Raw genomic sequence first — 72089 nt, 5'->3', positions numbered from 1 at the left:
AGTAAGACTACTACTGCTTCATCAAAGCCATGCGTGGGAGTTTTTCTCAACAAACTTTTATAACGATCCCATGCTTGACCTAATGTCTCTTCCATACCTTGTCTGAAAGAAGATATCTCTTGCTTCCCTTTATTGACTTTAGATTGTGGGAAGTATTTGTTTAAAAACTTTGCAACCACAACTTCCCACTCTGTAAAGCTTCCTTCTGGAAAAGATTTTAACCATAACTTAGCATTGCCTCCTAATGAGAAAGGAAACAAGCTAAACTTGATTGCTTCATCCGGCATCCCATTTATCTTCACGGTGTTACAAATTTCATTAAAGGTAGTGAGATGCTCATATGGACTTTCATGTGATAGCCCATTGAATTGATTACTCTTTACCAGTTGTATCAATGTTGGTTTCACCTCCATGTTTGCAGCATTGACCCTCGGTCTTGCTATACTGTTAAAATGTTGAGGGCCAACCACAATGGTGTAATCTGCAAGAGTTTGTCTACCATTATTCTCCTCTGCCATATTTTCAGTGCTTTGGTTAGACCTTTGTGGTGAAGGTTGTAAGAGTGTTTCTGGAGGAGGGAATAATTCTGTAAATGTACGGATTCTTTTCCTCCGTCTACTTCGTCCAAGCCTTCAAGAAGAGGTTTTGAATTTTTCTTGCTTCTTGTCCGAATTTCTTCCTGCATACACAAGAAGACAAGTTCCTAGAAACAATTGTTAGCACAAAAAGATAGAGAAGAAAAAAATAAAAAGATAGAAGATAAAAAGATAAAACAAATAGAAATACAAAAAGATAAAAAGAAAAACCAAAAACATAAACTTAAAGATACAAAAATAAAAAGATAAATCAAAAATATACAAATCAAGTCAAAATTAATCAAAAATCACACAAATAGACTAGTTAAACCATGAGTCCCCGGCAGCGACACCAAAAACTTGTTAGAACCTTCGGCAAGTGTAACCGAATCGTATCAAGTAATAAACCTGGTAAGACTAAGTATCATTCTCCTAAAGGACTCACGGCCTAGACAATTGTGTGGTTTGTTGATTAACTAAGACTTGTAAAACAGATTGATTAAGATTTAAAAGCAAATACTCAAAAGTAAATATGTATGCATGGATTGATCAATGGTAAGAAGAAACAAAACACATGAATTGAAATATATGGATGATTATGTTGTTGGGGTTTATCAATTTCATCCTTATCTACTCTCATGTATTCAGGAATTCATCTTTCTTCATTAATTGTTAATGTCACTTTCTAAATTACCTTAAACCCGATGTCTCGACGAAGAAAGCCTAATCCTAATCACTAGTTTACAATGTATTGTCTCCCTAGCAATTAATCATGCATTATAGTTAACAGAAGCTTAAAGGCAACCAACCATCATACTCCTATGTCTAAGTTTATACTACTATTGGGAGAGATTCCCCAGATCTAGATTTCCCCGTATGTGTCCATATCGACAAAATCAATGATCATGACATCGAACGAGTTAAACAATGCATGCTTTGAGCAAAGAGGAAAAACCCTAACAATTAATGAAAGAAAGCATGTATCTTAAAGAAGATTTTGAAGAACAAATTCCATACATGAGAGTTTCAAAAGGATTACATTGATTCCCCAACAACAATAAAGGTTTAGTTCACCATATTCATGGTGAAACTAAATGAAATACAATGAAAGAGTGAAAAGATAAAACCCTAGAAAGTGAGAAAGGAGCCTTAGCATCAGAAATCCTCCTCCAAGGGGTGAAAGAGTGTGTTTCTGCTTCGTCCCAGCCAAAGATACTTGACCTAGGTTAACTAAAACCTTATATAATATTCTAAAAATTACAAAAAAGTAAGCCCAAGCCCATCAGAATGCCACTCAACGGTAAATACCGCTCAACGATAAGTGTGTGACTTCTATTCTGCCCCTCAGCTGCAGTTTTGCCCCTCAACGGTGACTGCGAGTCTTCAAAGTGCCGCTCAGTGGTAAATGGCGTTGAGCGGTACTTGCGGCTTCTTCCTTTTTTTTGCACTTTTTCTTCCTTTTCTGAATCCAACTCTTAGCTCCTTCACTTCTTTCACTCAATTCATCTCAAAAACCTGCAAAAGCAAGGAAATCAAGCATAAAACCTGTCCAACTCTCTTATTTCCAAAAACATAAGCAAAAGCATGATTCCAAGCTAGTTTCTAAGTCATAAAGATTGTTTTTTATATCAATTTTAAGTATAAAAATAACAGTTTTTCAACTGTTATTAGACGACGAGCGTTGTTACAAAGATAGACCGATCGATATTGGATGCTAATCGTTCGACCTAGATATGATACTATACAAATAGATATTTTAATTTAAAAATTTAGTTTTCAAAATGATGGGAAAATAATGGTTAATCAAAATGTAGGTAGGTCTTATATCATCGATTCTTCTACCACATCATGTATGATATACACATAATCGTGTAATGTATTATAAGTAAAATTAATGTCAAAATTTATTGTAAATGAAAGAGTTAATTATGAAAAACTTTTAATGTTATTATTAGATGAAACTGTTTTTATATTAAATCAAGAATAAAAGACAATGTCAATTTCTTCTTAATTCAGAAATAAGTTTTTTTTTTTATCCTAGAAAAATTATGAAGTATTACACTCCCAGTTCTTTTATCTTTGTATATGTGTATATATTAGTCCCAAGCGATATAGTTTGATTGTGATTTTACCGATATAATGTAATAATATTAATAAAACTTTATAATTTATGTCTTAGTAATTATTTGATTGGGATTTAAAATTGTATTTGCCTTTGTTTAGATTTGTCAGTTACAAATACTCTAACTAAAAGCTAGTGGTAACTCTATATACTTAAAGGTATAACAATATAAAATTTACGATTAATTGTGATTTAATCTATTAAACCTTTGTCACATAACAAATGTAACTCCCTCTCTTTAAAGGTGTAACAATATAAAATTTATAATTCAATTGATTTAATCTACTCAACATTTGTCACATAACATAAGCAACACAATTCAACTAATAACATATTGTATATTAGTGGTACCTTAATAATAACTATAAGTATTTATAAATGTGTTTCTCAAATAAAAGAGGTGACTTTTAAAATGGATATTTATAAATAACTAATTTAAAAGAATGTGCATTTTTTAAAATATTAACGAGTTTTGTCTTATTGCTAGTATTTCTATTCGTGCGAATGCATAAGTTACTTAGATTTGAATTTTTGTTATTATTACAAAAAATAAATTTAATTGCATTTAGATAAAAACTCAATAACAATGTATGATAAGTAATCTTCATCACATTTTTAGATATTTACAATAGTATTTATAAAGAACTGATAACAGTTGAAAAACTGTTATTTTCATGCTTAAAGTTGATACTAAAAGCAACCTTTAGACTTAGAAACTAGCTTGAAATCATGCCTTTTGTTTATATTTTCAGAAATAAGAGAGCTGGACAGGTTTATGCTTGATTTAAGTGTTTTTGTGCAGGTTTTGAGGTGAATTTGGTGAAAGAAGTGAAGAATAAGAGAGAGGACATTAGAAAAGACAAGAAAGAGTGCAAAAAGGAGAAGTCGAAGGCACCGCTCAGCGGCAAACTACCGCTGAGCGGCACTCAAGAGGTGACGTTGGAACCGCTGAGGGGCAAAATGGCCGCTGAGGGGAAGAAAGAAGACGCGCAATCACCGCTGAGCGGTAAATACCGCTGAGCGGCACTTTTTGGGCTTGGACTTTTGTAATCTTTTGTAACTCTAGATTAGTATATAAGGGCTTGCACGTCCTATAGTTAGGCATCTTTGGCAGAAACGAGGCAAACACTCTCTCTTTCACCCCTTTGAAGGAGGATCTTGGATGCTCAGGCTACCTCTTCACCTTTATTGGGTTTATTCTTTCATACTTTCATTGTAATTCATCTAGGTTCACCATGAATATGGTGAACTAAACCTTGTATGTTTGTTGGGGAATCAAAGTAATCTCTTGAAGCTCTCATATATGGATTTGTGAGTACATCTTTGAATTAAGACATATGCTTTCTTTCATCATTAGTTAGGGTTTTTCCTCTTTGCTCAATGCTTGCATTGTTTAACTCATTCTAATGCATGATTATTGGTTTTGTTGATACGGACACGTACGGGGAAATCTAGATCCGGGGAATTTCTCCCAATATTATACTGACAATATTATATTGGTTGCCTTTAAGCTCCTGCACTCATGAACTAATCATTAGGAATGCTAGGAATTGTATGAACTATTTGATTAGGGAGAAGCCATCTAGAATGGTACATTAGAGAGTGGCATTAACAATGATGATTTGAATGTTGAATTCCTAAAATATATGAGAGTGGATGAGATGAAATTGACCCCCAACAACATATTCATTCATATATTCCTTGAAAGTGTTTATCTTTTGTCTTTGCCATTGATCAATTCATGCATACATGTTTAATTTTCGTCTTTGCATATTAAACTTCAATTATTGTGTTCTTAAGTCTTAGCTAATCAACAAATCACATAACTAAACTAGGCCGTGAGTCCTTTGGGAGAACGATACTTGGTCTTACCAAGTTTATTACTTGAAACGATTCGGTCATACTTGCCGATTGTGAAACAAGTTTGTGACATCATATTTTGGTGCTTACAAATTTGTCCATCAAGTTTTTGGCGCCGCTGCCGGGGATTCATGGTTTAACTGGTTAATTTGTGTGATTATTGATTATCTTTGACTTATTTTTTTTTATTTTAATTTCGAATTTTTATTTTATTTTATTTTTCTGTTTATATTTTTCAGTTTGTATTTTATTTGATTTTATTTTATTTTTTCTGTTTTCTGTTTTTTGTTTTCTGTTTTTATTTTCTGTTTTTTATTTTTCGGTTTTTATTTGATTTTATTTTATCTTTTTAGATTAGATTTTATTTTATTTTATTAGATTTTATCTTTTTATCTTTTTAGGTTAGATTTTATTTTATTCTTATTCTATCTTTTAGGTTAGGTTAGATTTTATTTTATTTTATCTTTTAGATTAGATTTTATTTTTTAGATTAGGTTTTATTCTATTTTATTTGATTCTATCTTCTAAATCTTTTATCTTCTTATATCTTTTCAATCTTTATTTTCTTCTATATCTTTTTGTGCTAACAATTGTTTTTAGGGTTTTGTGCCTAATGTCTGCAGAATGCAATTTGGTCAAGAGTTTAACTATAGGGGCACTCAATTCTACCAAAGTAATCTCAACCAATGGTGGGAACCTCACTCAAGCATGGATCAAAGCCAATTTTGGCAAGCTGCTGGACAATTTGAGAACCAACCACAACAACAATGGCAGCAACAACCCTTTCTATCAGGAAGTTTGGATAGGTTGGAGGACACCCTTCAACGATTTTTGAAAAATTCCGACTCTACTCAGAAAAGCATTGAAGAATCATGTAAAAGAATGGAGATGCAACTTCGTCACATTAGTCAGATATTAAATGATGATGTTAACCTTAAGGAGGAAGGGCAAGTCATTATCACTGAAAGTGACAAGATTCTTGATGAGGAAAAATTAGAGGGAGATGAGGAAAGGGTAGAGAGAAAAGAGAAAGAAGAGTTGAGTGAGAAAGATAAAGATGAAGAAAAAGAAAAAGAATTGGTTGAGAGAAAGAGAGAAAGAAAATTTGTGTGAAGATAAAGAAGTTGAGGAGAAAAAGAGAAAGGAAGAAAAAAATAAAAGAAGAGAAAAAGAGAAAATTTAGGGAGAGAAAAAGGAAGAAAAAGAAGATGAGAGGAAAGAAGAAGAAATCACATGAAAAATCACATCCTCATCTAAAGAAGAATCATAGGAAGGAAAAGAAATTTAAGTGCTTTATGGAAATCTTCAAGAAATTGGAGATTAAAGTTCCTATGATTGAGACATTGCAACAGGTTCCTGGTTTGATCAAATTTCTGAAGAAGTTCAGTAGAAAGAAGAAAAAGAAGAAGGAACATGAGCTTTACTGGGTCAAGCTAATGACGTTAAAAGAGCGCTTGCTGGGAGGCAACCCAGTGATTTAAAACTTTTGATTTGGTTTTGTAATTTTAATTGTGAATTATTCTGTAATATTTTGTTGGATCAGCATCTACTGAAGGATGCTAGGTGGTTAAGTATCTACTGAAGGATACTAAGTTTGTAACACCTACTGATGGGTGTTGGTGAGAAGATTTTGCACCTACTGATGGGTGCTGGTAAGTTTGAAACACCTACTGATGGGTGTTGGTGGATTTTGGGTCAGGCTCGTGACGTTAAACAAGCGCTACCTGGGAGGCAACCCAGTTGATTGATTGTTTTCTGTTTGTTTATTTTTAGGATTTGCATAAGCATTTTTAACATTGAATTGCAGGGAACCTATGAGGGGTATGCTAGGAAGGCACGTAGGTCAAGAAAAGAAGGAGAAGGGCACATCACGAAAGTGCCGCTGAGCGGCAATTACCGCTGAGCGGTACTATCGCAGATGGGCTTAAGTTCCCCTTAGCGGAACCCGAGCCCATTGGGGTATTTTTAAACCCTAAGCTGCGCGTTTTTACATTCTTTCAAGCTCTTCTCTGCATAAACTCCCACATATCTCCTCTTAGGTTTTCCACATCTTTTTACTCTTCCCTCTTTAGAAAATTTCTCTTCCACTCACTTTTACACTAGTGTGCTATCAAAGTTTGGGGTTGGAAGAGAGCATTCTAGTTTGGAAGCATTCTCATATCATCTAGCATCTCCACCCAAGTAAGTAAAATGCATTTTGTTCATTCTAGGGTTCTTGAAATTGAATGTGATTGTCAAAGCATGAATATTTAGGGGTTTTGATTTCTATGCATGATTTGATGATATATTTGATGTTTGAACCGATTAAACTGCTTGATTATGAACTGGAAAACTGAAAATTGCATTTGGGTGGAGTTAGGACAGTTTAAAAAGATTTGCAAAAATCTGCAGATCACCGCTGAGCGGCATTTACCGCTGAGCGGCACTCTGCCAGATTTGTTTTTTCTGGTTTTTGCGTGTTTGAATGTGGCACTGGTGGCGCTGAGGGGAAATTCTGGCCCTCAGCGGTGGTTTAGCTTCGAAAGGAGTTTGTTTTGTTTTACTAATGATTAACATCATGTTCTGTGGTTTTGGATTTGTTTGAATGCAGGAATGGCATCCTCTTCAGGAAAGAGATTGAAAACCATGGCAACCAAGAGAAAGGAAAAGGAACCAGAGCAGCCCCATAATGGCAGGTTCCTCTCTAGGAAACATGAGAAGCACTTTAGGGTGGTTCAGGACAGGAGACTTCTAATGGAGAGAAAGGTTGGAATGATACCTAACTTTGCTCCTCAATTTGGAGAGCAAGTGTTAGGGAATGATTGGGGAAGCTAGCCACTTATCCATCACCTGCCAACATAGCTGTGGTGAAAGAATTCTACACCAATGCAAAGAAGATTGGTGATTATCCAGCTGAGAATTATTTGGGCTATGTTAGAGGCCATGCTATCAGGTATGATCCTGACTCCATCAATAATTTCTGGATACTGTGTGGGCTGGTGAGCAATGCCAGTTTGCTCTTAGCATGGAGGAAGGTGCTGATTATGAGGATGTGAGAGAGTATTGTGTATACCTGGAGGACACTTCCAAAGGAATAGATCTGGCTCAGTGGTTAACATTAGGAGGACAGATTTGACTCCTCTTGCAAAGTATTGGATGGCATTTTCTCATGCCAACATTCAGCCATGTTCACATGTGTCAGATATTACTCTCAGCAGGGCACTCTTCATCTACTGTGTATCAGAAACTTGAATGTTAATATTGGGCAGGTGATAGCTGATGAGATTAGTGTGTGTGCTAACACCTCAAACAACAAAGCACCACTGGGACATCCTTCTTTGATCACTCACCTTTGCAAGCTAGCTGGGGTGGACACTTCTGTTCCACCATTTGAGAGGCCAAGAAAAGCTATAGATGAGGCCTATTACAGACAGTACTGTGGAGGTGAGGAGGCAGCCCAGCCAGTGCCACCACGCCAGGCTCGTAGAGAGAGAAGGCCAGCACAGAGCAGGACTTCTGCTGATACTCATGAGGCAGAACCATTCCAGATGAGGGACATGTATATGTCTCTTATAGGTGCTCAGTTGCAGTCCATCCACAGAGGGCAGGTGGCCACGGCTGAGATGATAGTGGGGATGTATGATACCCCTCCAGCACACAGGTGGACTATGGATGAATTCCATAATGTGGTAGCTTGGCCAGAAGAACCATGGCATGGAGGAGCTGAAGCAGCTGAAGCTTCAGCCCGAGACATGGATGAAGATGAAGCTGAGGAGGAGGATGCATTTGATGAAGATGATGATGAAGAAGAGGAAGATACAGAGAGCTCGGACTGATGAGGAGCTGAGATAGCATTTACTGATGAATGCTATCATATGATTATGCTTTTGTGGTTTAAGTTTTCTGAACTTATTTGTTTTTGTTTTTAGATTAGGGTTTGATGTACTCTATTGAACACCTGGTTTGTTATGATGGTTTGCTATTAACTGTGATTGTGTGATAAGTAATGCTTGATGATGCTTATTGATTGATTGATGTTGAGATGATGTGCACATTAAAATGCTTATACAGGTGATTCACAAGCTTTGTGAACAAATGCATAATATCATGATTGTGATTGTGAAATTAAGCAGGATGTGCATGTCAAATGTGAATGAGCTTATATGTGAGGTTTTGAGCTCCAGAGTTGTTATTGTTGAATGCTATTACTTTGAAAGCATGAATGACTTTGCCCAGGTTTTCTATGATTGAATCAATTGCTTGTTTTGCATCATATGATCAAAGGCCGTGTTTTTGAAACCCTTTTTATTGGCCAAATTCATAAAGTTAGCCTTCTAAAAGAGAACACGTTGTGTTCTATCCTTTGAACCCTTAGCCTTAAATATACACTGAACACCCTTGATTGAAAATCTTTACCTTGAGTTAAGTAGAAGATCTTGTGTGGTATTGTTAAATGTTCAAGTTTGGGGTTATTGGGGAAACATGAAAAAGGAAAAAGCATTGAGCTAACAGCTAAAAAGTAAGAATATGCAAAGAAAAGAAAAGAAAAAGAAGCAAAGCTCAATGCAAATGCAAAAGCAAAGGCAAAAGAAAGTTGGGAATGAATAAGAAGATTGTGTTGTTATGATTCTCTTAACTCAAGGATTTTGTGATCCAGAAAAACCAATTTTCTTGTTAGCCCAGCCACATTATAAGCCATTGAAAAGTCCTTGTGATGATGCATGCTTGTGAATGTATTTGATTGTGGTTAAATGAAAGGCAAAGTTGATTCATGTGACATTGTGATAGTGGAGTGAATGAGTGAAACACTTTACCTCTTATACACTTGTGTGTTGAGTGAAACACTTTACCTAGTGAGGAAATATTCCATAAGCACATGAACATCCATGCTTAATTGATTGATCATTCATGAAAAATAGCATTTGTTGGAATTTAAATGACTTTGTGAACACTAAAGCATGTGCACATCTTGATTGAACTCTTGGTCTAAGTTTGAGTGAAGTTATTACTTATCTTGAAAAGAGGATTTTGAATGAGTGAACCATCATATGAATTGGTTGGAGATGGAGTTACATTTATTTGCTTGAGGACAAGCAAAGTTCTAAGTTTGGGGTTGTGATAACAATTGAAAAACTGTTATTTTCATGCTTAAAGTTGATACTAAAAGTGATGAAGTTGCTCCAGCAGAAGTGAGGATTGAAGGCAGTGGAATGATGAATGGAATCATGAGCAATGTTGAATATGGCTCACGAGAAGCAGTGGCAGCGGACGTAGACGTGATTTAGCAGCAGCAGTATAGTCAATGCAGTGGAGGCAGATCTGGATGCAGAGATGGATGTAGAGATGGATGCAGAGCTCTATGGTGAGTGGATTATCTAACTCGGAAAGCCTTCACTGGAAGGAAGCTAGAAGGAGAAGGAAAGCTCAATAAGAGGTGACTTTTGGCAGAGTTCTGGTTGCTGGAAAAATGCATCAGCATAGTAAAACTCCATGTATTCAAAAGTGAGCTACAAGCTTTGCTTATGAGATTTTATACATCAATCTCAAAGCTTAAGCAAGCCTTTACACATTTCTTTTTAGATCTGAAATGCTAACCATGTGCTAAATGTGTGGCTTCTAGAAAGCCTTATGAAACACGTGAGTTTTACATGTGGAGAGAAAAACTTTACTAATGCCACCCCTTAGAAGGATAAGCACACCCCTTCTTGTGTGAAAATGTCCATTTTACCCTTCTCCATGTTTTGGCAAATTTGTAACATCTTCTTGTTCTCCAATTTTCCATCCAAAAATAGCAAATAGTATTTGACCTTGGGGAGAATACTCATCTTGGAGCTTTTTGGCCATCCCTCTTGTGATGGGTCCTATGGTGCTAGACCTTCTTGTATCATCCCCTCCCTCTTGAGAAGGATTTGTCCTCAAATCCAAAAGGTCTTCATCTTCACTATCAAATCCTGAAAAAGGTTTAAGATCAGATACATTGAAGTAGCATGAACACCATATTCAGGAGGAAGATCAAGTTGATATGCATTGTTATTAATCCTCCTTATCACTCTAAAAGGGCCATCTCCTCTAGGATTGAGTTTGGATTTTCTTAGTTGAGGAAATCTTTCCTTTCTAAGATGAACCCAAACTAGATCACCTTCATTGAAGATTAACTCTTTCTTGCCCTTGTTGTGTTGCTTGGCATATTTCTCATTTTGTTGTTGAATTTGATTTTAACCTTGTGATGTAATTCTTTGATAAACTTAGATTTAGATACCCCATCTTGATGAACAAAATCAATAGAATTTGGAAGGGGTATTAAATCCATGGGTGTCAAAGGATTAAAACCATAAACAACTTCAAAAGGAGACAATTTAGTAGTTCCATGAACTACTCTATTGTAGGCAAACTCAACATGAGGCAGGTACTCATCCCAAGATTTGTGATTTCCTTTAAGAACTACCCTTAGTAAAGTGGAAAGAGATCTATTGACTACTTCAGTTTGACCATCTGTTTGAGGATGGCAAGTAGTAGAAAAAGATAACTTAGTCCCTAATCTAGACCATAAGGTCCGCCAAAAGTGACTAAGAAATTTTGTATCTCTATCCGAAACTATTACCTTAGGTACCCATGAAGTTTAACCACATCTCTAAAGAATAACTTTGCAATGTTGCTTGCATCATCTACTTTGTGGCAAGGTATAAAATGAGCCATTTTGCTAAATCTATCTACCACCACAAAGATAGAATCAAAACCCCTAGAAGTTTTGGGAAGACCTAACACAAAATCCATACTTATCTCTTCCCAAGGGGTGGAAGCAACATTCAAAGGAGTATACAGTCCATGAGGCATTGATTTAGATTTAGCTTCTAAACAAGTTATACACTTAAAGCAATGCCTTTGAACATCCCTTCTCATGTGAGGCCAAAAGAATTTTTCTTTCAACATGCCAAGGGTCTTTTCTACCCCAAAATGTCCCATTAATCCTCCCTCATGTGTCTCTTTAACAAGGAGTTTTCTATGTGAACCTTGAGGAATGCAAATTTTTCCTTCTTTAAAAAGATACCTCTTTCACATAGAATCCTCCTTGAGGTTATTGAGACATTCCTCATAGATATGAGCAAAATCAAGATCTTGTGAATATAATTCAAGAATGTTATTAAATCCAAGAATTTGAGCTCCCAATGTGGCTAATAGATTAATTTTTCTTGACAAAGCATCAGCCACCACATTGGATTTTCCTTTCTTGTATTTAATAACATAAGTGAATTGTTCAATGAATTCCAACCACTTAGCATGCCTCTTTTGTAACTTGTGTTGACTCTTCAAATACTTAAGTGATTCATGATCACTATGAATGATAAACTCCTTGGCAACAAGGTAATGTTCCCAAGTTTGAAGAGCCCTCACAAGTGCATAGAGTTCTTTGTCATAGGTGGGGTAATTACAAGAGGCACCATGAAGTTTTTCACTAAAGTATGCAATTGGGTGTCCTTCTTGTAATAATACTGCACCTATGCCAAATCCTGAAGCATCACATTCTAGCTCAAAAGTTTTGGAAAAATTTGGCAAAGCTAGAATGGGTGCTTGTGTGAGCTTCTCTTTGAGTAGCTCAAAAGCTTTTTGTTGTTTATCCCCCCAATGGAATGTAACATCTTTTTTCACCAACTCATTGAGGGGTGAAGCAAGACTAGAGAAGTTAGGAACAAATCTTCTGTAAAAGCTTGCCAACCCATGGAAGCTCCTTACTTCTCCTACATTCTTTGGAGGAGGCCAATCTTGGATGGCCTTTATTTTTTCTGGGTCCACATGAACCCCATTTTTGGTGACCACAAATCCAAGAAATATGACACTATCAACACAAAAGGTACACTTGTCAAAGTTTGCAAACAATTTGTGTGTTCTAAGAATTGTTAAAACAACTCTCAAATGATTTTCATGAGTTTGCAAATTTTGACTATATACCAAGATGTCATCAAAGTAAACAACTACAAACTTCCCAATGCAATCCCTAAGGACATGATTCATAAGTCTCATGAATGTGCTTGGAGCATTTGTAAGACCAAAAGGCATAACTAGCCATTCATATAATCCAAACTTGGTCTTAAAGGCAGTTTTCCATTCATCACCTTCTTTAATTCTTATTTGGTGATAGCCACTTTTTAAATCTACCTTTGAAAATATTTGTGCTCCATGCAATTCATCCAACATATCATCAAGCCTAGGAATGGGATGTCTATACTTGATTGTGATGTTGTTGATAGCTCTACAATCACAACACATGCGCCACTTCCCATCTTTTTTTGGTACAAGTAACACTGGTACAGCACAGGGACTTAGACTCTTTTGAACTAAGCCTTTATCTAGCAACTCTTGGACTTGTGTCTCAATCTCCTTAGTTTCTTGGGGATTTGTCCTATAGGCTGGCCTATTAGGAAGAACTGCCCCTGGAATGAAATCAATTTGATGTTCAATTCCTCTTATGGGTGGAAGCCCTTTTGGAATTTCTTGTGGGAATAGATCATCAAATTCTTTCAAAAGTTTTTGAATGGATGGAGAAAGAGTTGAAGTCTTTGAATCACTAGATGTGCATGTAAGTGTCCCTTGACAAAGAAGAAGATATGAAGGTTGCTCAACTTGAAGTGTATTGATTAAAGTCTTTTTGTTTAAAAGGACTTCATGTTGAGTGACCTTAGGTGGCACACTTGTTTCTATACCTCCCTTTCTTTTTGACTTTTTCTTTTGATCATGTTCTTGCTTTCTTAAAATCTTCATTTGTGCTTGATCCTTAGCCACTTGGGTAGGAGTCAAAGGATGAAGCACAAACTTCTTGTCCTTTTGATGGATAGTGATGGTATTGGTTAGACCATGATGGATAGTTTGATGATCAAATTGCCATGGTCTCCCCAATAACACATGACATGCTTCCATGGGAACTATATCACATAAAACTTCATCTTTGAAGTTCCCAATGGAAAATGCCAACTTCACTTGATTCTTGACTATTATATCCCCATCTTCATTTAGCCAATGAAGTTTATAAGGTTTTGGATGGGGTATAATATCAAGTTTCAACTTCTCAACCAACCTTGTGCTACAACAATTGCAACAAGACCCACTATCAACAATGAGAGAACAATGATTTTCTTGAATTTTACATCTTGTGTGAAAGATGTTCTCTCTTTGTGATATATGTTCAAGACTTGGTTGGTTGCTAAGTATCCTTCTCACCATGAGAAGTTGTCCATCATCAGCATATATTTCCTCTTCCCTCTCTTCTTCCTCACTCTCACTTGTACTAGTTGGGGTGTCACTTTCACTACTATAAATGTCCTTGCCTTTCAAAATAATGTTTCTTTTTGTAGGACATTGAGTAGCTACATGACCCCTTCCTAGACATTTGAAGCATTTGATTTCACTTGTTCTTGTGTGAGGGTGTCTCTTTCTTGGGTCTCTCTTCTATTTTGGCTAGAGGTTTAAATGGCTCTTTTTCTTTAAAAATTTTCTTTTCAAAAGTAGGTTGAACTTGAATTCTTTTAGAAGAAGATTTTCTCAAGTTTTGTTGTTCTACCTTTATACACATTTGAACAAGATCATTCAAATCTCTATAAGGTAGAAGTTCAACCCTATCTCTTATGTCAAAATTGAGCCCACTTAAAAATCTAGCTAAAGTAGTTTCTGGACCTTCTACTATGCCTGCCCTCATCATATACAACTCCATCTTTTGTCTATATTCCTCAACTGTCATAGACCTTTGTTGTAACCTTTGGAGTTTATCCATGAGTTCTCTATTGTAGTAGGAGGGAATGTGTCTCCTCCTAAGGGCAGACTTGAGATCATTCCAATAGTGGATGGGAGGGGCTTGATGTCTAAGCCTCTCTTGGACCAAGGCAGTCCACCAATACATTGCATACCCTTGAAAACTTAGGGTAGCTAGAGAGACCTTCCTCTCTTCACTCACTTGATGGCATTCAAACAATTGTTCTACCTTCATCTCCCAATCAAGATAAGCCTCTACATTGTCCTTCCCATGGAAGTGAGGCAACACCACATTGACTTCTTTAGGGGGTGGGGGTGCATGAGAATTTCTCCTATGCCTTCTAGAAGTAGAAGGCTGATGAGGGTAATAATCACCCAGACTCATAGACATCCCTCCCTCTTGAGAGTTTTCACTCTGACTTCCCCTAGACTTACTTTTCCTTATCATTCTCAACTCATCTTGAATAACAGCATTTTGAAGCTCTCTATTGGCTTTCTCTTCATTCATTTCTCTTCTTATTTCCTTGAATTCATTAACTAAAGTTTGAAGAGAAAAATGTTCTTTTTCACTATCACTAATCCTAGGAGAATGCCTTCTAGACATTATGATGGACTTAAATGTTATTCTTGAAGTAAAGACTAGAGCTTTTCACTTGAAAGCAATATTCCAGGTAAGGGAGGTGATTCACTAGGAATGCTTAAGTACCAAGCCTTATCCTTGCCAAATATGCTTCTAGTTACTTACTAGAGTCCTTAGATCAAAATCACTCTTAAATCCACTTAAGTCTTAAAGACAACAAAGAAAACACAAAGCAAGAAAAGACACAGCCTAACTCTAAATTCGGACCCCTAAGAGAGCTTCCTATTCGCACAAGATATATGCTATCTAGTTGAGAATGGGACAAGCAATTAAAGTGAGGTCTCCTAGGTGAGGCTTAGACTTTGGATCTAAGACACACTCACCGTCTACCAAATTTAAAGTGATGAGACTTTTAGTCAAGTTAGCAAATGAGGGAAGAACACTTATGAGCTCTTCCACTTCACTTGCTTGAAATGGCCAACTTACAAAATTGAAAAAGAAAGTAAACACCAAAAATACAAAGGAAACACAAAATTTGGGAAAACAAGGATGTGGTTGAATGTGGCAGCTTTGGTTGCTCTCAAACAAGTAATGAATCAGCTTGGATTCATGCAATTCTCTCAGCTGCAAGTGAATTATGCTGCTGTTGCAGCAACCAGTTTGATGCAGACCAGTGAAGAATTTGGGTCTGCTGCACCAAAAAAATCAGCCTCAAGGTTGATCTTTGCTCCAATCCACTCCCTAAGATGCTACCAGTGTTGTAGGACCACCTGAGATAATTCTGCACCCAACAAAGAGCTCATACAGACCACCAATGATCAATTATTAAGCCAGAAAAACACTGCTGCTGCCAGAAAACTGTTAAACCAGAATGCACAACTGTAGTTTTATCAAACAGCTTATGTGCAGGATTTTCAAACAACTTAAATCAATCAATTAATCGGTTTCCCATGAATGGTGGCACTCAAAATGAACTTAGGAAAGGATCTAGAGTAGATTTGAAAAGCAAGAAACAAAGATAAGTTGCAGCTTTGATCAATTTCGAAACCAAATGTAAACTAGGCAAAGTGTTTGATAAAATGCCTAGAAGAAAGCTGAAAAAAAATGTGCATCAGATTTTAAATTTTGCTTGGCACTGGTTCACACAGCTTTTTACAATGCAGTTTATGGTAAGATTTGAATTGTGCACTTCTTTTAATTCAATTGAACCAAGCTTTTGCTACCAATTCTGAACTAAATTTGATGCAGTAATTCAATCAAGCTTTCAAATTAAAATTCTGCAACTATACCAGAAAAAGATACTTAAAAAATTGGTGGTTTGAATGGTCATTTTGCACAAACAAATCTGGACTCTTAATTTTATGATTTGAGCAAATTTGTTTTACCAAATATGACTTGTGCAAACTGCCAGCAGAGGCTAAATGCTTTTAAATCAAAATTTGACTATTGCAGTTGCTATTTCACACCAAATTTGGCCAATTCACCATCCAATTTTTTTAGCAAAAGAATCAAACTGATATGTAATCAATTAAAATGACTCTAGGACAGCAAATCAAACTTAAACAAGACTCTAGGAATGACTGAAAAGATATCCAAATATGAATTCTAATCTGGACAGATTCAAAATCAAAAAAAAAATTCAGAAACATCAATCAAAGATAGGTGCAGTTCGGTCAAGCTGCTTGAATGAGTTATGGATTCTGCAGAATGGTGCAACCAGATTGATTGTCTTGGACAATTCCTTGTTTATATGGTATGCACACATCACATTACAGTAATTCCATTATCACCAATGTTTAACTTCACACGGTGCATTTCAGAAAACACATTTTAAATCAGATTCAAACCAGATTTAAATTCTGCATTAACGGGAACTGCACTGTGATGGAATTCAAGATGCACAAGCTCATTCATCATTGCTCATCTCATGTGCTTCTATTGAAAATCCAATCAACACAGCAGATTTATCCCAAACCAGTTTCAACTCAGAAATTTGACAAAATAAACCACAACACAGTACTAGACATGACAGAATTGGATTTCTAAATTAAAAGACTCAAAGCAATGGAATGAACCGATTAAAATGATTAACAATAAAGCAATTAAAAGCTGGAACAAAGAAATCAAACATTGGAATCTACTGGAATTAAAATTGCAATGAAACAGTGTGCACAGAATGAAGACACGAAAGGAATGTTGATGACATAATGGAATGAAGAAAAAATTGACTTAGCTGGAGCGTGATGCAGAACCTAGGCTCTGAATACCACTTGATGAAGTTGCTCCAGCAGAAGTGAGGATTGAAGGCAGTGGAATGATGGATGGAATCATGAGCAATGTTGAATATGGCTCACGAGAAGCAGTGGCAGCGGACGAAGACGTGATTTAGCAGCAGCAGTATAGTCAATGCAGTGGAGGCAGATCTGGATGCAGAGATGGATGTAGAGATGGATGCAGAGCTCTATGGTGAGTGGATTATCTAACTCAGAAAGCCTTCACTGGAAGGAAGCTAGAAGGAGAAGGAAAGCTCAATAAGAGGTGACTTTTGGCAGAGTTCTGGTTGCTGGAAAAATGCATCAGCATAGTAAAACTCCATGTATTCAAAAGTGAGCTACAAGCTTTGCTTATGAGATTTTATACATCAATCTCAAAGCTTAAGCAAGCCTTTACACATTTCTTTTTAGATCTGAAATGCTAACCATGTGCTAAATGTGTGGCTTCTAGAAAGCCTTATGAAACACGTGAGTTTTACATGTGGAGAGAAAAACTTTACTAATGCCACCCCTTAGAAGGATAAGCACACCCCTTCTTGTGTGAAAATGTCCATTTTACCCTTCTCCATGTTTTGGCAAATTTGTAACATCTTCTTGTTCTCCAATTTTCCATCCAAAAATAGCAAATAGTATTTGACCTTGGGGAGAATACTCATCTTGGAGCTTTTTGGCCATCCCTCTTGTGATGGGTCCTATGGTGCTAGACCTTCTTGTATCAAAAAGCAACCTTTAGACTTAGAAACTAGCTTGAAATCATGCCTTTTGTTTATATTTTCAGAAATAAGAGAGCTGGACAGGTTTATGCTTGATTTAAGTGTTTTTGTGCAGGTTTTGAGGTGAATTTGGTGAAAGAAGTGAAGAATAAGAGAGAGGACATTAGAAAAGACAAGAAAGAGTGCAAAAAGGAGAAGTCGAAGGCACCGCTCAGCGGCAAACTACCGCTGAGCGGCACTCAAGAGGTGACATTGGAACCGCTGAGGGGCAAAATGGCCGCTGAGGGGAAGAAAGAAGACGCGCAATCACCGCTGAGCGGTAAATACCGCTGAGCGGCACTTTTTGGGCTTGGACTTTTGTAATCTTTTGTAACTCTAGATTAGTATATAAGGGCTTGCACGTCCTATAGTTAGGCATCTTTGGCAGAAATGAGGCAAACACTCTCTCTTTCACCCCTTTGAAGGAGGATCTTGGATGCTCAGGCTACCTCTTCACCTTTATTGGGTTTATTCTTTCATACTTTCATTGTAATTCATCTAGGTTCACCATGAATATGGTGAACTAAACCTTGTATGTTTGTTGGGGAATCAAAGTAATCTCTTGAAGCTCTCATATATGGATTTGTTGAGTACATCTTTGAATTAAGACATATGCTTTCTTTCATCATTAGTTAGGGTTTTTCCTCTTTGCTCAATGCTTGCATTGTTTAACTCATTCTAATGCATGATTATTGGTTTTGTTGATACGGACACGTACGGGGAAATCTAGATCCGGGGAATTTCTCCCAATATTATACTGACAATATTATATTGGTTGCCTTTAAGCTCCTGCACTCATGAACTAATCATTAGGAATGCTAGGAATTGTATGAACTATTTGATTAGGGAGAAACCATCTAGAATGGTACATTAGAGAGTGGCATTAACAATGATGATTTGAATGTTGAATTCCTAAAATATATGAGAGTGGATGAGATGAAATTGACCCCCAACAACATATTCATTCATATATTTCCTTGAAAGTGTTTATCTTTTGTCTTTGTCATTGATCAATTCATGCATACATATTTAATTTTCGTCTTTGCATATTAAACTTCAATTATTGTGTTCTTAAGTCTTAGCTAATCAACAAATCACATAACTAAACTAGGCCGTGAGTCCTTTGGGAGAACGATACTTGGTCTTACCAAGTTTATTACTTGAAACGATTCGGTCATACTTGCCGATTGTGAAACAAGTTTGTGACATCATATTTTGGTGCTTACAAATTTGTCCATCAAGAACTCAGGATAACTTGTAGTCACTAATTTAAGTGATTGAACAACAATCTTAAAAGTATAATTAAGGTTACACTTGACTTGCATTTGACCTACTTTGAACAAAAATCTACATTTTTGTTTTTCACTTTTGTAAAGCTATCATCTATCGATAAAAATGAACCTATCATCTATCGATAAACGGTGTTGTCCATTTTTGTAGAGCTTTCATCTAGTCCTAACCTAGTCGTTAGATGCATTGGAGTCTTCATCTCCTTTGCTTCATGCAACTTAAATTTTCTTAGAAGCTCCTTTAGATACTTTGTATGATGAATGAATATAACATCTGGCTTTGGGTTGATTTGTAGTCCTAAGAAGAACTCCAGTTGCCCATCATGCTCATCTCAAATTTATTCTGCATTATTTTAGAAAATTCTTAGCAAAGAGATTCGTTAATAGATCAAAATATTATATCATCAACATAAATTTAAATAATGATAAAGTCATTCTTGAGGTTCTTGCGGAACAATGTACAATTTACTTTACCCTTTAAAAAACCATTTTGAGTTAAGAAGGAACTTCAACGTTAATACCAAGATTTAGGAGTTTGTTTGAAACCATACAATACTTTTTTTAGTCTAAAAACGTGTTTAGGGTTAATAAAACACTCAAACCCTGAGGGTCGTTCCACATAATTTTTTTCTTTGATGTCACCATTTAGAAATCACTTTTAACATCCATTTGAAATAATTTAATCTTACTATAAGCAACAAAAGATAATAGAGTTCTAATTGCTTATAACCTAGCAATAAGAGCATAGGTTTCTATATATTATATGCCTTCCTATTGTGAGTATTCCTTGGCTACGAGCCTTGCTTTGTTTCTTACTACTTTTCCATCCTCATCTTGCTTCTTTTTGAAGACACACTTTGCTCCAACAACGAGCTTTCCTTGTGATAGCTCAATGAGCTTCCAAACGTTATTCTTCTAGGGTGATCCAACTCTTCTTGCATAGCCTTTACCCACGAATCATCCTTCAATGCTTCATTAACGTTCGACGATTCGATTTGAAAGATAAGAGTTATCGGTCTTTGCTTGTAAAAAGCTTTGGTCTTAATATCTTCCTTAAGATCACCAATGATATGCTCTGAAGGATTATTTTTTACTGCTAGACGATGCGACCCACAAGGCTCTCTCTTCTCATCAAAAGACCGATCTACTTGTTTCGACGCTTCAGGTTAAAATGACTCGTTGGTTGGTTTCAACGCTTTATTACTAATTTGCATATCTACAAAAGCCTCGTCTTGCTCTGACATTTTATTGTCAAACTCAAAATCGTTAAACTTAACGTGAATGACTTCTTCTACCTTTCAAGTTCAAGAGTTATAAACTTTAAATGCTTTAGAGGTTTTAGAATAGCCAAACATTGTTCCTTTATCACTTTTAGAGTTAAACTTTCCTAAACTATCTTTGATATATAGAATATAGCATTCACACCCAAGGGGGTGAAAGTAGGAAATGTTGGACTTTCTGTTCTTCCATAATTCATATGGAGTTTTGCTTAAGACTGCCTTAAATAAATCCTATTTTGAAGATAACAATTTGTATTAACTACTTCAACCTAAAAGTGTTTAGGGGTGTTCAAATAATTTAACATAATTCTGGTCATTTCTTCTAAAGAACGATTTTTCCTCTTAATGACCCATTTTGTTATGGCGTCCTTGAAGTTGAGAAATTGTGGTTAATGCTAGAGTTTTCGCAAAATTTTTAAAATGTTCATTTTCGAATTCCCTACCATGATCACTTATGATTGAAATGATCTTATTATTACCATTTTTATTTTATGTCTTCTTGTAGAGTTTTTTAAAAGAGTCGAAAGCTTTATCCTTATGGGTTAAGAACTTTTCTCATGTCCATCTAGTATAGTCATTGACTACAACTAGTTATAGTGTTTACCACTTACAAACGTAGTTCTTATAGACTAAACAAATATAAATGAAGCAGCTCATGAGGTCTTTCAGTATAAATTACATTTATACTCTTAAAAGACTCTTTGAATTGTTTGCCTTTCACACATGTATCACAAAAAGACTTTGTCGTTGAATGACAATTTAGGCAGTCCTCTCACGAGGTCATGGCTTTGCAACTTTGAGATTAATATCATATTTGAATGTCTATATATATTATGACATATCATAATCTCGTCTTTTATGGATACAATACATGAAACACTTTTAGCATGTAGTTCATTTAAATATATTTTATACAAGTTTCCCTATCTCTTAGCAGAAAATACTAATAGACTATTATCGTCTAAGACTTTACTTTGACCTTTTTCAAAAACAACATTATATCCACTATCACATAATTTACTTATGTTAAGCAAATTATGTTTAAGGTCATCTACTTATAAAACATTATCAATAAAGGCGAAAAAATTTATACTTATCCTTCCAATGTCTATTATTCTTCCTTCATTTTCATTGAAGGACATTATTCCTCTCTTCTTATTCTTCAAGCTGTGGAACATACACCTTTCTCTCGTCATGTGGCATGAGCACCCATTGTCCAGATACCATTACATGAGTTTCTTTTCTGTGATCAAGCATATCCACAAGAGAAATTATTTTATTTTTAAGTACCTATCTTGGATGGGGTCTTATCTTGTTAGCTTTAGGCACCTTTTTTTAGAAGTAGATGCATAACAATTATTTTCTCATTAACTTTAATAAAATAAGCAGATTTATTTTTAGTCATAAAATGAGAGTTTTTGCCTTTAAAACCCAATCTTCGTTTATCAAAAGAGTGTTTGCAACCTTTGATTAGGAGTCCTAAATGTTCTTTGCCTTCAAACGTTCTGTTTAACACCATGAATAAGGTGTCATTCTCACGTTGAAGCAATTCGATGCATTTAGCATCCTTAGCAATAATTGAGTTCTTCTCAAATTTCTCTTTTCTTGAAATGAGATTTTCAATTTCTCTTTTAGACTCAACTAGCTTCCTTTCTAGGTCACTATTACTCTGTTTCAAATATTTCGTTTCGTCTCTAAACAATCTCAATTCATTTTTCAAAAGTTCATTTTCTTTTGAAAATTTCTTATTTTGTTTCCAAAGTTGTTTGAAAGCTTATGATAATTTCGAGGAGTTACACAAAAGCTCATTATAAGCTTGAACAACTGAATGAAAATCTAAGAAATCTACCTTCTCTTCAAAGTCGTCTGATGAGTACTCAACACTATCAGCCATGAGGCAACAATTTGCTTCCTCCTTTTGTTCTTCTTCAAATTCTGAGGAATCTAAGTCTTCCCAAGTACTCATGAGTACCTTCTTCTTTTCCCTTTTGGGAAAGACCATCTTCTTCTTTGACTTTTTCAAGTCAAGACATTCATACCCGAAATGCCCTGGTTTTCAGTAGCTCTAAAATTGATCTATATGCACTTCAGTTTTATCCAAATGACCTAATTTAGTATCTTTATCCCCATGATTGTTTGGAAAACATGTTTAAACATTTGGATTGGATATCAATTTGTTCATTTGGTCAATAACTCAGTTCACTAGACCAAACAAACACCTCACCACAGTCGCAAAAAACAAAATAAACATCCTAAAGACCTGATTTTGGTAAACTAAAAAGCTAACCAAGTTTTAAATGACACAAACACGGACTCTTAACATCAAGCTCACTCAATAAGTATTCCCATAGAATTTTACCCGTAAACCCACCAATTCTATATCACTTTCAACCAACATTCTAACCCATTACCCGAAACATAATTTAGTAGTAATGTTAGTTAATGATGACCTCAATTTCATCAATTCAGACAACCAAATCAAGTACCATTTAACAAGCAATCACATCAAAAATTTTCATAACAGACAACACAATTTTAGACCAAAATTACACAAATATACCATAACATAACATAATTTCGACAACCTCAAGCACACAAATTTAGCAACTCAATCCATTAAATCCAATCTAAGCATACCAACATATATTATCGTAGTACTTAAAAACTTAAAACAAGGTATTTAGCTTCCCTTACCTGACAAATGACCAAAACGCTTTAGGAATCTTAAAACAACTCCAAAGACACAAGAAACTTTATTTGCTCCTACGAACAAGAGAAACACGATCAGGGTATACCATTAGAACCACTAATCATCAAAGACTCAAAAGGCACATGCAAGTTGAGTGGAGCCCACATGCAACATATATAAGGAAAGATCAGAGAAAAGGGGTTGAAACTTAATTTACTCAAATAGATAAACTGATTGGTCTAAGTTGAAGAGCTCGCCATAAAAATCACTCCTAAGGTCTTGGTTCTTCAATTAGACACACATAAAAACTCCTAAAGAAAAATCAGAGAATTATAAAAAAATAGTTTATAGAGAAATGATGTGTTTTAAAATAATGAAACTCGTTCATAAAAAATTATTTATATTAAAACAATCAAGTCTCACTTTTTTAAACTATTACAATTATTAAAATATCATTTTCTAGGTCTTTACATGTTATATCTAATTTTCATTTTTATAATAATAATGTTTTCATTTTATTTCCCTCTCAATACGATGTGTATATACGAAAGAAATCAAGTTACATATTATCATTAACATTTTTTTCTTAATTTAATAGTAAAAAAAGTACTAGAAATATCATTAAATTAAAAAAAAAATCTATTAGATTAAAAATTACATTTTATATTTAATATCAAGTTATTAGATTTTCCATTTTTCTACAAAGAGTGGATGAAATACTTAAAAGAAATTGAAAATATTACTTATCATTTTTTTGCTTTTTAATTTAACATATTACCTTAGAGAAGTAAATTGAATAAAAGATTTATTATTTATAAAAGAATTATAAACTTACTAAATAAATTGAATTATATAAAAAATAATATAAATATTATATATACTAATTGAAGCACTGATTACTTTTTTTTTATATTGTAACAAAAAATTTATTAACATCTAAAATGTTTTTTATTAAGAAATTATAAAAATAAATAATTTATATAGTTTTTTATTATAATTATTAATGTATTCAAAAAATAATTATTAAAAAGGATAAAATTATAAAATAATTTTTATTATGAATAATTATTTAAATTTGAAAAGATAGTTTTAACGAGTATATATATATATATATATATATATATATATATATATATATATATATATATATATATATCATTGGATAAATAAAAAGGTAAATTATTTACTTTTAAAATATTTTTTGTAATCTACTTTAAATATAAAAAATAATATTTTTTTATAATATAACAAGTAACATACTTTTTTTTTCTTGTATTTTATTCTAATTACATTTTATTAGTTGATTAAATTCATTATTATTGTTTTAAAATATAAACTATGTAGGTACGGTAAAGAAAAGTTTCATATATAAATAAACTATATCATTCTTTAAAATAAATAAGTCTCATATATATATATATAATATATATATATATACTGTATTTTAATATTCTTCCAAATTTAGTGCATTATATTTCATTTTCTAAATCATAGGCATTATATTAAAATTAACTAAAATTATCTACAAACTCAATCAAATAAACTATTACACCATTAGAACGCATCTTAAATATTATAAATAATTTTTCTTACACACCTCCATAAAAAAAAATCCAGACTAATAAAATGAAGTAAATAACAAGATAAGGTAATAATGTGTTATTAAGTCAGCAAACAATTTAAATCATCAGCAGAAAACAATATTTTCCACATATACCATCATGAAGTTATTTTTTTTTTCCTTAACAAATAATAAACTTACTTAGAATCACACAGTCTAATAAGTACATTAAAGCAAAATGATACTAAATATCATTTAATTTTTTTAAAATCTAAAATGTGATACATGAAAGGCAAAAGTCAACAAGACTTAAACAAACAAACAAGCACCCACGTTGGAGTACCAATAAACCTAGGGGTAAAAAGGGAAAAAAAGCGCGCTTAGAAGACCCCATAGTGTAAGCAAGGAAATGAAAGACTCAACCAGCCTCAGTCTCAGTCTATATAACACTCTCGTTACCACAGAGGGCACAAAAAATTGTGTTGAAAGTAAAATCAAATTTCTTCTTACTTCGCAGACACAAAGCAAGGATTTTCATCCCTTTCTCTCTCCCTCTCTGATTGGGGTTTCACTTTTTCTTCTTATCGTAATCCTTCGGATGTGTGTGCATCTTTTTCCTTTCTCTCTCATCTCTCAGGTACCTTACCAACAACTTGATCCAGTTTTTTCATACCAATTGCTGATTCGGTATCAGTTAATCGCTTTGGCGCAATCGCGGATTGTTATCGACCTATTCTGTTTCTTAAACTTGTTAGTTTGATCGTATTTCATAGGGATTGTGATTGGGTTTTGATTTTGCTTTTGTCTTTGGTTTTAGGTGGTGGTTCAGTGTACTGTTGAGGTGAGATGACAACCCTAAGATCGAGTTGGCCTTCGAGGTTGCGCCAGCTTTTGTCCAACGAGGGTGCCATTGGTCCTTCTGTTAAGTTGGAAACTGAGCCTGTGAGTGTGTCTTTTGTTTGTCCTCTCTATCTAATATGCATTGTTTTGTTGTGTTTGCTAATAACAGGGATTAATGTTTTCTAATGATATGGTTTAAGGGGGAATCCATAGTTAGGGTTAAGATTCTTATTGCTTGACATTGATATATGACATGATAAAAAATGTAGCATGGGTGCCTTGATATGAATTGCATTCAAGGATAGAAGTTTGTGTTTTAGTTTTTGGCGGGTTCTGCCTTTCTGACTTCATTCATCTGATTGTGTTTGTGTGTGTTTTAGTTAGAACCTCTTTTTTTTGGTGTGTGTGTGTGTTTGTTATTAAGAGTTTTGTTTTCTAAAGAAAGTATTGGAACTTACTAATGTTTTTATGTAGAAGGATATTAGAGCACTATGCATTTTGTTGATTGTATTTAGTTATTTAGATAATCTGGTATATGCATTGTACTTGTGTTTGTTGATTGAAAGTTTGACAGTGTTGCTGGTATTTATGATTGGAAGTTGTTTTTTCTGTTGTAACTGTGTCAATTCTTAGGAAAAAGTTGATTCCTGTTTTGCTTCGACCACCAAATGCAATTTTATTTTTTAATTAGTAAAACATTTTACTGAGTTTATGTTTTCTTCAAATTGGTGTAAAGCTAGCAAAAATAGTTGTACATGGGATTAAATCGATAATCTTTGATTTGGAGTTCATTATTTAATACATTACTGTTTCTGTAGTTTATGTTTTGTTTGGCAGTGCGTTTGAAAGGTGAAATGAGCTCTCTCATTTTAGTCTTACATGAACTGAATTGGGATTTGTCTCAAAACTATTAACCACTAACTAGAAAAGTTAGAATAAGCAACTCACTTGTGTACTTGTTTGAATTTTGGCTGTTGTATTTGATTTTTTCAATTCATTTTAATACTTCTTTCTACCATTGTTATATGCAGTATAGAAGATGCCTTTGCTACTAGTTTGTTTAAAATATTGGCAAATGAAGCATAGTTAGTTACGGTGTTTTAAATTTATAAGCTGATGTATTCATCACTGAACTAAATAATATATAGTTACGATAATGATATTTTTACTAGTTTGTTACCTCAAAATTTGAGTATATTAAACTGTTACTGGTTCACCTTAATTGTTGATTTTACCAGTCACTTACTAAAGCTGGTTTAATCAGCATGTAATCGTCTGTTTCTCGTAAAAGTTGTGCTATGCATAAATTTATGTAAGTATTGATAGAACTGAGGCCTCCTGGATGCATTTTTGTTGTTAAACATTGAATATTAGAATATGATTCATAAGCTGCAATTCTACTCTATTTTACTTGCAAGTAGTTTATCTTTTATCATTATTTACTGTCCATTTGCATCTCAGGTACTCGAGACCACGAGAGAATACTGCCTGTGTAGTAGAATGTAGAGTAGTCATGGCTTCTGTCCCCCTCTTAACTGACTCAGTGATAGTTAGAGAGTTATAATGTTGGAAGTCATTTTGGACAAGGGAGTTCATTCAGAATTTAGAGAACTCTCTAGTTTACTCTTATTTTCTAGCTTCTTATTTTTTGTTGCATTCTCTACATTTTATCACTGAAGCATATGGTTTTGTATTCATTGTTTCTGTTAGTTCTGTTGGGACACTAACCAACTTAGAGATAGTTAGTCAGTTATCTTCAAGAGAGCCCATCACCTTGTTCTTTCAAAATATTAAATGCAAAATTTAAGAGAACTCCCAAGTTTACTCTTATTTTCTCACTAATGTAGATATTCTAATATATTGATTTCATGTTGTGTACTGTGTATCTTAGGCTTTGATAGGTTACATCAGTTTAATTTTCTATATACAGAATACAGAAGTGTGAACATACCCTGTTACTCATTAAGAAATAGCAGCTTGTGGCTTTTGAACAGCTTTAGGTTTTGGTACTTCTTTCTTTGCATGCATTGTTTATAGTGGCAATTACCAGGACTCTTCATTTAAATTGTGCATGCTCCATTTATATTAATTCCTTTTGGTAATATTAATATTATTTGGTGACAATTTTCTTTTACTAAACATTTGAGTAATACTGTTACTCATCAGTCAACACTGATTGTGACAAACAAATTTATGATGTTGAATATATTTGCAGATTTGCTTCAACTGCATTTCATATTTTGTATTCTTATGTTCCTTTGTATTTATTTAGATGTTATATTTTTTTACACATGTTCATTCATTTCCTTACCCAACATCCATGTGATGTCATTTTATTTTGGTGGTTGACTGGTTTCAGCCTCCTAAGATCAAAGGATTCATTGAGAAGATTATCAAATGTCCATTACAAGATATTGCCATACCGCTTTCTGGCTTTCGGTGGGAGTACAATAAGGTATTGCCATTTTAGTCTGATGGTTTGTTGGAATGAGTAATTTATTTTATTTTCCCAGTGCTTAAGCCTTTCTTTTATATCAGGGGGATTTCCATCACTGGAGACCATTGTTGCTTCATTTTGAGACATACTTCAAGACTTATTTGTCATGTAGAAACGATTTGACTTTGTTAGATAATCTAGAAGACGACAGCCCATTACCAAAACATGCAATTCTGCAAATATTACGAGTGACACAAATAATTTTAGAGAACTGTGCAAACAAAAGTTCCTTTGATGGCTTAGAGGTTAGTTTGTCAATTGTGTATTATCAATTCCTGGTCTTAATTGATATATTTTTCTTAATTCCTTCCCCTGTGTGTTTTACTCAAGTGATTTATTTTTTTATATTTTAAACTTTTATGTCTGATATTTTATATTTATCCTTTCCTCTTCAGCATTTCAAGCTTTTACTTGCATCGACAGATCCTGAGATTCTTATTGCTGCCTTGGAAACTCTTTCTGCGCTTGTAAAAATTAACCCCTCTAAGCTTCATGGAAGTACAAAGATGATTTGCTGTGGTTCGGTGAACAGCTATCTTTTGTCTCTAGCTCAGGGCTGGGGAAGCAAGGAGGAGGGTTTGGGATTGTACACTTGTATTATGGCAAATGAGGATGCCCAAGATGAAGCACTGAGCTTATTTCCTTCTGATATTACAAAGATTGGTCATGACCAATCAAATTATCGCATAGGTACTACCCTTTATTTTGAATTGCATGCTCCCAGTGCCCAGAGCAAGGAACAAAGTGCAGAGGCAGTTTCCACTGGCACAACAGTTATACACATGCCAGATTTGCATCTGTGCAAAGAAGATGATTTGTCATTGATGAAGCAGTGCATTGAACAATATAGCATTCCTTCTGAGCTCAGATTTTCCTTGCTCACTAGAATCAGATATGCTCGGGCCTTTCGGTCTCCTAGAATATGCAGGCTTTACAGCAGAATTTGCCTACTGGCTTTCATTGTTCTAGTGCAGTCTGGTGATGCCCAGGATGAACTTGTCTCCTTTTTTGCTAATGAACCAGAATATACAAATGAATTGATTAGAATTGTCCGATCAGAGGAAGTTGTATCTGGATCTATTAGAACACTTGCAATGCTTGCTTTAGGAGCTCAATTAGCAGCATGTACATCATCACATCATCGAGCCCGGATACTCAGTGGATCAAATTTAACTTTTGCTGGTGGGAACCGCATGATACTCCTGAATGTGCTCCAAAGGGCTATTTTGTCATTGAAGAGTTCTAATGATCCATCATCCCTTGCCTTTGTTGAAGCACTTCTTCAGTTCTATCTGCTCCATGTGGTTTCAACCTCAACCTCTGCAAATAATATTAGAGGTTCTGGTATGGTACCTACTTTCTTGCCTTTGCTGGAGGATTTTGATCCTACACATATTCATCTTGTCTGTTTTGCTGTGAAAACTCTTCAGAAGCTTATGGATTATAGCAGCTCATCTGTATCATTGTTTAGAGAATTGGGGGGCATTGAACTTTTGACTCAAAGATTACAGAAAGAGGTACACAGAGTCATTGGTTTGGTTGGAGAAACTGATAGCATGATGCTTACTGGTGAAAGCTTTAGACATAATCCTGATCAATTGCACTCCCAGAAGAGGCTCATAAAGGTCTCCCTTAAGGCTCTTGGTTCTGCAACATATGCACCTGCAAACTCTACCAGATCTCAGCATTCTCATGACAGTTCATTACCAACAACTCTCAGCTTGATTTTTCAGAATGTAGATAAGTTTGGTGGTGACATCTATTATTCGGCTGTTACTGTTATGAGTGAAATAATCCACAAAGATCCAACATGCTTTTCTGTTCTGCATGAAATGGGTCTTCCTAATGCATTTTTATTGTCAGTTGGGTCTGACATACTTCCTTCATCAAAGGCTTTGACATGCATTCCAAATGGTCTTGGGGCTATTTGTCTCAATGCCAAAGGGTTAGAGGCTGTTAGAGAATCTTCATCACTACGGTTCCTTGTTGACATTTTCACTAGCAAGAAGTATGTTTTAGCAATGAATGAGGCTATTGTTCCTTTGGCAAATGCTGTGGAGGAACTTCTACGTCATGTATCTTCACTGAGAAGCACCGGAGTTGATATTATCATTGAAATCATCCATAAGATTGCATCCTTTGGGGATGGAAAAAATATAGGGTCTTCTGGAAAAGCTGAGAGCACTGCAATGGAAACAGATTCTAAAAACAAAGAAAATGAAGGCCACTGTTGCATTGTTGGTACATCAAGTTCAGCTGTAGAAGGGATAGGTGATGAGCAGTTTATTCAGCTATGTGTCTTTCATTTGATGGTATTGGTTCAAAGGACTATAGAAAATGGTGAGACATGCCGGTTGTTTGTTGAAAAATTAGGAGTTGAAGCTTTGTTGAAGTTGTTGTTACGCCCCTCTATTGCACAATCCTCAGATGGCATGTCTATTGCTTTACATAGCACTATGGTATTTAAAGGGTTTGCTCAACATCATTCCATTCCTCTGGCACGTGCCTTTTGTTCTTCCCTTAGGGTGCACTTGAAGAAAGCTTTAGAGGGATTAGGTGCAACATCTGAACCTTTGTTGCTAGATCCAAGGATGTCATCTGATGGTGGCTTCTTTTCTTCACTTTTTGTGGTTGAGTTCCTTCTATTTCTCGCGACATCAAAAGACAATCGTTGGGTGACTGCATTGCTTACGGAATTTGGAAATGAGAGTAAGGATGTTCTTGAAGATATTGGGCTTGTACATCGTGAAGTTCTGTGGCAAATTGCTCTACTTGAAAATAGAAAGCCTGAGGATGACGAAGATGGTATTTATTCTTCTAATTCACAACAGGCAGAAGGGGATGCAAGTGAAAGTGAAGAGCAAAGATTCAATTCTTTCAGGCAGTTTCTTGATCCATTATTAAGAAGGAGAACACCAGGATGGAGCATTGAATCTCAGTTTTTTAACCTTATAAATCTTTATCGAGATTTAGGCCGTTCCCCTGGTTCTCAGCATAGATCAATTTCAATTGGGCCATCTAACATGCGGTCAAGTTCTAGTAACCAGGTCCAGCATTCTGGGTCAGATGATACTTCTGAGACTGCTCATAAGAAGGAATCTGACAAGCAGAGACCATATTATACCTCCTGTTGTGACATGGTCAGATCACTTTCATTTCACATTTCCCATTTATTCCAAGAGTTAGGAAAAGTAATGTTGCTACCTTCGCGACGACGGGATGATGTAGTAAATGTAAGTCCTGCCTCCAAATCAGTGGCTTCTACTTTTGCAACCATTGCTTTTGATCACATGAACTATGGTGGCCGTTGTGTAAATCTTTCTGGAACAGAAGAATCCATATCAACAAAATGTCGATATTTTGGGAAGGTGATTGATTTTATGGATAATATTCTAATGGAGAGGCTAGACTCATGCAACCCTATTCTGCTGAATTGCTTGTATGGACGTGGTGTTATTGGAATTGTATTAACTACCTTTGAAGCTACCAGTCAGCTGCTCTTTACAGTTAATCGGGCCCCTGCTTCACCCATGGATACTGATGATGCAAATGCAAAGCAAGATGACAAGGAAGATTCAGATAGTTGGATTTATGGCTCGTTGGCTAGTTATGGGAAATTGATGGACCATCTAGTGACTTCTTCTTTTATATTGTCATCATTCACAAAGCATTTGCTTGCACAGCCCCTCACTAATGGTGATACACCTTTCCCAAGGGATGCTGAGACTTTTGTGAAGGTCCTTCAATCCAGAGTAATGAAGACTGTAATTCCTGTTTGGACTCATCCCCAGTTTGTTGACTGTAGTTACGAATTTATCTCTACAGTTATTTCTATAATTAAGCATGTCTACACAGGCATTGAAGTTAAAAATGTGAATGGTAGTGGTGGTGCTCGTATTACTGGGCCACCTCCTAATGAAACAACTATTTCAACCATTATAGAGATGGGTTTTACAAGGTCTAGAGCAGAAGAAGCTTTGAGGCAAGTTGGGTCAAATAGTGTGGAGTTGGCAATGGAGTGGTTGTTCTCTCATCCAGAGGAGACACAAGAAGATGATGAACTTGCCCGTGCACTTGCCATGTCCCTTGGAAACTCTGAATCAGATTCAAAGGATGCAGCTGCTAATGACAATACCCAACATCTTGAGGAAGAGATGGTCCAACTTCCTCCTGTTGATGAGTTGCTATCTACTTGTACAAAACTTTTGTCAAAGGATCCACTTGCTTTTCCAGTCCGTGACTTGCTTGTGATGATTTGCTCTCAGGATGATGGTCAACATAGAACTAATGTAGTCTCTTTTATTGTGGAACGGATAAAAGAATGTGGTTTGGTTTCTAACAATGGAAATTATGCCATCCTGGCTGCTCTTTTTCACGTTCTTGCCTTAATTCTTAATGAGGATTCTTTAGCTAGGGAAGCTGCATCCAAGAGTGGTATGATTAAAATTACCTCTGACCTACTGTTCCAGTGGGATTCTAGTCTAGATAGCAGGGAGAAGCAGCAGATACCAAAATGGGTCACTGCTGCTTTCCTAGCACTGGACAGGTTGTTGCAAGTGGATCAAAAATTGAATTCTGAAATTACTGAGCAGTTGAAGAAGGAACCTGTGAATAACCAGCAGGTATCAATTACCATTGATGAAGACAGGCAAAACAGGTTGCAGGCTGCATTTGGACTCGGTATGAAGTATGCTGACATACATGAACATAAGAGACTTGTTGAGATTGCTTGTAGTTGTATGAAGAATCAGCTTCCATCCGATACAATGCATGCTGTTCTGTTACTGTGTTCCAATCTTACAAGGAATCATTCTGTAGCTCTTACCTTTTTGGATGCTGGTGGTCTAAGTCTACTTCTTTCTTTGCCAACCAGCAGCCTCTTCCCTGGGTTTGATAATGTTGCTGCCAGTATTGTTCGTCATATTCTTGAAGATCCACAAACACTCCAACAAGCGATGGAATCTGAGATAAAGCATAGTCTTGTAGTTGCGTCCAACCGGCATCCAAATGGAAGGGTCAATCCTCATAATTTCCTTTCAAATTTAGCTTCTGTGGTTTCTCGGGATCCAGCAACTTTTATGCTAGCTGCTCAATCTGTGTGTCAAGTTGAAATGGTAGGTGAGAGGCCGTACATTGTCTTGTTGAAAGACAAGGATAAAGACAAAGCTAAGGAGAAAGATAAAGTACAGAACAGTGATGGGAAAGTTAGTTTGGGAAATACAACCTCACCTGCTATCAATGGAAAAGTTCATGATTCAAATACCAAGAGTGCCAAAGGTCACAAAAAGCCTTCCCAAAGCTTTGTTAATGTAATAGAACTTCTTCTTGAATCTATTTGCACTTTTGTTCCCCCTTTGAAGGATGACATTGCTTCAAATGCTCTTCCTGGAACTGCAGCATCAACTGATATGGAAATTGATGTCTCCTTGGCTAAAGGAAAAGGAAAAGCTGTTGCCAACATGTCCGAGGACAATGAAACCGGTAGTCAGGATGCTTCTGCATCACTTGCAAAGACTGTCTTCATTCTAAAGCTTCTGACAGAGATATTATTGATGTATTCATCATCTGTTCATGTTCTACTTCGACGAGATGCTGAAATGAGCAGCATTAGGGGTTCTTATCAAAAGAGTCCTGCAGGTTTAAGCATGGGTGGGATATTTTATCATATTCTTCATAATTTTCTTCCATATTCTAGAAACTCAAAGAAGGACAAGAAAGTTGATGGGGATTGGAGGCAAAAACTAGCAACCAGGGCCAACCAGTTTTTGGTGGCTGCTTGTGTTCGATCCACAGAGGCAAGGAAAAGGGTTTTTAATGAGATTAGTTATATCATCAATGAATTTGTTGATTTATGTCATGGCATTAGGAGTCCAGGCAATGAAGTTCAGGTTTTTGTTGATCTATTGAATGATGTTTTGGCTGCACGTACACCTGCTGGTTCATCCATCTCAGCTGAGGCTACCACCACTTTTATTGATTCTGGATTGGTTAAACCATTCACTTGTACTCTACAAGTTTTGGACCTTGACCATCCTGATTCATCTGAAGTTGCTACTGGTATTATTAAAGCTCTTGAATTGGTAACCAAGGAGCATGTCCATTCAGTTGACTCTAGTAAGGGTGATATTTCTGCAAAACCTTCTGTTCTAAGTCAACCTGGAAGAACTGATAATATTGGTGAGATCTCTCAGTCCATGGAAACGACCTCACAAGCCAATCCCGATTCCCTTCAAGTTGACCATGTCAGGTCTTATGCAGTTCGCTCCTATGGTGGTGGTTCAGAAGCTGTTACTGATGACATGGAACATGATCAAGATTTTGATGGAAGTTTTGCTCCTGGTAATGAGGATGATTACATGCATGAGAATTCCGAGGATGCAAGAGATCTTGAAAATGGAATGGAAAATGTGGGTCTACAGTTTGAAATTCAACCTCGTGGCCAAGAAAACCTTGATGAAGATGATGATGATATGTCTGGTGATGAAGGTGAGGATGTGGATGAAGATGAGGAGGATGACGAGGAACACAATGATTTGGAAGAAGTCCATCATTTGCCACTTCCTGACACAGATCAAGATGAACATGAGATTGATGATGAAGATTTTGATGATGAAGTGATGGAGGAAGAGGATGAGGATGATGAGGAAGATGAAGATGGTGTTATACTGCGACTTGAGGAGGGAATTAATGGAATTAATGTTTTTGACCATATTGACGTTTTTGGCAGAGATAATAGTTTTGCAAATGAGGCGTTTCATGTGATGCCACTTGAAGTTTTCGGATCTAGACGTCCTGGACGAACAACATCTATTTATAGTCTTTTGGGCAGAACTGGTGATACTGCCTTGCCTTCTCGTCATCCACTCTTGCTTGAACCTTCTTCTTTTCCCCCACTTACTGGGCAATCAGGCTAGTTTCTCTGAGTTTTCTTGTTATTGATAATCTATTTCAACAGTGGTTTTTTCTTAGCTTATTAGTTATTTCAAGACTTGATATTTTTAATGACATTTGGGATTTTTGGTATCTTGTTTAAATATTACAGATAGTTCATTGGAGAACAGCTCAGTGGGTTTGGATAATATATTTCGATCCCTGAGAAGTGGACGCCAAGCACAACGTTTGCATTTGTGGACTGATAATTACCAGCAAAGTGGTGGGACAAGTGCTGTTGTTGTTCCACAAGGCCTTGAGGAGTTGCTTGTGAATCAATTGAGGCGACCAAGTGCTGAAAAGTCATCCAATCAGAACATAGCAGAAGCAGGCTCTCATGCTAAAGTTGGAATCACCCAGGCACAGGATGCAGGAGGTGCAATGCCTGATGTCCCCGTTGAAAGTGATCCTATTCTGGAAGTTAGTACAACAACTCCTTCAGTCATTGATAATAGTAACAACGTAGATGCAAGACCAACAGGGACTGGTCCTTCACAAGCAAATGTTTTAAGCACACAATCTCAGGCAGTTGAGATGCAATTTGAACATAATGATGGGAATGTGAGAGATGTTGAAGCTGTCAGCCAGGAGAGTAGTGGTAGTGGAGCAACTTTTGGTGAAAGCCTTAGGAGCTTGGATGTTGAGATTGGAAGTGCTGATGGCCATGATGATGGTGCTGAAAGGCAGGTTTCTGCAGATAGGATAGCAGGTGATTCACAGGCTGCCCGCACCAGAAGAGCAAACATTCCTTTGACTCAATTTTCTCCTGTGGTTGGAAGAGATGCGTCCCTTCACAGTGTTACTGAAGTTTCTGAAAATTCAAGCCATGATGCAGACCAAGATGGTCCAGCAGCAGCAGAACAACCGGTAAACAGTGATGCGGGATCAGGAGCTATTGATCCTGCTTTTCTTGATGCCCTTCCTGAGGAGCTGCGTGCTGAAGTCCTCTCAGCTCAGCAGGGTCAAGCAGCTCAGCCATCAAATGTTGAGTCTCAAAACACTGGGGATATTGATCCAGAGTTCCTTGCTGCTCTTCCAGCTGATATTAGAGCAGAAGTTTTAGCTCAGCAGCAAGCACAGAGATTGCATCAGTCTCAGGAACTGGAAGGGCAACCTGTGGAAATGGATACAGTCTCAATAATTGCAACTTTTCCATCAGACTTACGAGAAGAGGCAAGTTTATACTTTCACTATTATATAAAAATGAGACTCTGTGATTTTAAGTTCTTTCCCCTTTTCAGGTTCTGTTAACATCACCAGATACTATCCTTGCCAATCTTACACCTGCTCTTGTTGCTGAGGCAAATATGTTGCGGGAGAGGTTTGCTCATCGTTACAGTCGTACTATGTTTGGTATGTATCCTAGAAGTCGTAGAGGGGAGACTTCAAGACGAGAAGGTGTTGGTTCTGGTCTGGATGCAGCTGGGGGAACCATTTCTTCTCGCCGGTCTGGTGGAGCCAAGGTTGTTGAAGCTGATGGAGCACCTCTTGTTGATACAGAAGCTTTGCATGCTATGATTCGGTTATTTCGCGTAGTGCAGGTATTACTTTGTGAAGTCCTTCAAATAAGAGTCATTCTTTATTCTCCATAATAATTAGTTGTTTATTTTTTTGCAGCCACTCTACAAGGGCCAACTACAGAGGCTTCTTTTAAATCTTTGTGCTCATAGTGAAACGAGAATCTCTCTAGTGAGAATTCTGATGGACTTACTGATGCTTGATGTTAAAAGACCTGTCAGTTATTTAAGTAAAGTTGAACCACCATATAGATTATATGGTTGTCAGAGCAATGTAATGTATTCACGTCCTCAATCTTTTGATGGTAAGAATACTTGATTATGCAACATAAATACAGTTTGTCATTGGTGCTTATTGTTGTGAATCTTCCCAGTTATAATTTGTCTGAAATGTATTTTATTTTCTTATTTCATGAGCTTTTGCATACCGGAGTGTCCATCTTTAATGTTTAGTCTTTTTCTTGGCAATGGATTTATTTATACCTTTCATATTGTTTAATCACATAGGAGTTCCCCCATTGCTGTCTCGTAGAATACTTGAAACTCTCACTTATCTTGCTCGCAATCATCTGTACGTGGCTAAAATTTTGCTTCAGTTCAGACTACCTCACCCTACAATAAAAGAACCAGTTGACGAACGGGGAAAAGCTGTGATAGTTGGTGAAGGTGAAGAAAATATAAGTGAAAGTAATGAAGGGTACATCTCCATTGCAATGCTTTTGGGTCTCTTGAACCAACCACTTTATTTGCGGAGCATAGCCCATCTTGAGCAGGTGATGCTTTGGTTTTATTGGCATCTTTGTCATTTAATTTCACGTACCATCAGAGTTTCAGCCAGTGCTGACATAATTATCATGTATCTGTGGTGTGTTTTCAGCTGCTAAATTTACTGGATGTTATCATTGATAGTGCTGGAAACAAGTCATCTGACAAGTCCCTGATATCTACTACCCTGCCATCAGGTCCACAAATTTCTGCTGTGGAGGCAGACGTGAATGCAGATTCTAATATTTTATCACCTAGGGATGACACATCTACTGATGTTGAGGGTTCCTCCAAACCCACATCTTCTGGTCATAATGTCGAATGTGATTCCCATGGAGTGTTGAGTAATCTTCGAAAAGTAGAACTCCGACTCCTTTGCTCCCTACTCGCACAAGAAGGGTATGTGTTTGGCCTATGCTTGTTGTCAACATATCTGCCATTTGTGTATATTGTCATAATGACTAGGAGATTTTGTGTTCTTGACAGTGTAAGGGTGGGGGTGGTTTAACTCGTGACTTATAAGCATTAAAGTACTTTAGAAATAGTCAGCTTTATTGATATATGCATTTGCTTGCATATTTGTTTGTAATGCCACTGTTGAAGTAATCACCAATTAGAGCTTCTGGCTATAACTGTTGATATACAAAGTTGTTTTATTAACCTTGGAGTTGATCTGACATTTTGTGCATTACTATCAGATTGTCAGATAATGCATATACCCTTGTTGCGGAGGTAATGAGGAAATTAGTGGCCATAGCTCCAAATCATTGTGAGCTTTTTGTCACTGAGCTGGCAGAAGCAGTTCAAAAGTTGACTTCATCTGCAATGAATGAGTTACATGTATTTGGTGAAGCAATGAAATCACTGCTCAGTACTACTTCTACGGATGGAGCTTCAATTTTGAGAGTTTTGCAAGCCTTGAGTTCACTTGTAACTTTACTGACTGGGAAGGAGAATGATAAAGGTATTCCTGCCCTTTCTGAGGTTTGGGAAATCAATTCAGCATTAGAGCCTTTGTGGCATGAGCTGAGCTGTTGCATAAGTAAGATAGAATTTTACTCCGAGTCTGCATCCGAGTCTTTGACATCTTCTAGTACATTTGTGTCTAAACCGTCTGGTGTGATGTCTCCACTACCAGCTGGTTCTCAAAATATATTACCGTACATTGAATCTTTCTTTGTGGTCTGTGAGAAATTGCATCCTGCTCAGCCAGGTGCTAGTCATGAATCAAGTATGCCTGTTATTTCTGATGTTGAGTATGCTAGCACATCTGCTCCCCAGAAAGCATCTGGAACTTCTGCAAAAGTAGATGAGAAACATGCTGCTTTTGTACGGTTCTCAGAGAAGCATAGGAAGCTACTAAATTCTTTTATAAGGCAAAACCCTGGTTTGCTCGAGAAATCTTTCTCACTTATGCTGAAGGTTCCTAGATTTATTGACTTTGATAACAAACGAGCCCATTTCCGTTCAAAAATTAAGCATCAGCACGACCATCACCATAGCCCCTTGAGAATATCAGTGAGAAGGGCATATGTTCTAGAAGATTCTTATAACCAGCTTCGCATGAGATCAACTCAAGATTTAAAGGGAAGGTTGACTGTTCACTTCCAAGGGGAGGAGGGTATTGATGCAGGTGGGCTTACAAGGGAATGGTATCAATTGTTGTCCAGAGTTATTTTTGATAAAGGAGCACTGCTTTTTACTACAGTGGGAAATGAATCAACGTTTCAGCCAAACCCTAACTCTGTTTACCAAACAGAACATTTATCTTATTTCAAATTTGTTGGTAGAGTGGTGGGTCCCTTTTCAATTGTTTTGAATATTTTCTTTTAGTCATATATGATTATTTTTATACCCCTTTCTGTCTTATCCAGGTTGGAAAAGCATTATTTGATGGCCAACTCTTGGATGTTCATTTTACTCGATCATTTTACAAGCACATTCTTGGGGTCAAAGTTACATATCATGATATTGAAGCCATTGATCCTGGTTATTTCAAAAATTTGAAATGGATGCTTGAGGCAAGTGCATTTATTTAGACCTCTCCCTCCCTTTATATTTTAATCACACTTGGTTTATTGTTCAATTTGTGATGATTCTCTGTTTCTGGTATGATTGCAGAACGATATTAGTGATGTTCTGGATCTTACTTTTAGCATTGACGCAGATGAGGAAAAATTGATCTTATATGAACGAAATGAGGTATTTACAATGCTCTTAAAACTGATATGGAATGTTGGATTATGCATTGTTATATGGTCTAATTATGATCATATCTAGGTGACGGATTATGAGTTGATTGCCGGTGGACGGAATATCAAAGTTACTGAGGAGAACAAACATCAATATGTTGATTTGGTTGCCGAGCATCGGTTGACAACAGCTATTCGACCTCAGATAAATTCTTTCTTGGAAGGGTTCAATGAATTGATTCCCAGGGAGTTGATATCGATATTCAATGATAAAGAGCTGGAATTATTGATCAGTGGACTTCCTGATATTGATTGTAAGACTCGGTCCTTTACATTAGCTTTTATCAGATGTGATCAATGTTCGATTGCTCTCCCCACGAGAATTTGCCTGGAAGGGCAAATTTGACTGTTCTTTTATTTTATTTTATTTCAGTGGATGACTTGAGAGCAAACACTGAATATTCTGGATATAGTGCTGCATCGCCAGTTATCCAATGGTTTTGGGAGGTTGTTCAAGGTTTAAGCAAAGAAGACAAGGCTAGGCTATTGCAGTTTGTGACAGGCACATCAAAGGTATACTGCTATCGAGGAACTTTTCAAATTTTAATAGGCTACTCATTCCGGATATATTGCATGTGAACACCATCCATACGATCTACTTGAAATCGCACATGTTCATGTATTCAATTTATTTCTGAAGCATTTTAGTCAAGAGTGAGTCTATTGAGATCAGCTGCTTCAGGGTATGAGATGAGTGTGACTGAGTTTTATTCCTGAATGCATGCAAATGATCTTAGTAGTGTATCGAAATTGTGATGAAGGTCATAGAATTGTAAGGTCTTACACATTTTGTAAGACTCTCTGATGGATCCTGAGTAGGATTGTAGTGTAAAAGCTGATCATACTTGTAGGGCCGTGGAATTTGTGGGTTTTAAGCATTTGAATTTGTTTGATGCAACTGGGCTTTTGTAGGTTTGGGTGACCTGAAAGCCAAACTCTTTTTTTTCCCTAGTTCCTTTCTTTGCTGCAAGTCATTGGATTTTGAAGCTTTCTCTAACACCACCATTCAAAATCCTTTCCTCAAGCTTTTAGATCTTGTTCTAAGTCATCTCTCCTATTTGGTCTACGCTCTCGAGACCTGACTTGTCTATTATGTGTTGGGGCATCATCCATTCTTTCTTTGGCCAGATCATCAGTGTGTCTCTTCACTGTTCTACTAGATCTGACTGAACTGCTGAAGAAGCTCTAACTGGTTTTTTTTCCTGAAACCCATAAACTTGGCTTTTGTATCCTTTATTTGAAATAAAAGATATCTAGACTAATGTTCTTGTCTGTTCTCTTTCTGCTTGATTATTTTTCTTTTAGTAATTGCTATTGAATATAAAATAAATTTTAATATTATAATCAATATTTGAAGTATTCCCTAAATTTCAACGATTGTATGTATTAGTTGATCATTTTTATACATTTTCTTACTTTTGGTAAAATCTTAGGATTTTTGTTCCAATTGCACGAGTTTTTTCATACCTCTCCCCATAAGATTTTTTATTTTGACAACCTTGGATCTAAGGTTTCTCTGTACTTGGAAATATAAGATTCAATTATTTTTTAGGAACTCTTCATTATGATATGGTAATGACGTAGACACATTTTTCTTTTTCTAACTTGAAGCCGTAAAAACATCTACAATACAATTTGGGGGTCTGATTTTTACAACCAATGTTTCAGGTGCCTTTGGAAGGCTTTAGTGCTCTTCAAGGAATTTCGGGCTCCCAGAAGTTTCAGATACACAAGGCCTATGGAAGTCCGGATCACTTACCTTCTGCTCATACCTGGTATGTCGTTTTCCCCTTTCCAAATTCCATATATGCATTTGGTTTTAGTTGTGATTATCTGTGATGGATAATTATAGTGGTGTGATTTGAAGCAATCTAAAACTGAACTTTCTTCGCGCAGTTTCAATCAATTAGATTTGCCGGAGTATCCATCTAAACAACATTTGGAAGAGAGGTTACTGCTTGCAGTTCACGAGGGAAGTGAGGGTTTTGGATTTGGATGAGAAATTTCATCGGGGTGGGTACAAAATACAATGTATTACAATTTTAGGTTAGGAGCTATTTCAGAATAGAATCCAGTGGTACAGGGGATTGAAGTTTTTAAGTTCATATCATGTTAATATCTTGTACAGTCGTATATTTGCAATGGGAAATGCCGGTGGCAGTTTTTTAATCACCCCCACTCTGCACTGCATAATCAGATCTCAGAGCCTATACTCTTTGCAAATACTCTACCTGTTCATTTTCATACACCTTTTTTGTTATCGTCATCTTTGAGAATTTTTAATAGCAAAGTTTTCTGGTATTAGCATTTATAGTTGTAAAACTTCCACTTCACCAGTTCTCCCATGTGCATATTTTATTCTGTATTTCAAACAAAATTAGTGGTTTCATTCCACTTAAAATTTTTCCTTGTTTCGTTTTCAGTTCCTTTAAGAATATGAAACTCGTGAGATCAGTCTCATGCGTATAATTTATCTTCCTTCTTTCTCTCTTTAACCAAATAAATAAAATTTGACGTTAATTTATTACCTTTTGCTCTTTATCTCACTCTATCCAAACACTGTTACAGTCTAAAGAGGTTTTACAAGACACTGTAATTTTTTTACTTTCATTTATAACCTTCAAATTGTGCAATTTTAAAAAAAATAAAACTAGAATTTTTTTAGAGTTGCGGGCAAAAATTTATGAAGATACGGGAAGAAAGAAATTGTCCTCACGTAAAAGCGATGAGAAAGAACAACTGTAAAAAATAAGCCTTCTATTCCCCCACCTATTTCTCAGTTAGTGGATATATATATATGTGTGTATATATATATATATATATATATATATATATATATATATATATATATATATATATATATATATATATATATATATATATAAATCAAATAATTAAAATAATCACAGTAATAATTAAATAACGAAGTTGAAATCTTTGCTGTGATTTAACTCTTGAGTTATACACGCATACAGTGAATTGTTCTATTTGGCTTTTTAAATTAAACCGTCTTTATCCACTCTTATATTTTATAGATGGGAAAAGCATTGTTTTTTTAAGTCACTAACTTAGTTAATTTTTATCCATTCTTTATATGTTAAATGATTAATTTTAATTTCTTTTAAAAAATATAAAAAACACCAATTAAAAAGTAAAATTAATTAAAATTAAGTGATTTTTTTTAAAAAAGTCACTGAATCCTTTTTATTCTTCTTTTTGTTTCACTGTCATAATTAATGAATTATAGAAAATATAAATTTTAAAGTGCTTAAAAGTAAGGTGAGGGAAAAAATGTAATATATTAAGAACTTAAAGAAACTTTATAATTTTTACATTAGTCACTAAAAAAGAATAAATTTACCATACCTAATAATGATTAACTTCGAGTATAAAATCTACAAAACTTACACTGACAACAAATTTTAACTATCAATTTATGCAATGACAACAAATTTTTCATTACTATGTGTGCTTCAGTTGTAAACTTTTGAACTTCTGAGTGCGTCAACCTTTTCTCAGTTTATTATTCCTTGTCTTTCTTTCTCCATCTGTGGATGTTTTAATTAGTTACTTACAATCATGCTTTTAATCTCTATTATTATGTTCACAAATTAATTAAATGAATAAACACTATTAATTTGGTCCACAGCTTTAGGTTATTTGTCTCGTCAGCTTTCTGCTTAATAATTCTCCATTCTTTATTTTTCAAATAGTTTATCCTTTTTTTTTCAATTTTCTAAATAATGTCTTTTGTGATGTTCAGACGTATGGCTTAATATATTTTTATCTCCGTAAAATTATATTTTTTATATTGTTTCTGCCCCCACCTAATACTTTTGCATTGGTTAGGAGTTAAAATCAAGTATATTTTAAATGTTTCTTTTTCCTTTCATCATTCAATAGGGCTTTGTTCACTTGAATGAATTTGAAGAAGAGTGATTAAAGGAATTTGAGAAGATTTAAAAATAAATTGTTTTGTTGATTTGGAAGTAAAGTTTGTGAGAATTAATGTAATATTTGATTGATGGTGACAGATTAAAAAAATTTACTTTCAAATCCACTCTCATTTACCTTCAAATTTTCTCAAATCCTCTCAATCACTCTCCTCCAAATCCATTCAAGTGAACAAAACCTTAAAGACAAAACCTTCTATGTTTCAAAGGAGATAATGTATAGTGATTGATCCTGACGATGTCATTCAAATTTTGGATTGGAACAGAAGTATCTATAGTGGGTTAATAAGAAAACTTTCGATCATATTAATTTTTTGAAAAATACTAATTGCATTTATAGAATCAACATGGACCATAAGTTTATGTTCCTATTACAATAATATTTACTTGGAGAATATAATAAATAGTAATAGAATAATAAATAATAATCAACTTATTAAACTTTCTAGATTTATTTGTAATATTTAATATTTATTTGGAGAGTATAATAAATAGTAATAGAATAATAAATAACAACCAACCTATTAAACTTTCGAGATTTATTTGTAATATTTAAATAGACATGTTTAGACTGATTTATAACGAAAAAACTTAAAAACTTTAATATGTTTATTACACAAAAGAAATACTTTTAGACTTTTATTCGTTATAGTTTTTACAAATAAGTTGGCTGATATGAAATATTTTATCATAAGTCCCAATCCATATAAAATCATGATTTTTTTATTATTATTTTAGACATTGGAAATTTTTTGTCTCTACACTTTTAAGACCAAAACTTCTCATTATTTATAACTTTTTTCTTCTTACTTGTCATATTTTTTTTTTCCAAGATGAATAGCATGGGTTTCAACTAAACATTATTTTTTCTTAGTCATGTTATTTATTTCAAATTAATATTGAATTTAGTCACTAAAATTTTATATTACTATTACCTTAGTGTAAGTAAATCTCAAGTAAGTCTTTGAACTTTAGGATTATTTCTAAATCCCTAAAATATACCGCTTTCAATTTGGTCTCTATTATAAAGACACTTTGTTATAATAAAAACATTAGAATACAAAATGAAAAAACATGTGATTAACTTTGTGGATTCCATGAACCCTAAAAATCCATATTTTCTTCTATTTTTTAGACTAATGAGACAAGAAGTTATTTACTTATTTTTTTATATTTTGTAGACTAATGAGACAAAATACAACTTTTATGAGTAAGATTAACCATTTACTTGAACGAGAAAATTAAGGATACATACATTGCTCATATATTTAGACAACTGAGATCACAACAATAACATCAAAAGCAGTAAAAAAAAAAAGTTTAGTATCTACAACTTTTAACAATGTTAATGGCCAGTGGTAGCAACACTATATATGAATCTTGAACTTTTTTGGAGTCTAAAACAGTGATGTTAACTGACCTCCAAATAGAAGAAGAAACTGTAACTCAGCCTTTTCTAACTTTGTTTCTTCTCTATTCAAATGGCAATCTGATACTAACCCAAGTTAGATATCATCATCATGTAGAAACATACTCTCTCTAATTGTTTAAAGTTTATAGTTTACAAAACATTAACCAATAGGAGAGTTTGTTCATTTCAAAAGAGTGTTGCTAACATTCTCTCATCGTCTGAGGTATTTCTTTCCTCTGGCATCATCTTCAATGATACTGCAAAGGGTAGGTGGAAAATCAACTGGCCACAAAACCACATCATTTCCCCAAACAACCATCTTAGCAAGATGATCTGCTGCTCTGTTAGTTTCACGCCATGAGTGAGAAATTTGATATTTATCAAACTTCTTCAATAGTTTCCAGATTTGTTTCAAATAGCTATCAGCTTTTGGACAATGCTGTTTTCTATTGACTGTCTTCACAACACTCATGGAGTCTGATTCCACCCATATTGCTTTGATCCCAAGGCCCCAGCAAAGAACAAGGCCTCTCCAAATGGCCCACAGTTCAACCAAGAAAACATCTCCTTGAGGCACTTTAGAGACAAAAGCACATATTGGTTCACCCGTATAATCACGAAGCAGCCCTCCAAAACTGGCACTATCTCTGTTGATAGAACCATCAGTGTTTAGTTTTGTCCATCCAAACTTTGGCTTTGTCCACTCACACCATCTTATGGATCTGGAAACTGGGTTGAGAATGTTAGCAATTTGGTTCAGATTCCTTATCAGAACCATACCTTTGATTCTTTTCTGAGTAGAGGATAACAGGTCTTTGCTATTTGTTTCATGGAACTCTACTCTTAGCTCTGTTTCCTTATCCTTGTGTTTCTTCCCTTTGAGATGTGCCCTCAAGCAATTTTCACTGGTAGTACTAATCTGACATAAAGCACAGCTCCATTCCTTCTGAACTAGTTTTTTTCTAGTTATCCTTGCATAACTGCTTTCAGTTCTGTCACAACCTGCACTATCATCCTGATGCAAACAATTTGTTAGGGGAAATCTGTCAATGTCTATTCAGACAATTACACATTAGAGTTAGAGTGAGAAAATATGATGAGGAATGAACAGGAAGCAGACACCTAATTGTAGACTGTTGCATATTGTTCAATGTAGTAAAAATTATATATGAGATTAATCTCCCTTGAGTTGAATACATAACCGAAGAAATATGGATTAAGTCCAAAATACAAATAAAGAATAATAACAAACAAACTAAAGATAAAAGATAAAAATAAGATATTTATCTAAGATATCTAATAATCTAATATATCTAACATTCCCATCAAGTTGGTGCACACAAATCGTATTTACTAAGTTTGTTATAAATATAATCAATAAAAATTTAATGAAAATATATCTTTTTACGTGATACCAAATTATTAATGATTTCCGAAGATGATATAGAAGACAATGAACCAACTCAGGAAACTCTCCCTGAGCAACAAATCCAAGAGATTACTTCATATAAATCTCTTCGTGCAAATCATTATTAAGGAACTCTAGTTGATAAAGAGGTCATTGTTAAATAAACTAACAATTGCAATTGGAGAAAAAGTATATATGGGCGGGTCAGACACACCTGGAAGAGAAGTTAGAAGAGACAGTAGATGAAGAAGCCATGGATGAACAGGAGAGAGATAAACCCTAAAAGTCCAAGATTTTCTAATCAAGGCACGTGAAAGAAAAAGAGGTGACCTTGACGCTTTGAATCACTGCCATAGAGGAGACGGGACAAGCGTCCATGCATGACAAACCTGAAAGTGGAAAAAGAATGACCTCAAAAATGTGAATCACTACCCTGCCTAAGAGGAGATGACACGTGCCACCATACACGATAGAAGAGGGAGTAGATCCACAATTTCAAAACACGCTGAAAGCGCTCAAATGAAGGCATCGTTAACTACATTGTGGTCACTTGGCCAAGAAGATCAAAACCCGTCGTTGGTCGAAATTAGAACTCCAACGATGATGACATACGCTGCTGCTGCCGCCAGTAGCGGGTGAGACAAAGAAAATTATTTTCTGAAATAACTTTAGATTCTAGATACCATGTTCAATACAGTAAAAACTGTCTGAGTTTAATCTTCCCAAGATTGAATATACACATAGAGTAAGAAAATTATTTTTTGAAAGAACTTTAGATTCTAGATACCATGTTCAATACAGTAAAAATTGTCTGAGTTTAATCTTCCCAAGATTGAATATACACATAGAGTAACAGAAGAAATATGGACTAAATCTAAAATACAAATAAAAATAATAACAAACTAATTAATGATAAAAGATAAAGATAATATCTAACAATTTAATATATCTAACACATATAAACAAACATGAAACATAATTACAGTGAACGTTTCCCATGACATTTGCATATTTGGGTTCATAGATAAATTCAGAAATTAGAAGTAGCAAAAAGATGGCTAAAACCTTAATATTATCAGATGGGTTGCAATACTTGAAAGCAATACCTGACATGCTTCAAGTTTCTTTTCTTGTATTTGACTTGGCGTAATTGTCTGATAATAGAAATCAACAAGTTCCTTTTCCTGTATTTGACTTGATGTAATTGTCTGGTCAGAGACATCAAAAAGTTTAGCACCCTCATCTGATTCAGAATCTGTGCCCTTCTCACTGACGATGTTTGATATCTTTGTAAATAGGGTCCAAGAACAGTAGGGTCTAATTAGGAATCTGTAGACACATGGTGCTGCACCAACATAAGGCATCAACAGCAAGACAGTGGCTATGGATTTCAGATGTGGCCACCATGGGAGGCTGTAAAATCAGGAAAATTAAAAATGAGAATAAATTGAAGTAGAAAACCAAAAGATGAGGATATGTTCAAGTATCAGTGCAAGTTATGTTTGGTTCCATGCAGCAGACAGTGATTGTAAGAGGATGAACTCTTACTATGTTTTCTTTCTTTGCTAACTCTACAATCAAATTGAAGAATAAGGGAAGAGGTTAACTTCTAATTTGAGATTTTGAGACATAAGTTGAATAGCAGGAATAAAACAAAATATGCACATTGCAGTAACTTGGAAGGTAAAATTGGAAAAGATAGCATACCAAGAGTTTACATGTTTAAGTATATCAAGAATACAAAATGTTGTAATTAGAGGAAAATCTTCCTAATTAAGAAAATATCTGTAGAATTAAGAAAATATCTATAAAATCTTCTAGCTTATTGTTCAGTATATTTTTTTATTATTTCCTTTTAAAAGATTAAGTTGTTAAGTAAGGAAAATGTAATAGATGTGAATAATAATAATAAAAATCATTCTCCTTTTCAAGTCAAAATAATGTTAAAACTAATGAAGATGTTTTGTGATACCAGCTGAGTGGTTAAAATGAAAAAAAAAACAACTAGGAATTATTTGTGATCACAAAGTACCAACGAAGCTTAAAGGAAAGTTTTACTGTCACATTACTCTATGGAAGAGAATGTTGGACTTTGAAATCACAAGAGGAAAATGTACAGTGACTGTATCAGAGTTAAGGAGAAATGACAAAAGAATGATTATAGTGGTTTGAATTGAAATTATCAGTGAGCATAGTTTAATGATTAATGTAAACTAAATACTGTTTAGATTTTCACAAATTATCAATTGAACTCTCAGTAAAAAAGAAAATACCAGTTAAATAACACTGAAAGTTCCCATTCCACAATTGTTGACAAGGAAAACAGAACCCAAAAAGTAAGGCATCGCTGCTTGCTGGAACGAGAATCACTCTCCATTGCACAAACAGAAACAAACCTGAAAAGATAATTAGGAACCAATCTCAAACACATACATCTGTCATACTTTCAGAATAAAAAGGCTATATTTTTGCCAAGAGAAACATCCAATTTGATTCTTGCAACAATTTAATACAATTAATTTCATCCCCAAAGAGAACAGCGAATACTTCACAGAATTAAAGAGTAATGCAATTGAACAACAAAATGGGGGTATTTTTCCTTTATTGTTCTCATTATCGTATTTACGAGTACTGAGTACCATATACTTACAATGGACAAAGCAAGCTAAATGGAGGCCTGCAGTGTGTAAGAAAAACAAAACAGACACAATCGTAAGAGAATAAGAACATAAGAAAGTGAAACTGAAGTGTTAAATTTGGTTGATCATAGATAAATTTAGAAATAACTGGTAAATGAAGAAGAGAGAAGAGTTGGATTTACCATGAAAGAAGGGTGAATGAGTTGGTTAAGAGAGTGTAAAATGGTTCTTCCCATCCCATTCTTTGCTTCTTAATTTCAATCTCTTTTCTTTTCTTTTCTTTTCTTTTCTTTTTTCTTTTCTTTTCTTCTTCTTCAATCTAAATCCAACAAAGAAAGAACTTTATGGGAGAAGCAACAAGTTCCAACAGCATAGTTCAAAAGGCGAAGACCAAAAGTCAATTTAATCACTGCTGTCTCTTTGTTTCCACATAAACCATCAAAGAAAACGACACCACAAAATACAAATTTTATTTTTAATTCTTCTTACAATTTATACTTTTTATTATAATCGAAATCGTTTTTCTTTTTCATTTTCTTTTTTCTTTTCTTCCCTTTTCCACTTTCTGACTCGAATCCGAAAATGGCGATTTCCTTAACAAAGCAACTTTGTGTTACAAATGTTGCTTGGCTGACACCAATCCAATCATCATAATTTTTAACTTTAATAGCCTATTTTGTCTTCAATTTTAATTAAAAGTGTGTCAAATTGGTCTATGTCAAATTGGTTTTTGTTTAGTAAAATTTGCATTAACGTGGTCCATTCTATTAAATAGCACAAATAATGTTAATTTTCTTTTTCTCTCTGCTATGCTCATTTTCTTTTTCTCCCTATCTTTTCATGCTTTTGCTTTCATCTCACTTTATCCCTCTTTCTTACGAATCCCATAACCTTTTTTTTCATCACTGCTGCTTACCACTACACTTCCCAATTTTCTTTCTTTCCACTTTTTAAATCCTCTCATGTTTTTTTAAAAGTGTATTAAAAATATTTCTAAAATCCCAACATAAATATACTTTAAATATTCAATAAAAGACAATACAAAATATGAACTCGAAAAATAATGTAACTAAAATAATATAATTAAAATACATTTTATAATAGATCTTCAATATAAACAATATCAATAATACTAATATAACATTACTGTTAATATAAATCAATATTTATTTAATCTATAAAGTACATTGTTAATACATTAATAGTTTGTATTGTATAAATAAGGTTTAATGTCTCTGTAGATCCTTATTTTGGCCCTAGAATCTCAATTAAGTCCTCTTTCTTTTTGTCGTCTCAATTGGGTCCCCATTTTTGTAAAATTGTAACAATTAAAGGCTTACCGTCAAATTGGACAAACGACCATTTAATTACTCGTTACGTGGCATGGGTAGTGTTTTCAGTAATCACAGATGAAATTAAAAAAGAATTTTGTATTAAAAAATAGTATAGGCATTATTTTCTTAAGAATAGAGGAACGTCATAATTGTATAAATCAAATTAGACTAACAAAGTTGTCATTATGGAAGAGTACAAAAAATCATTAGCTTGAAAATAGCTTGGTAAAATTTATTTGAGGCATTTCCTTATGAAGAAGGTACGTGAAGATGAAATTCTCTTGATATATAGATTGAGAATTTAAAACTTAAGTTGATAACTAATATTTTAAGAAAGTTGAATGTCTTGTCCTTGATATAACCACCTTTAACATCATTGATGAAGTGATTATTGAAAAAATCATGTAAACTTATTGGTTTCAATTTAATTTGGTCTTAAGATCCTTGGTGGAGTTATAATATTAGTTCATGATTGTTGAAAATATAAGGATGATTCTAAGTCATATATTAAGTAAAAACGAGAAAGTTAAGTATTGTATAAGAAAGAAGAGCATAAACTACCTTAAGATTTTGGATTAGATGTGGTGTTAATCCTTTATGAGTTGGGTCCATGTCTCATTGATGATGTATCTTCTAGGTGATCCTTTCTCGAAATACACATTAATGGTGTATTAATCTAATGGATCTTAAACCTGATAATGTATATAGACTATGTGTCTTAATGTAACTAACACAACTGCAAAACCAATTCTCTAAGTCTTTGGCTTTTGCCTATATTTATTCCTTGTTTGCTTTAGCCTTTCATTATTGATAATTATACAACTTTTGCCTTTCTTTCTTTTCTCGTTCACTTTCTCTCTTTCTCTTTCTTTCCCTTTGCTAACATGGTATTTAGAGCCTTATGATTTTGACCATGGCTTTCACTCAAAATTCCTAAGTTTTAAATTCTGAAAATTCTTTTACACCCATATTTCAGCCTTACAATTTCAATACTCTCATTTCTCTCAAGCTAGATGATGATAACTACCGCATATAGAAGCAACAGGTCCTACTACCATGAAAGGATTACAACTTTAGGGATTCTTGGTGAATCAAGATTACTCTTTCAAATATCCAACCCCTAAAAATGTCGTCATCGGTATTATTAATCTTGTTTTTCAACAATATAAGCAATAAGATCAGTTGCTTCTCGCTTGACCGCTTAGGTCCATGTCTTCTTCCATTCTAATCAAGATTGTTGCTCTCACCACTACCGCTAAAGTTTAGATAAAATTCAAGATATGTTATGCTTCTTAAAATTTTTCACGTGTTCAAGTTATGAAAATTCATATACACCCATATTTCAACATCACACTTTGAATACTCCCATTTCTCTTAAGCTAGATGATGTTAACTACCACATATGGCAACAATAGGTCCTAACTATATTGAAGGGATTACAACTTCAACAATTCTTGGAGAATTAAGAGTACCTATCAAATACACAACCCCTAAAAGTGGCATTAATAATGGCTTCAATCCTCTTTTTCAACAATATGAATAACAAGATCAGTTGCTTCTCACCTGAATGCTTATGTCCATGTATTATTCCATTTTGACCAAGATGGTTGGTCTCACCACCACCGCTCAAGTTTGGACAATAACTCAAGGTTTATTATGCCTTTGCGCGTGTTAAGCGACTCAAGATTCAACTCTAAGCTCCAAAGAAAGATAAATAGATTGTTGTTTAGCTTTTTAATACCAAGAAGTGTCACTAGTGCAGTGAAAAGATGTGACATTAGTTGTTTTCAATAATTGACAACAATTTAAAAACTGATGAATATTAAGACGAGGTAAAGGGGGCAAGGGGGTTAAGGATTTATGACAACAGTTTCATAGATCCTTGATAGGTTCTATGACCTCGATTGTTTGTAGAATCGCTGCCAAAGGTTTTTTTGCTTCGGTTATTGTTACAATCGATGCCATAGACCCAATTTGAATTAAAATAATTATTTAATTTAAGCATCCTTGGCCTCGGTTGCACCAAGAATCGAGGCCATAAATAATTTTTTTCCTCAATTTTTGTCATAATTGTTGCCTAAGTTTGCGTTTTTTTAAATATGATTCTTATTTTTGTAACATCCTATGTCACAGAAACATACTTGCATATCAAAACTAGTATCCACAACACAGAAACATACTATAATATATTTTTTAAACAAAAACATAATTATAACCCAAAATCAATATAATGTACAAATTATGATATCCTAATATACAAATTATTATATCCTAACAATTACATACTATTGTATAGTTCTATTACATATTTTGCACAAACTTTCCGTATCTAATGAATGGACTTGTTAGGAATTGGAGAAGGAGTCTTAAAGCTCTACACAAAAATACAATGATTTCAATTAGTGTATATGATTTCCAAATAATGGAGGAAAATATTTGATTCAATGCAAATATTACCGTTTCCCAGCCATATGTAATATGGGCACTAATAATTATCATCATCCAATGCATTACGTAGTAAGCACACTCATATGAGTCGGTTTGTCTATTACATTACAATATGTCATCATAATTATAAATAATTGAGGAATATCGTTGGAATAAAACAATTATAAGAAAATATGGACCAAAATACCAAACCTTGAATGTCAACCATCCAAAATTTTTAGCCTTAACAATTGATTTCCCTAATAACATCATATGTGTTGCAATTGAACTATGAAAAAAAAGAATATTTTAAGATACAATTATATAAAACACATTAAAAACCTAATTCTTTACTAGTACGTGTTAATTTATTAGTTGTTATTGGGTCTCCCATTTCTACTCACGGTCCCATTTCTACTAACGATCACATCAAAGTTGTTTCTGATGGATTACTTGATGAGTACGATGAATTCACTAGTGCAGTCAAGGGAAAAGACAACGGTTATTTTCGCTTATAGACATCGGTTCCGCAACCGAGGCATAAACAGGCGAGGTAAAAAGTCTACCACTTTTTGCCTCGGTTCAGAACCGAGGTAAAAAAGTGTATGCTTTTGCCTCGGTTCAAATGCAACTGAGGCAGTATAGGATGTTCCTCTTTTTACTTTTATTTTCGTGGTTGGGTCTTATGCTTCGGTTTAGAGTTCAACCAAGGTAGTAAAAGGTTTTTTTTTTTATATATAAAAAATGCTTCATTGTCCAAATAAGCTATCTCCAACTTAATTCTCCTATCAGAATTCATTATCTTCTCGGATTTGCGGCAAAAGAAAAATCTCAAGACAAGCTTTGAACATATATGGTATTTGATTGATTACATAAATTGAAACAATGTACAATTGAACATATATGATATTTGATTGGTTACATAAATTGAAACAATGTCGATTGTACATGCTGGTTAAGTCAAGTGTGGCTGTCAATCCTACGCTTGAGTTGTTTCTGGTGCATGGCCTTCAGAATCCTTCACCTTTTCAGCATCAGATGGGCCAGAAATATCCTTCAGACACTCAATTTCCATGCTGGCTGTGCGGCTCTTTCTATTTCTTCGATCCTGGAAGTGATATAGAATATATGTTTGCCTTAAATTAATAAATCCAATAGAAGTGACTGATGAAGAGTTCATGTAATACCCAGAAACTCATACATTCAAACATGCACATACAAAACCAAAGGATCCATGGCATTCAACATTTAGTAACTCGTAACTAATCATGAAAAGGGCATGCATACCGGCTAATGAATTCTGAGAATAAATTTGGGAACATGTTATTGATTACTAGTCATTCAAAATATCAAGTTCAAAAAATAATTCCACACAGAGAAGAAGCTTAACACACTAGATTACAAAAAGGCTATTGAGTTAGTGTGTACTCCCAATGATTTGTCAGGTAGCAAGGAGCAAAACAAACATCCAGAGTCCCAAATTGTGATAAAAATTCAGATTATGTAGCAAAAGTTATATGAGAAGATAAGACAAAGAATGAACCTCTTTGATAAGTGTCCAAAATTACATATACTGAGCACTTATTTTAATCTCCTTTGATGTATTATGGAGTAAAATCTCATGAAAAGTTGTATAAAATGTATATATAATTGATTTTATATCAATATGAGTGTTTTTGTGTGTTTATTTCGCAATAGAATAAGGATTGGAAAATATCAAAGAGACCCTGCGTGCATCAATAGTCCAGCCAGAGTGCATCAGTGGCCCAGCCAGAGTGCATCAGTGGCCTAGCCAGAGCCCATCAGTGGCCCAACTAGAGGGAGCAGATTGGCCTGCAAAAGGAGCCAGTGGCCCAGCGACCAGGACCCAGTGGCCCAGCGAGTTGACCCTGCTCGCCTAGCAAAAAATCACTTAAGACCCATCTCTTTAAGGATGCGAACCAGAGGCAGAGAAGGCAGTTTTGGAGGGGGAAACTCTCCTAGAGCTCAGGGACGACGGTGTGGAGGTGCGACTTCATTGCAGAAGCTCATGGAGGTCGCTTGGGGCATATGGAAGCATCTCTTTTCTCCTCCTTGGGTCTTCTTTTTCTTCCATCCACCATGTTTGTAAGCTTGAGGTTCTTCCATGGAAATGGAGAACCAAATTCATCTTGTTAAGAATTGATGTAATTACTAGATTCTTGTGTTTTTGTTGAATGATTTGAATATATATATGTCTGCTCTGTTAATTTCTAGTTTCTTGTTTCCAATCTTTAATGCTTTCTTGTAATGGAAACATTCATGAATTGATTTTTGGGATTAATGGGGTATGGGAATGTATCTTGTGATCTATATTTGAAACAAGGGGCCTAGTGAATGTATGAAATCTGGTAGGGAACTTACTACATTAGTTGTCTTAAGATCTTTGTTCTTTAATGCGGATTTTCTTATTAATTGATCATGGATTTGATTGTTAATAGAGGATTTAGGCTTTTCACCTAAGGAATTAGGGATAAAGTAATTTCGATGGTTGACATTAGTAATTAATGGAGAGGAGATGAAACTTTTTATGCATAAGAGTGAAAGTGGTGAAATCTAATCTGAGCAAAGCCGATCCATATCATTTCTGACCTTTATCCATATCTAAGTGTCTTCACTACCAAAGTCCAACCTTTTAATTATGTATAAATTTATGTTTCTACACTTGTTTGTAAATTGATGTTATGTTATTGAGTCTAGATGAGTTGTTAATCGCACAATTTTCTAGTATTACGAGTTTCTTGGGAAAACAATACCTGGTCTTACCACGATTTATTACTTGAACGATTCGGTACGCTTGCCGAAATCGACTAACACTCTTAGAATGGATCAGCTTCAAGGATTCTCACAACCTGACTCATTTTAGGCCTCTTTTCTGCTTCAGGATCAACATACTTAAGTGCAACCAGAAGAGAACGTTTTAAAGCACGTGTTGATGGGTTCACTTCAAGCCTTGAATCCACAACTTCCTCGACCCTTCTCGTCCCCACCATCATCTTGAACCATTCAACAAGATTCACCTGTAATGAGGATAATCAAAATATTATCAGCTCTCGGAGAGGCACTTGTGAGGATCATCTAGTGAGGACTTGGGCATGAGGTTTTCAGCAACATTAGTTGGGTGATGTTGGCCTCCTTTATTAGCCTCTTGATGGAGTCAAACAATGGATGAGTTTGTAGCTTCAAGTAATTATTTGCAAGCAACCCCTCCACAAGCAGACCAAATCCCATCATTGAAATTCAACAGCCCTTAGGGTGTGACTTTGCTGCCACTCCCTCCTTCTTCCTTGGCCTCTTTCCTTCCAACAACATCCTTATCAGTCTCCTCGTCCAACAACTTATTTGCCTTCTTCTTCCTCTGCCTTGTAAGATCAAGAGAGCAATCAATGTCTTCATCCACATCGTCTGCAACGTTCGCGTCGCATCCACGTCCTGTGACATCCGCGTCCTTCGAACCCCAGCGCAAATCCTGCGACATCCGCGTCCACGTCCGCAGCACCCTCTCCAACCTTTTCCACCAAGACCTCAAGCCCCAAAACGATAAACCCCCAAATTTGCCAACGAGAAACTCTGACGCTGCACCACCGCTAAAAAGTCAGAACGCGAACCAGATCCGCCATCCTTTGGCAGTGACGAGGGAGGAGGAAAAGAACTCGCCGCCGTAGCCGTTGGGCTTAGCGATGACAGTAAACAGGGCGCCATCCGTGACGACGGCGCTTCATGAAGATGGCCATGGAAGATGAAAAAGGGGAAATAAATCGGTGAAATCGGTGGAGGAAGGCATTTAATCAATAGGGATGAAGATATTCAATGGTTCAAACAACCAAAATGGGAAGAAATTAGATGAGAGACAGAGGTGAAGAATAGGGTTTGCACGAAGACAAACCTCGAGAAAACGTGAATGAAGATGTGGGAGGAATGGCGCGAGCACTGGCAAGAAGGAGGCAGGCGAGACCACTGGCACCACAGGGGGCGACTCGGCGAGGCAAGAAGTGGTAGTGGTGGACGAAACCGCAGAGGAAGAATGGGAGAGCACGAGGAAGAAGAAGCTGCTTTTTTTGCAAATGAAACGTCTAGACCAGCGTATAGGCATCGGTTGCCTAGCAAAACGAGGCAATAGGCTAGCGTATAAGCATCGATTGCCTAGAAAACTGAGGCAATAAGCCAGTTGTCAGTGCTTCAGGCTGACTTGCACATGTGTATTAGCATCGGTTGCCTGGCAACCCGAGACAATAGGGTCTTTTTAAAAAGATGTCAGACAGAGAGGTTTGATTTGTAGTGCTTAGTGCAGAGGCATAGGTCTCGGATTTTCTACTAACCGAGACTATATCACCATTCCGCCTCGGGTCAAGGTGCAACCGAGGTATATAGCTTTTTATGTTTCGGGTTCTGCGTAACCGAAGCATATATAGCGTGTTAGTAACCACTTTTTTTTTACTAGTGATTTGTTACCACCATTTTATTTCGTCTCGATCCTATTTTTCAAAGAAGTTGAAGCCTTGCTTCTTTATCAAGAAGAACGTCTTCACAAACATCTTCTATACATTAATTTAATTAGTATAAGATATTCTACAATACACAAATATATTTCTATATATATAATTTAAACACAATTCAATATTTTTTTATTAATTATTTAATTATTTTTTTCATATTATTAACCTTTTTGTTGTAATATCAAATTTGCAAATTAGAAATAATCATAATACGTAAATATAATATAAATATTTCATTTATAAAAAATAATAATTATATTATTTATTTCCTAATCAAAATATTAAATATAAAAAAAAGCATCTGACCTATGCGTACGAAAGAGTCTCAAACTAGTTCTTTTCTAAATCTGTTTACCTTTGTTCAACTTGTTTAATTGTTTATTTAAATAGATATATTTGAAAATTTTATTTTGATTACAATTGGACCAATATCCTGTAATAGTTTATAAAAAAAACAATGAATACAATTTATACTAATAGTTATTATTAAAAAATAAAACACTTTTTCTTAAATCTACTACTAAAAATGGATTGTTTTATCAATGTGATTTTAACTCATACACGAAAATCTAGCATATTAAAATTGAAAATATTAGTATTACTAACTAGCCTAATAATGAAAAGAACCTATAATATATTATTGTTCTACAATATTATTTATCTTTTTATCGATCAATTTTCTTAATAAGGACCTGGATTAAATATTTTAAGTTTCTCCCCGTGATCATGAAATCTATTTGATTTCAACGTTTAATGAGCCAAAATGAAAGTCCACTTTCAATCATTTTTAAATGAGTTTGTCAAAGTCAAACCGTGTAGAAACAAATCAACTTATCGACCTTTATTGCTTTAAAATAAAATAAAGTATAATTTTTATGTTGCTAATTTATTTTATGGACTCATTTCTTGCAACATGTAAAATTTCAGAAAATGATACTTTAGAAGTGGTGGTAGTTTAAAAATAGTGAGATTCGATTATTTTAATATTAAATGTGTTATTTATAAATAGTTTTGTTATAAAAGAGTTCATTATTTTAAAACGTACCATACAAATCACTTTTCTAGAATTCTCTACATTCTCTTGAAGAGTTTGAACTCCTGCGTCATCTCTTTGACGATCAAGAGGTACCTAATCGACCATGGCGACAAGGTCTACATTCTTATCCGATTAGATTCAAGAATAAAGTAAGTTTCGACTCCTTTTTCGCTTATGTTCTAAATCTGTTTTAGAAGAATCTGGTACTATTGCATGTGTAATCATCTAAATTTCTAAGGACTCTGTCCGTTTTCAATTTGGTGTTTCGTAGGTTCGTCTAGAATTTCCTTGCATTTCAAGCAATCAATAGAACATTCTTTGAGTTAGGTTGTTTCTTGTGAGGTAAGGGAAGCTAGAACTTTCTTTAGATTATTGGGTTGGGTTTGAACTTAATATATTTATGTAGGATAAAGTGAATTACATGTATTTGAATTAATTGTTCTAATTATGTTTGAGTTTAAATAATGATCCAAGGTGGTTTAATGTTTGAATGCTTGGTGTGATATGTTTAGATTTTTTACTGTTATAATTATGCGTCTTGAGGTTGTATTTGGTTTAAATGGTGATCTTAAAGTGGTTGGAGTAATTGAGAGTGAATTACTTGAGTTTCAAGCTTAAAAGAGAGGTTTTTGTGAGTGAAATTGAGAATTTGGTATTGGAGTGAGATGACAACTGGTCTAACATTGTTATGTGGTTAATTAGGACTTGTTAAAAGAGTTAGATGGTTGAAAGAAGAGGATTTAGGTTCATTGTTGAAGTTTTGAAGTGTATTAGTGGAAAAAGCGGGGGTTTTGAGTAGTGAGAATAGGAAGTAAGAGGCGTTGAATGTTTTGGACAATTAGGAGTGTGTTATAAGACCCATTAGGACTTGTCTAGGCATTTAAATGAGAAAATTTTGTTTGTGTCATCTTAGGGTGAGTTCTTAGAGGTTTTTGGCCAAATTTAAGGTTTTGAATGGTAAGATCTAGAAACAGAGTGACTGTGAGAAATCTAAGATGTGGTTGATTAAGTAAATGGTTGATGAATGTAATTTCATGATTCTCGTGGAGAGGATACATGGTGGTGTATGTTGTTGTTGTATGAATGTATGGAGCTTTGTATTGGTGGTTTATCCTGGCACTCTTAATAACCCCAACTTAAGTAGAGATGGATGGTTATGTCATGGAGAGTAGCAAGAGGTCTTAGCTTGAGGGGCCTTTTTCTAGTTGACAAAAGGACGTTTGAGGACTAATCTTGTGAGTGGTAAGGTGAAACCCATTGGTAAGGAGCAGTAGAGGCTACCACAAGTGCAAGAACCACCATAGTTCGACATTCATATTGTATCCGGATGGTCAAGTATAAGTTTATGGCATGTTGATGGATGTTTATTATGTGTATAATATAATGTATAATGGAATGTTTATTGTGTTATGATGAACTGTTTTACCACTAACTTACCCTTGCTTCTGTGTTGTCTATCGTATGTTGCTTTTCTCTTTGCGATGATCACCTTAATGGTATGAGCTTTGAGATGCAGTCTTTTCAGTTCTTCAAGAAAAAGGTGGGGGGAAATAGATGAGAGGCCAGATAATTCTATAGGTGTAGATCTTGTTTTGTAGGTTTGTTTTCTTATAGTGGTTCCAATATCATATATGTAATATTTCATTTTAGTAGTATTTTACTATTAAAAATGGGATGTTACACATTTGTAAACAAAAATATACTCAAATCAAATTTAGACTATGTTATTAATATGATTTAAATTTTTAATTAAATATGTCAATATAAATTAATCTTGTGACATGAAAAGCTTATTTAAGAAAATACACTAGTGTAGAAAAGGCTTTTAACGTCTGTTATTTTGGGCTTTTTACGTCTGATCCCGACCCGACGTCTTTCTAGGAGACGTTAATGAGACATCGGACCCCATAGTCAGATGTCTATATAAATGTCGGACTACACAGGTCAGACGTCTGTTGTGGGAGCTTTAGTGGGCAACCTGCGTCATGGAATGCAGCTTATCTTCAAGCGCTCTTTGTATTTCCTTTTGTTCTTGTAGTTGTTTCATGAATAGTTGCTCCATTGATCTCATGCTTTGGTTGAGTCTTTCCTCCCACTAAAGATCCATCTTCCTCAATGCATCTTGACTCATGGATTGAGTGTTTTTTTGTGTAGGGCCAAAGTAGTCACGAAGTCTAAGCACACGAGCAAAACTGCACCAAAACGCAACGAAAACGCATTTTAATCAGTTCAAATGAAAGATAATTCATCAAAGATTAATGTAATCGGAGTAATATTAATTTTAAACGGTGCAAAAGTGAGAAATCGAACCTTAAAATCGTAGCCCACAGAGAGAAAACGCGAGGAAGATGATGAATAGTGAGTGCGCGTAATTGCTACCTCACACGCGGGTTTGGTAATAGCAGACCATTAGACGTTAGCTCCCTTGCCTAGCTGACATTTAAAGCATTTAAAAAATTATTTTGGCGCATACTTTAGAAGTTCAGGATAGGGGTGACCGATGTTTAAATGACTATAATTGTCATAGTGGTAGGATCAAACGTCTAAATTGAGTCAAAAATTGACTTTTTAGATTCTGGGTGAGTATTTAGACGTTTGGCCCTCCCATAGCCGACGTCTAAATAGAGTAAATTTTTTTTTTACTTTTTTCGTTTAGTTTTGGCGTCCATTCGGGGGAGCTGATGGACAAATTTATGATCACCAAAATATGATGTCACAAACTTGTTTTTCAATCGGCAAGTATGACCGAATTGTTCAAGTAATAAACTGGTGATAACACTCTAGATTTACATATCTTTCTTTGTTAAAAATCATTTCTTAGATTTCTTTAGTTTTTAATTTCTTAGAATTAGGCTAGTTTTATGTTTTTCTCTTAATTCTTTAGTTTTATAAAATTTTAGTTAAAAATAGGTTTTTAGATGTAATTTTTAGCTTTTGTTAATTAGTAGGAAAATAATAATTTTTTTTAGAAAATCTTTAATAAAAATCTTTCTTTTTAATTGTTAGATTTTTTTTTTCTTTAATTTGGTACTATTTTTTTGCAGAGAGGGGCTGGTGCTGTTTGGGCCAAATTAGAAAGTCCAGTGCTGATTAAAATGGAGTGCAGTGTGTGCAAGGAGTTGGGCTGAAGCCCTTTTGGATGGTTTAATGAAACGCAACGTTTCATGCTGCGAGAAAGGGCAAAGGCTGGGAGTTCCCTATACTTCGTGCTTCATTTGTGCAAGAGGGAGCTTCTTTCCCCAAATTCTCTCAACCCCACACCTAGGGTTCGTGTTCCAGCAAAAGAGAAGAACCAGAGTAGTGATTAAGAACACAAGCTACAAGGCCCAAAAGGAAGCCGGCCCAGAAGCTAATCGGACCGGAGAAGCAGAATCGTGATCGGAGGTATGCTGAGCTGGAACGGTTGACGAGAAAAGCCTTTGGAGACCGTTGGATCAAGGAGAAGCTCGAAGCGTCAAAGCAAGGTTTCCCCTCTCCCATTTTTTCTTTTCCCCCTTTCTTTTCTCTTTTCGTTTTTCGACCCTATATAAAGGGGCTTTCACCATGTAAATAGGAGGAGAACACACTTCTTCATACGCTTTCTACCTTTTCATTTTACAGTTCTCCGTTCTAGAGTTTAGGGTTTTATTCGCTTTTCTCATAATAGGATACTGTTCTTGATTCTGGATTTCGCTGATGAGATTCATGGAACCGTGACAATCCGTGAGTTCCTCATTCTTTGATTTCTGGTAAAGTGTTTGTAATTTTCATTTTTCATATTAATAAAGTTCAAATTCGTATTCTCGTATGTCTCGATTTTGTTCTTTGTTTTTGATTTCTGTACTTGTTATGTGTTGAGAAAATGATTTGGATTCTGTAACTCTGAAATTCTATGGTTCCTTTTGGAATTGAATGACTCCACAGTGAGCATACATTTTCGGGATGTTTTCTCGAGTCAGAGATGATTCAAATCGGTTTTGTGTTTCTATTCTGTTTCTTTGCACTCTTAGTTAGGTTTATTTTCTTGTTTTCTTGCATCATTTACCTATTGCAGTGATAATCTTTAGATTTTGTTATTAGACAGTAATAATGCTCATTAGTTTAGGATCATCTTAGTTGCATTTAAGTTCTCATAGTAGTTTCATTTCTATTTCTGTTTAGGTAGTTTAGAGTTCTATTCTCATTGCTTTTCTTTTATTTCAAATTACATTTTCTTTCTTCATTTTTTCTTTTATACAAATTTGATTTCTTTATTCTTTTCTCTTTAATTTCATTGTTTCATATTTCATTTCCCCACCTTACTATAGTAGTTATTAAATAGTAAATAAATACAAGATTTAATTCTACACTTTAGGCTTAATTTTAGCCGAGTCTTTGGATTGATACCTAGGTTGTCCCTATACTTCATTAGTGGGGAAACTTAGTTTGTTCTGATTTTAGGCGACAAAAATCAGTTTAACACTTGGTAAGACCAAGTATCGTTCTTCCCAAAGGACTCACGGCCTAGTTTAGTTGTGCGGTTTATTGATTAGCTAAGACTTAAAGACGAAATATTTGGATTTTTATATGCAAAAGACGAAAATTAAATATGTATGCATGAAGTTTTGATCAATGACAAAAGCAAAAGATAAACACTTTCAATGAAATATATGTATGAATATGTTGTTGGGGGTCAATTTCATCTTATCCACTCTCATATATTTTAGGAATTCAACATTCAAATCATCATTGTTAATGCAACTCTCTAAAGTACCTTTCAAGAAGGTTTCTCCCTAATTACGAGTTCATACAATTCCTAGCATTCCTAATAATTAGTTCATAAGTGCAGGAGCTTAGCGACAACCAATATAATATTGGGAGAAATTCCCCGGATCTAGACTTCCCCGTACGTGCCCGTATCGACAAAACCAATAATCATGCATCGAATGAGTTAAACAACGCAAGCATTAAGCAAAGAGGAAAAACCCTAACTAATGATGAAAGAAAGCATAGGTCTTAAATAAAAGATGTAAAAACAAATTCCATATATGAGAGCTTCAAAAGATTACATTAATTCCCCAACAAACATACAGAGTTTAGTTCACCATATTCATGGTGAACCTAGATGAATAACAATGAAAGAATGAAAGATAAAACCCTAGAAAGGTGAAGAGGAAGCCTGAGCATCCAAGATCCTCCTTCAAAGGGGTGGAAGAGAGAGTGTTTGCTTCGTTCCAGCCAAAGACACCTAACCCTAGGAAACCCTAAAGCTTATATATTATTTGTAAATTACAGAAAATTAGGTCCAAGCCCATAAAAGTGCCGCTCAGCAGTAAAGTACCGCTCAGCGGTAAAGTACCGCTCAACGGTAAGTGCGTGAGTCGTTTCTTCCCCTCAGCGGTCATTTTGCCCCTCAGCGGACCTCCCGTGACTTCCTGAGTGCCGCTCAGCGGTAAACTGCCGTTGAGCGGTGACTTCGGCTTCTCCTTTTGCACTTTTTGATGTCTTTTCTGATTCCATCTCTCTCCTTCTTCACTTCTTTCACCAAATTCACCTTAAAACCTGCACAAAAACACTGAAATCAAGCATAAACCTGTCCAGCTCTCTTATTTATGAAAATATGAAGAAAAACATGATTTCAAGGTAGTTTTTAAGTATAAAGGTTGCTTTTAATATCAATTTTAAGTATGAAAATAACAGTTTTTCAACTGTTATCACAACCCCAAACTTAGAAATTTGCTTGTCCTCAAGCAAACAAGATGTAACTCAATCTTCAACCAATTCATATGATGGTTCACTCATTCAAAAATCTTCTTTTTAGATAAGTAAAAACTTCAATTAAACTTATGACCAAGAGTTCAATCAAGATGTGCACATGCTTTAGTGTTTCACAAAGTCAGTTAATACCCAACAAATGCTCTTTTTCATGAATGACCAATCAATTAAGCATGGATGTTCATGTGCTAATGGAATATTTCCTCACTAGGTAAAGTGTCTCACTCAACACACAAGTGTATAAGAGGTGATCACTCATTCACTCTACTATCACAATGTCACATGAATCAACTTTGCCTTTCATTTTACCACAATCAAAAACATTCACAAGCATGCATCATCACAAGGACTTTTCAATGGCGTATAATGTGGCTGGGCTAACAAGAAAATTGGTTTTTCTGGATCGCAAAATCCTTGAGTTAAGAGAATCATAACACACAATTATTCTTATTTTTCCCAACTTGCCTTTGCATTTGCATTGAGCTTTACTTCTTTTTCTTTTCTTTTCTTTTTCTTTGCCTATACTTCCTTTTTGGCTCTTAGCTCAATGCTTTTCCTTTTTCATGTTTTCCCAACAACCCCAAACTTGAACATTTAACAATACCACACAAGATCTTCTACTTAACTCAAGGTAAAGATTTTCAATCAAGGGTTTTAGTGTATGTTCGAGGCTAAGGGTTCAAAGGATAGAACAATAAGTGTTCTCTTTTAGTGGGCTAACTTTATGAATTTGGCCAATAAAAAGGGTTCCAACAAACGGCCTTGATCATATGATGCAAAACAAGCAATTGATTCAATCATAGAAAACCAGGGCAAAGTCATTCATGCTTTCAGAGTAATAGCATTCAAACATAACAACTCTGGAGCTCAAAACCTCACATATAAGCTCATTCACATTTGACATACACATCCTGCTTAATCTCCCAATCACAATCATAATATCATGCATTTGTTAACCACTGAGCCAAATCTATTCCTTTGGAAGTGTCCTCCAGATATGCATAGTACTCTCTCCACATCCTCATAATCAGCACCTTCCTCCATGCAAAGAGCAAACTGGCACTGCTCACCAGCCCACACAGTATCCAGGAAGTTATTAATAGAATCAGGATCATACATGATAGCATGACCTCTCACATAGCCCAAATAATTCTCAGCTGGATAATCACCAATCTTCTTTGCATTGGTGTAAAATTCCTTTACCACAACTATGTTGGCAGGTGCAGGATAGGTGGCTAGCTTTCCCCAGTCATTCCCTAACACTTGCTCTCCAAATTGAGGAGCAAAGTTAGGTATCATTCCAACCTTTCTCTCCATCAGAAGTCTCCTGTCCTGAACCACCCTAAAGTGCTTCTCATGTTTCCTAGAGAGGAACCTGCTAGAGTGGGGTTGCTCTGGTTCCTTTTCCTTTCTCTTGGTTGCCATGGTTTTCAATCTCTTTCCTGAAGAAGATGTCATTCCTGCATTCAAACACAAATACAAAACCACAGAACATGATGTTAATCATTAGTAAAACATAGAACATAATTCCTTTCGAAGCTAAACCACCGCTGAGGGCCAGAATTTCCCCTCAGCGCCACCAATGCCACATTCCAGATCACAAAAAATCAGAAAAACCAAATCTGGCAGAGTGCCGCTCAGCGGCAGTTTACCCCCCAGCGGTAACTCTACAGATTTTTGAAAATCTTGTTTTAAAGCTGTCCTAACTCCACCCAAATGCAATTTTCAGTTTTCCAGTTCATAATCATGCAGTTTAATCGGTTCAAACATCAAATATATCATCAAATCATGCATAGAAATCAAAACCCATAAATATTCATGCTTTGACAATCACATTCAAATTCAAGAACCCTAGAATGAACAAAATGCATTTTACTTATTTGGGTGGAGATACTAAATGCAATGAGAATGCTTCCAAGCTAGAATGCTCTCTTCCAACCCCAAACTTTGATGGCACACTAGTGAAGAAGTGAGTGGAAGAGAAATTTTCTTAAGAGGGAAGAGTGAAAAGATGTGGAAAACCTTGGAGAAGGTATGTGGGAGTGTTTGTGCAGAGAAAAACCTGAAAGTATGAGAACTTGCGCAGCTTAGGGTTTAAAAATACCCTAATGGGCTCGGGTCCCGCTAAGGGGAATTAAAACCCATCTGCGAGAGTACCGCTCAGCGGCACTTTCGTGATGTGCTCTTCTCCTTCTTTTCTTAACCTACGTGCCTCCCATATATGCCCCTCACTAGTTCCCTGTAATTCAGTGTTTAAAATGCTTATGCAAACCCTAACTAAAATAAACAAACAGAAATATTCAATCAACTGGGTTGCCTCCCAGGTAGCACTTGTTTAACGTCACAAACTTATGAACACCAAAATATGATGTCACAAACTTGTTTTTCAATCGGCAAGTATGACCGAATCGTTCAAGTAATAAACTTGGTAAGACCAAGTATCGTTCTTCCCAAAGGACTCACGACCTAGTTTAGTTGTGTGGTTTATTGATTAGCTAAGACTTAAAGACGAAATATTTGGATTTTTATATGCAAAGACGAAAATTAAATATGTATGCATGAAGTTTTGATCAATGGCAAAAGCAAAAGATAAACACTTTCAATGAAATATATGAATGAATATGTTGTTGGGGGTCAATTTCATCTTATCCACTCTCATATATTTTAGGAATTCAACATTCAAATCATCATTGTTAATGCCACTCTCTAAAGAACCTTTCAAGAAGGCTTCTCCCTAATTACGAGTTCATACAATTCCTAACATTCCTAATAATTAGTTCATAAGTGCAGGAGCTTAACGACAACCAATATAATATTGGGAGAAATTCCCCGGATCTAGACTTCCCCGTACGTGCCCGTATCGACAAAACCAATAATCATGCACCGAATGAGTTAAACAATGCAAGCATTAAGCAAAGAGGAAAAACCCTAACTAATGATGAAAGAAAGCATAAGTCTTAATTAAAAGATGTAAAAACAAATTCCATATATGAGAGCTTCAAAAGATTACATTGATTCCCCAACAAACATACAGAGTTTAGTTCACCATATTCATGGTGAACCTAGATGAATAACAATGAAAGAATGAAAGATAAAATCCTAGAAAGGTGAAGAGGAAGCCTGAGCATCCAAGATCCTCCTTCAAAGGGGTGGAAGAGAGAGTGTTTTCTTCGTTTCTGCCAAGGATCCCTAACCCTAGGAAACCCTAAAGCTTATATATTATTCGTAAATTACAGAAAATTAGGTCCAAGCCCATAAAAGTGCCGCTCAGCGGTAAAGTACCGCTCAGCGGTAAGTGCGTGAGTAGTTTTCTCCCCTCAGCGGCCATTTTGCCCCTCAACGGACCTCCCGTGACTTCTTGAGTGCCGCTCAGCGGTAAACTGCCGCTGAGCGGTGACTTCGGCTTCTCCTTTTGCACTTTTTGATGTCTTTTCTGATTCCATCTCTCTCCTTCTTCACTTCTTTCACTAAATTCACCTTAAAACCTGCACAAAAACACTGAAATCAAGCATAAACCTGTCCAGCTCTCTTATTTCTGAAAATATGAAGAAAAGCTTGATTTCAAGCTAGTTTCTAAGTGTTAAAGGTTGCTTTTAGTATCAATTTAAGCATGAAAATAACAGTTTTTCAACTATTATTAGTGCCTCCCATATATGCCCCTCACTAGTTCCCTGTAATTCAGTGTTTAAAATGCTTATGCAAACCCTAACTAAAATAAACAAACAGAAATATTCAATCAACTGGGTTGCCTCCCAGGTAGCGCTTGTTTAACGTCACGAGCCTGACCCAAAATCCACCAAGACCCATTAGTAGGTGTTACAAACTGAGTATCCTTCAGTAGATACTTAACCACCTAGCATCCTTCAGTAGATGCTATATCCAACAAAATATTTACAAAAATAATGTCCACAGATTAAAAGTTACAAAGCCAAAATAAAATCAAAAGTTCTTAAATCATTGGGTTGCCTCCCAGCAAGCGCTCTTTTAACTTCATTAGCTTGACCCAAGCTCAAGTTCCTTCTTCTTTTTCTTCTTTCTACTGAACTTCTTCAGAAATTTGATCAAACCAGGAACCTGTTGCAATGTCTCAATCATAGGAACTTTAATCTCCAATTTCTTGAAGATTTCCATAAAGCACTTGAATTTCTTTTCCTTCCTGTGATTCTTCTTTAGATGAGGATGTGATTTTTCATATGATTTCTTCTTCTTTCCTCTCATCTTCTTTTTCTTCCTTTTTCTCTCCCTAAATTTTCTCTTTTTCGTTTCTTTTATTTTTTTTCTTCCCTTTTCTTTTTCTTTTTCTTCTCAACTTCTTTATTTTCACACAAATTTTCTCTTCTTCTTTCTCTTCTCTCTCTTTTCTCTCTTCTCTCTCTTCTTTTTCCAACTCAACTTTTTCAACATTTACACTCACTAGCACTTCACATTCTTCCCTGGGGTTAACCTCAGTATTAGCGCCAAAATTTTTATCAGGCCTTTCTTCCAATTGCTTGGTAATCCGACCCATTTGAATCTCCAAGTTCTTAATAGCAGCTTCAGTGCTCTTTTGAGAAGATTCAGTTTTCTGTATGAATTGCTGAAGAGTTTCTTCCAACCTTGTTGATCTTTCATTAAGTATAGACATTTGTTGCCATAAGGTTGGTTGTTGCTGTTGTTGCTTATGAAATGACCCTGATTGTCCAGCTTGCCCACTTTGTCCTTGACCAATACTTGGGTATGGTTTCCACCCTTGATTGTAGCTCCCTTGACGGTACTGATTGGTCATGTAGTTTACATCCTCTACGGCTTCAACTGGAAAGGCACATTGACCATTGATATGGTCACCTCCACACAATTCGCATAACTGGGGTTGTTCCTGTGCAACAGTCTTTAACTCTTGTGGCAATTGTTCAAGTATCTTTTAGAGATTATCCAATTGTTGAGTTATTAACTTGTTCTGAGCTATCAAGGCATCATTGGATTGCAATTGTAGAACTCCTTTTTGTTGAATATGAGCTCCTCTTTCACTGTTCCACTTATTTTTATTAGTAGTCATGTTTTCAATTATTTCTGTGGCTTCCTCTGGAGTTTTCCATTTAATATTGCCTCCTGCTGAGGCGTCCAGCATCATCTTGGTTTGTGAACCAAGCCCTCCAAGGAAAGTTAAGACTACTTCCTGTTCTTCAAAGCCATGCGTGGGTGTTTTTCTTAGCAGACTTTTGTATCTATCCCATGCATGCCCCAGTGATTCTTCCATGCCCTGCTTAAATGAAGATATCTCTTGCTTGCCTTTTGTCACCTTTGATTGTGGAAAGTACTTGTTTAAAAACTTTGTTACCACTGCTTCCCACTCTGTGAAACTTCCTTCTGGGAAAGAATTCAACCAAAGCTTAGCATTGCCTCCCAATGAGAAAGGAAACAAGCTAAGTTTGATAGCTTCGTCTGGCACCCCATTAATCTTGATTGTGTTGCAAATCTCATTGAAGGTAGTGAGGTGCTCATATGGGCTTTCATGAGATAACCCATTAAATTGGTTGCTTTTCACCAGTTGGATCAGTGCTGGTTTGACCTCCATGTTAGCTGCATTGACTCTAGGTCTAGCTATACTGTTAAAGTGCTGAGGTCCAGCTATATTGGTGTAGTCAGCAAGAGTTCTTCTGATATTATTGTTCTCCATATTTTCTGTGCTATGAACAGAACCTTGTGGTGATGGTTGTAACAGAGTTTCCGGAGGAGGGAAAAGTTTTCTAGATGTTCGGATTCTTCTCCTCCGTCTACTCTCGTCTAGACCTTCAAGAAGAGGTTCTATTGTTTTCTTGCTCCTTGTTCTAATTGCTTCCTGCATGCACAAGAAAACAAAACCCTAGAATATTTGGTTAGCACAAAAAGATATAGGAGAAGATAAAAACAGAAAACAGAAAAATACAAATAAAAACAGAAAATAAAATAAAATCAAATAAAAAACCGAAAAATAAAAAAAACAGAAAATAAAAACAGAAATTCAAAATTAAAGTCAAAGATAATCAATAATCACACAAATTACCCAGTTAAACCACGAGTCCCCAACAACGGCGCCAAAAACTTGATGGACAATTTTATGATCACCAAAATATGATGTCACAAACTTGTTTTTCAATCGGCAAGTATGACCGAATCGTTCAAGTAATAAACTTGGTAAGACCAAGTATCGTTCTTCCCAAAGGACTCACGGCCTAGTTTAGTTGTGTGGTTTATTGATTAGCTAAGACTTAAAGACGAAATATTTGGATTTTTATATGCAAAAGACGAAAATTAAATATGTATGCATGAAGTTTTGATCAATGACAAAAGCAAAAGATAAACACTTTCAATGAAATATATGTATGAATATGTTGTTGGGGGTCAATTTCATCTTATCCACTCTCATATATTTTAGGAATTCAACATTCAAATCATCATTGTTAATGTCACTCTCTAAAGTACCTTTCAAGAAGGCTTCTCCCTAATTACGAGTTCATACAATTCCTAGCATTCCTAATAATTAGTTCATAAGTGCAGGAGCTTAACGACAACCAATATAATATTGGGAGAAATTCCCCGGATCTAGACTTCCCCGTACGTGCCCGTATCGACAAAACCAATAATCATGCATCGAATGAGTTAAACAACGCAAGCATTAAGCAAAGAGGAAAAACCCTAACTAATGATGAAAGAAAGCATAGGTCTTAAATAAAAGATGTAAAAACAAATATATGAGAGCTTCAAAAGATTACATTGATTCCCCAACAAACATACAGAGTTTAGTTCACCATATTCATGGTGAACCTAGATGAATAACAATGAAAGAATGAAAGATAAAACCCTAGAAAGGTGAAGAGGAAGCCTGAGCATCCAAGATCCTCCTTCAAAGGGGTGGAAGAGAGAGTGTTTGCTTCGTTCCAGCCAAAGACACCTAACCCTAGGAAACCCTAAAGCTTATATATTATTTGTAAATTATAGAAAATTAGGTCCAAGCCCATAAAAGTGCCGCTCAGCGGTAAAGTACCGCTCAGCGGTAAGTGCGTGAGTCGTTTCTTCCCCTCAGCGGCCATTTTGCCCCTCAACGGACCTCCCGTGACTTCCTGAGTGCCGCTCAGCGGTAAACTGCCGCTGAGCGGTGACTTCGGCTTCTCCTTTTGCACTTTTTGATGTCTTTTCTGATTCCATCTCTCTCCTTCTTCACTTCTTTCACCAAATTCACCTTAAAACCTGCACAAAAACACTGAAATCAAGCATAAACCTGTCCAGCTCTCTTATTTATGAAAATATGAAGAAAAGCATGATTTCAAGCTAGTTTTTAAGTATAAAGGTTGCTTTTAATATCAATTTTAAGTATGAAAATAACAGTTTTTCAACTATTATCAGGAGCCGACGTATATGAGTATTTAGACATTTGCCCCCCATAGCCGACGTTTAAATAAAATTATTATTTTTTTTACTTTTTCGTTTAATTTTGACGTCCATTCAGGGGAGCCGATGTATATGAGTATTTAGACGTCTAGCCCCCATAACTGACGTCTAATAGAATAATTTTTTTTACTTTTATGTTTAGTTTTAGCGTCCATTATGGGAAGCCGACGTATATGATTATTTAGACGTCTGACCCCCATAACCGACGTCTAAATAATTGTTTTATTTACAGAAATACCACTGATCATTTTATACGTTGGATATTCGAAGGTCGGACATCTATATAGTGACGTTAAAGGTCTTTTTGTGATATGCACACGTATTATAATCATTATATATACTGTAGATTAAGCATAGTTTCTCTTTATTGATTTTAAATTTGTAAAAAGATATATAAAAGTATATTACTCTCAAAATTACCCGTATATTAATATCATTATTTATGAATATTAATGAAAGAAATTATTTTTTCTAATCATTTTTGGTATACAAATTTTACTCTTAATAAGAAGAATTAATTTTTATTTATTTATTTAATTATTATAAGAGAAGAGTGGAACACCTGTGCTTCCACTAGTGTAATTTAAATTTAAATTAGAGGTGAATTTTTTTTAATTATTCAATTATTTTTGAAAATATATATGTATATTTTTAAAATAATAAATTAGCAATACATTAGTGGCGCCTTTGATCATCGAGTACCTCACGGAGCGGATCTTAATTCT

At 35.2% G+C, this 72089-nt stretch overlaps 2 protein-coding genes and 1 pseudogene across 3 annotated transcripts; 1 reads left to right on the top strand and 2 right to left on the bottom strand.

Annotated features, from left to right (window-relative positions):
• LOC148192859 (uncharacterized) overlaps window positions 1–413 on the bottom strand; it is a 1028-nt pseudogene extending 615 nt beyond the window's left edge.
• A 24759-nt stretch (window positions 414–25172) lies between these two features.
• Window positions 25173–41674, top strand: LOC124822130 (E3 ubiquitin-protein ligase UPL1-like). The gene is made up of 17 exons (XM_088098891.1): window positions 25173–25338; window positions 25519–25643; window positions 27901–27996; window positions 28080–28283; window positions 28434–34947; window positions 35081–36141; window positions 36210–36509; window positions 36586–36790; window positions 36993–37258; window positions 37363–37649; window positions 37949–39044; window positions 39125–39271; window positions 39372–39452; window positions 39531–39756; window positions 39876–40015; window positions 41171–41277; window positions 41399–41674. Exons 2-17 carry the CDS (start codon window positions 25548–25550, stop codon window positions 41499–41501), a joined length of 10929 nt encoding a protein of 3642 aa, XP_087955017.1. The 5' UTR covers window positions 25173–25338; window positions 25519–25547; the 3' UTR covers window positions 41502–41674.
• A 3029-nt stretch (window positions 41675–44703) lies between these two features.
• LOC124822129 (uncharacterized) lies at window positions 44704–49342 on the bottom strand. Of its 2 annotated transcripts, XM_047294098.2 has the most exons (5): window positions 49096–49339; window positions 48925–48951; window positions 48548–48670; window positions 47381–47687; window positions 44704–45881 (listed from the first exon to the last, which is right to left on the bottom strand). In XM_047294098.2, exons 1-5 carry the CDS (start codon window positions 49152–49154, stop codon window positions 45078–45080), a joined length of 1320 nt encoding a protein of 439 aa, XP_047150054.2. In that variant the 5' UTR covers window positions 49155–49339; the 3' UTR covers window positions 44704–45077. The 2 variants fall into 2 exon arrangements, with proteins under 2 accessions (XP_047150054.2, XP_087954382.1); XM_088098256.1 differs by lacking the exon at window positions 48925–48951 and having other exon boundaries at window positions 49096–49342.
• Between the last annotated feature and the right edge of the window lie 22747 nt (window positions 49343–72089).

Source organism: Vigna umbellata, chromosome 9, assembly GCF_029865625.1.
Source record: "Vigna umbellata cultivar VRB3 chromosome 9, Vumbellata_1.0, whole genome shotgun sequence".
In the NCBI taxonomy this organism is placed as follows: Eukaryota; Viridiplantae; Streptophyta; class Magnoliopsida; order Fabales; family Fabaceae; genus Vigna; species Vigna umbellata.
This window is presented reverse-complemented; position numbering and strand designations above follow the sequence as displayed.

Excerpts from the sequence above, each read along its gene's own strand:
- LOC124822130 (XM_088098891.1), top strand. The coding sequence starts at position 25,548 with ATGACAACCCTAAGATCGAGTTGGCCTTCGAGGTTGCGCCAGCTTTTG. Across the intron at positions 25,644-27,900 it reads TTAAGTTGGAAACTGAGCCT|CCTCCTAAGATCAAAGGATT; the intron begins GTGAGTGTGTCT and ends GACTGGTTTCAG. Across the intron at positions 27,997-28,079 it reads TTCGGTGGGAGTACAATAAG|GGGGATTTCCATCACTGGAG; the intron begins GTATTGCCATTT and ends CTTTTATATCAG.
- LOC124822129 (XM_047294098.2), bottom strand. The coding sequence starts at position 49,154 with ATGGGATGGGAAGAACCATTTTACACTCTCTTAACCAACTCATTCACC. Across the intron at positions 48,671-48,924 it reads TTTAGCTTGCTTTGTCCATT|GTTTGTTTCTGTTTGTGCAA; the intron begins GTAAGTATATGG and ends TTATCTTTTCAG. Across the intron at positions 47,688-48,547 it reads CTTTCAGTGTTATTTAACTG|CCTCCCATGGTGGCCACATC; the intron begins GTATTTTCTTTT and ends CTGATTTTACAG.